This window comes from Nelumbo lutea, chromosome 1, assembly GCF_056320005.1.
Source record: "Nelumbo lutea isolate HS-2025 chromosome 1, American lotus-T2T, whole genome shotgun sequence".
NCBI lineage: Eukaryota > Viridiplantae > Streptophyta > Magnoliopsida > Proteales > Nelumbonaceae > Nelumbo > Nelumbo lutea.
The window spans coordinates 73,569,693-73,631,989 of NC_142684.1; the positions used below are offsets into that span (position 1 = coordinate 73,569,693).

General features: G+C 40.8%; 2 protein-coding genes and 1 long non-coding RNA gene across 4 annotated transcripts; 1 reads left to right on the plus strand and 2 right to left on the minus strand.

Moving 5' to 3' along the window:
- Positions 1-13,056: 13,056 nt before the first annotated feature.
- LOC148875341 (uncharacterized) lies at positions 13,057-14,514 on the minus strand. 2 transcript variants are annotated; one of them, XM_088967361.1, is made up of 2 exons: positions 13,613-14,514; positions 13,057-13,558 (listed from the first exon to the last, which is right to left on the minus strand). In XM_088967361.1, exons 1-2 carry the CDS (start codon positions 14,145-14,147, stop codon positions 13,329-13,331), a joined length of 765 nt encoding a protein of 254 aa, XP_088823487.1. In that variant the 5' UTR covers positions 14,148-14,514; the 3' UTR covers positions 13,057-13,328. The 2 variants fall into 2 exon arrangements, with proteins under 2 accessions (XP_088823487.1, XP_088823480.1); XM_088967354.1 differs by having other exon boundaries at positions 13,057-14,514.
- A 22,639-nt stretch (positions 14,515-37,153) lies between these two features.
- On the plus strand, positions 37,154-38,172 carry LOC148875342 (uncharacterized). The gene is made up of 2 exons (XR_016112166.1): positions 37,154-37,536; positions 37,816-38,172. It is a non-coding gene; the product is annotated as an uncharacterized LOC148875342 (long non-coding RNA).
- A 55-nt stretch (positions 38,173-38,227) lies between these two features.
- On the minus strand, positions 38,228-58,025 carry LOC148875343 (uncharacterized). The gene is made up of 14 exons (XM_088981852.1): positions 57,853-58,025; positions 57,649-57,725; positions 57,090-57,278; positions 51,979-52,070; positions 50,097-50,287; positions 49,788-49,966; positions 48,801-49,148; positions 48,644-48,708; positions 47,500-47,548; positions 47,240-47,396; positions 46,612-46,696; positions 46,326-46,395; positions 39,978-40,118; positions 38,228-38,789 (listed from the first exon to the last, which is right to left on the minus strand). The coding sequence occupies exons 1-14, from the start codon at positions 57,959-57,961 to the stop codon at positions 38,478-38,480; spliced, it is 2,064 nt and encodes a 687-aa protein (XP_088837978.1). The 5' UTR covers positions 57,962-58,025; the 3' UTR covers positions 38,228-38,477.
- Positions 58,026-62,297: the final 4,272 nt, after the last annotated feature.

Sequence of the window (62,297 nt, forward strand, 5' to 3'; positions counted from 1 at the left end):
GATTTGTAAAGCTAAAATTTGTGACAAAATCATTCAACCAGGTTTTGATTTTGTCCTAGTACTTTGTCTTTTAGAAATGGAGGATGATGCAAGTAAAGAATCAGGTTGTGTCTGGATTTCAAGTACTAAAGGTTGACTCTCTAGGTTAGGCTGAATGTCATCTTGTAATACAGTGGAAGGGTCAGTAAAAGGAATAGGATCATTAGAAGGAATAGGATCTGGAGTGCAATTTTCAATATAAGAAATATGATCATCAAATGGTAAAGGCAATGGAACATCAAGAGGTTTAGGATTAGAATCAGCAAATGGAAAAGTTGTTTCATGAAAAATTATATCTCTGGATGTAAAAATTTGATGAGTAGAAAGGTCATACAGCTTGTAAGCCTTTTGTCCAGATTCAAAGCCAATGAAAATGCATTTAAGGGCTCTTGAATCAAAATTGTCTTTGTGAGGTCTTGTAGTGTTTGCAAAACACAATCAACCAAAACATTTTAAATTGTCATAGTTTGGAAGAGTGTTATACAAAAGCTCATAAGGTGTTTTCCACTGCAAAACAGAAGAAGGCAACCTATTCACTATATATGTAGCCATAAGCAAGGCATGACCCCAAAATTTTCTAGGTAGGTGAGCTTGATATAATAAGGATCTAGCAATTTGAAGGATTTGTCTGTGTTTTCTCTCCACAACACCATTCTTTTGTGGAGTGTAAACACAATTTCTCTAGTGTAAGATGCCTAATTCACCAAGAAATGTTTGAAACTCATGATTTAAGAATTATGAACCATTGTCTAACCTGAGAATTTTGACTCTTGTAGCAAATCGGTTTTCCACCATTCGAATGAACCTGGTAAAAATGGTAACTATCTGGGATTTATGTGCCATTAAGAAAGTCTATGTGGCCCTGCTATAATCATCCACCATTGTGAGCATAAAGTGTGCTCTAGCAAAAGATGGATGCTTATAAGGACCCCACAGATCAACACGCAAAAGATCAAAGATATGGGAAGTTTGAATGGAGCTAGTTGGAAAAGAAAGTCTGGTTTGTTTAGATTGAGGAAAGATTTGACAATGTGAAAAAGTATCCAATTTTGTTTGAGCTATGAAATGCAAATGTTTCAGTGTTTTAACAGAAGCATGACCCAATCTTTATGCCAAAGGAACAATGAAGACACTGCTTTATTATTTTTCGAAACAGAATCAATACAAGGAGTATTCAGCTTTGGCACAGCATGTGCATTAGCTTTATTATAGAAATGAGGTGTTTCAATGGAAAAACTAGACTTATCAAGTACATACAAGGTTCCTATCAATCTGCCAACAACTATTTTCTTCTCAGTCCTCAAGTCCTGCAACAAGCAATGTGTAGGATGAAAGATAACTTTAATGTTAGAAGTTTTAGCAAGTTTACTTAATGACAGGAGGTCTGGACTCCATCAATCTCAAATTTATTTGAGAGTGGGTGATGTGTTCAATCCTAATTAGATGGAATAAAAATTTTTCTATTTAGAAATAAATGTTTGTACTTGATTTGTCTTCAAAACTGAAAAAAAAAATACTTGATAAACTATTTATGAACAACTACTACCACATCAGTAGAATAGTGAATAAACACTCAACCACTAGCAGGTACCTTTAATTGAAACTTCTCCCAGTGATTGGTTTGCATAAATCAAAACCCACTTTTATCAATACATAGGGATGAATTTGATAGTAAAAATGCTGATCTGGCGGTGGAAAAAATATGATGGAAAAGCACCTATGGGAACAAAACACATGCCATGTGGACTCCGGAATATCTGCGTTGTTTAGGAGCTTGCATCATCTGTCCCAAGGGACAAAAAATTGCCACTCCTCTTATGCATGAAAATTTTCTGTCCTCACCAATAGAAAACTTTCATGCCTCTTTTATACATGAAACTAAATTTAACGTAGTCCAGACCTAGCGATAATGGACTCTAAAATTCGTTTTGATTTTATTAACCCGCCCAACCCCCCTTTTATCCTCCGTTTTTTCTCCTCCTTCCGCCTCTTCATTTCTCCTTCTCCCAGTCGCGGTAGAAATTATAGCAAAACCCATCTCAGAGTGAGACTTACATGAATATGAAAATCACCATTGCTTGTTCAATCAGATACTGAGTAAGCAGATAGAAGAGAGAAGAGAAAACTTGGAGGAGCTCTAGTGTTACGGGTGTATTTTTTTGGGTGCTAAGCAGAGATACTTCCAACCCTCCAACAATCCGTACAATCCAAACTAGACTCCTCTAAGGTCACTGCAAAGACGGAAGACCCCTCTAAAGTCACTGCAAAGAAGGAAGTAGATAAAGGCCAAAGGGAAAGAACTAAGTGATTTGTTTAAGATTGCTGTCAGTCGGCCAAAAGTTTCAATTGGTGTTGAGACCAAGTCCATCTTATGCGAATTTTTTAAGGTAGCGCAGTGCACCAAAGGTTTCAAGTGCAAATTTTCACATTACCTGAATGTTGAAAGGAAGGGTGAAAAGATTGACCTTACAATGATAAACGTGATTAAGAAACAATGGTGGATTGGGGCCGGTTGTGGAGTCAAAGAAGAACCAGAACAAACCTACTGAGATTGTCTATAAATAGTTTCTGGAAACTGTGGTTGGTTCTGGGTTTGTCCAAATGGTGGCAAAAATTGTCATTGTAGACATGCTCTTTAACTCTTTTCTTCTCTTTCTTTTGCGTTGTTCTATCTTTTCTTTTTCAAATATTGTTCAATTTAAACGCTGTCTGGTAACTGATCGTACTTTCCGGAAAAGGAAAGAAAATAGCGATCCATTCTGTCTGGGTCTCCTGTTGCAGTGGTGGTAATCGAATGAGAGAGGGGGAGGAGGGGGGGCGGAAGAGAGAAAGAAAGAAGAGTGTAAGAGAGAAATAGAGGAATGAAGGAGAGAGGGAGGGGGGTTTAGGTTGGGGTGGGTTATTAAAACAAGTTTTGGAGTCCAACCGTTAAATCTTGAATTCCGTTAAATTTAAGTGTCAAATATATAAAAAAAAAAGTGACGTGTTCAATTGCTATTGGAGGGTACAGACGATGCAAGCTCATGTTTTGTGTGACCTGTGTCCGTAATCTCTTATATGCTCTGTATGGAAAGGACATCCCCTCCTAAATTATTGAAGCCTAGACTAGAGTTCGCCCGTGATTTTTCTCCTCTCTCGTCAGGTAATTACAAATGAAAGCCGAGTGGCCATTTTTAATCAGATGACCCAAAGAAAGTGGTATGGAATCCAATGCTTAATTAAGAGTCATCTGACCATAGTGATTGGGTGAGGGTGGGGAAAAGACATCCAAGATGGAGCCCACTTGTTAAACAATATCTAATAACTGAGAGCAGATATAATTAAGCACTAGACTACCAAATCATGTAAGGAAAAGCTCACAGAATTTGAAACTTGAATTCATAAGATCTGCTCTAACACATTTTCGAACTAGATAAGGATTTAAATGAAGTGCGATTACGTAAAGCAATAGTCTCCCTTGACTTTCCGGTCATACTGAAAAAAAAAATTCTAATAAAGATAGAATTAGTTGTATGAACACCAATCAAGTGATCAAGTAATGGTGCATTGCATGGGCTTTATCAGCTGCCCTTAATTTATCAACACAGACTCAAACTGCAAAGAGCAGAATTATTCCAAAACCACGTTCTTTCGTACCTTTTGTCCATGTAGTACCAGAGATCCAATTAGCATTAATTATTGAAGGATATGTCATCTGTTAGGTTTAATCAGACCCACCATTAATGTGTCCATTTAAGCACATCTATATCACGTGTACGACTTCGCCATTTGTCGGAGAAACATTCGAACCAGCTGTCAAATTTCAACCTCTCTTACTCTGAAGTCGTCTCCCCACCTACAAGGATCAATTTATTATTAGTCTATCTTTCTTTAATATCTAAATAAATAAATCTCGTAAGTGGAATCCAGTACTCACTCTCCCATTCATTCAGGTAGAGTGTCAACCTTGGCATTCAATCCTAATCGTTCTGCTCGTTTTATTGAAGAAGATGGACAGAAGTTCCTGCTAGCTTCCAAATTCAGCCAAATCTAGACTTACCCACCCAGAGAAAAGGAAGAATTGTTTTTTATATAATCGGATGAGATCGAGAGAAACACCAAAAGGTTCTTTAATTGTTGTCATAGGAAAGCAATATTGTTGAGAGCTAAAAAGAAGATTGATGAGACTTCACTACTTGTTTTATATTATTGCACGAGGTGGTAATGGGATAGTAGGCAAGAATAATTCTCAAGCTTCTAGATCTTGTTGACTGCTGTTGTGCTTGGGGAGTCATCGATGATTCATCATTCATCCTTGTTTTGGTTCCCATTTCCAAGAAATTAAGCGTGTGTTTTGATTTATATTAAATCAACATATATTTTATCATGTTTGTTAGAGAAAAAAAAATCTATTCAAGGACCTCATTTAATAAATTAGGCTTTTAGGTTTAATGGTTCTTTGAGATGGTATGAATGGGTCTACCCAATGAACCCTCATGTAAGAGGGCATGTTGGACCTCACTTAGTCAATTTAAACTTTTAGGTTCAATGGTTCTTTGAACACAAAAGTAAGTTTTGATTCATGTGATGTCTAATGAAGTCTAATTATCAATAAATAAGATTTATCAAATATTTTAAGACAAATAAAATACAAATATTTGCTATACCAAACAAATACAAAAACAATGTGGGTGCTTATAAAATATACGTAATTAAGTTGAAAAAGAAACATAAAGTGTATCTCTTCAGTTCAGTCTATTTGTTGGCTACGGCAATAGCTGGTGATCCTTCCTGGACTACACTGACCTACTTCTTGGCTTGTAATCCCTATTTTGTATCACAAGCACGCCACTAGTTTTAGCGAGTCTTTGGAGGATGGTGGATTGTAATAAACTATAACTGGATTTGGAAACGGGGTTACACTTCTGTTTGGACATATGCCAGATAGTACTGATTCCAGCAAACGGGATGCATTTGTCATTTGTCAATTGTCATTGCCACACTTCAGACGACGCTCTGATGCAAAACCAGACAAACAAAACAAACTGGTGGAATCCGATAGAGGGGCTAGGGACCTAGGGTGGATTAAGATAGTGTTCGGTAGTGTAGTGAATCCAACAATTAGATAGTTGGTTTCAAAACACACCACACCACTTTAATGCATTCTGCTATGGTGGGTGTGGTGTGGTTTAAAACCCACTATCTTGTGGTGTGTAATACATCACACCCCAAAATATCGACTACACTATTATCTCTTGGTCACAATCACATCATAAGCCCCTTTCCTTATCTAGTAATTCTCATGTATATTAATTTATAAAATATTTTTTAATTCTTTGTCTTATATCTAATTAATAATATTATCTTATCATTACAATTGTTATTAATTCATCTTAAAAGTAGGAATTTTACTTTTTAATTTTTTACTAATTTTAATAATTCTAAATTAATTTTAATTAATTATTTATCATGAATATTAGTTCTCTTATGTGTTTTTTTAATATTTTTATATTACTCTTAATTTTTTAGTCATTATTAATTTTTTGAATCCATCCATTGATTTTTTATTAATTCGTATTAGTTATGGTTAAATCAATCACATATTAAATTAATTTGTATTTTGCTTAAAAATCCAAAACAAAAACTATTACTCTTGATCAATGTTGTAGATTATCTCACATTGTATATTCGAGATACATAGAAACAAAACATAGGGTGTGGCCTAAACTACACCACACAATGCAGAACACCTATATGGGTGTGGTGGGGTTCAGACTAGGGGTGTCAATGAACCAGTTTTGGATTGGATTCCGTTCAAATCAAAATCAATTTGGATGGATTGGACGGACCAATAAGACATTGAATTTGGACGGACTGGGCGGACCAATATGACATATTGGATTGGATCTGGTCCGTCCATAATGAATTTATAATGGATTGAACCAATATCTGGTCCATTAGTAGAAGATAAGAACATAAGTATCAATGGATGAGGTTTGAGTTGAAACCAATCTAAGTTAACAGAAAATTTGAACAGATTGGACAATCTCTGAACCTGTCCAAAATGGTCCAAAATATTCATTGGACTGGATTGAATTGGACCAAATCCAGTCCAATTGACACCCCTACTTTACACTATTAACTTTTTGTCCATGATACAAAACACTACAACTATAGTATAATTAAAAACACATCATCCAATTTCTCATCCATATTATAAAACACTCCCTAAAACATCATCCAATTTCTCATCCATATTATAAAACACTCCCTAAATGGTCCAACTAACATGTATACCCCAACGCAGCTACCATTTGAGTCCAATCCGAGGTTATTAATATGAGGCCCAGACCGTACCTAAAAGCAACATAAGATTTGCCTATAAGTGGAGATTGGTCAGATATGTTTTTTCCTTTATCAATGTTTTGGAGCTTCGTGCTACCGCAGCTACGATACCCAAGGCCCCAACCGAAGTAAGGTTAAAAGTAAAACCTGAATTTTCAGGCCCAGGTCCAAATGAAAGCTTGAAAGTCCGAGCCCAACCTACGGCAAATCTAGGATTTTGTCTAATGTTGGCAGTTGGCCTAGCCACTTTACTCACCCTAACAACGAACAAGGATAGCCAGAGCCCAAAGGACTCCGTCATTGCAGCTATAACTAGTATACAACGTCCAATTTATCCAATTGACGCAGATAAATTAATTGGATCTGAGACCATCCATCCCATAGTTAATAGTTGAGCTTCTAATCAGTTTCAGCCCTAAAGCCTACTATGAATGGGTGGGTGTAGAACCTAATTTTCTTTTTTAAGAAAACAACAAGAAAATCATCAATTGAATACAAATAAACTAAATATAGAATCCATGGCATACAAGGCTGGATATGAAACATATGGTAAATGGATTCCAATTTGATATAAGAAATCTGGGCTCCTTGAGAAAGGGCTCTGATTGTTTATAGCAGAGGGACTTGGGATCAGATTCCACCATCTATCAGCTTTGGGGATTATGGGTATGGGGGATCCTCTAGACCCTGGAGAAAATCTTCGGCTCTTTTGAGAAAACAGCTTGCATTGTTAATTTGGGGGCTTCCTACACATGACATGTTACCCCACTCAATCCTTTGTTTATTTTTTATTTTTTAAATTAAAAGAATATCGACTGTAATTACTTTTTAATCCCCACACCCATACTCATGAAACTTTAAAACAGCCAATGTGAATTTTTCTTTCATGATCTAATACCCCCAAGTTGTATAACCTATGAAAAGAAAAATACCGGAGGATCTCATTCATTTGGACTGTTGACTCACTCCCTTGCTTAGGCCCTCTGAAGGTGTCATTTGTATTTTATAATTTTATGGAATGAGCACATCTATTGCTAATGCTGATGCTATGGCAAAACTTTAGCGGTCAACTCTAGTCAATGGGTTGGGACTATCAGATAGAATCAAATCGACTGAATCAATTATGTTAGTTGATTGGGACTAGTTGTTGCTGTTTCCAATTGATTAAGACGTCAACGATTATGTAGTCTTCTTATAATTTCTGTTATAGTTTTGCCTAAAAAAGGTGAATATCAGAGACAGTATATAACATATTTTTGGAATCGAGATTTGCTCTTGCCCCATCCCACCATGTAATGGGGACATCTTCTCATGAATAACAATACAAAGTAAGGGAGATGTTTCTGATGTGCGGCTAGATGCATTGTGAGATTGGTGTGAGGAGAAAATCTGATCTTTATATTTTCTATTGAAAACAATTGTTTTTTCAATATATAAAAAATTTATTAATTTCCTCTTATTTTTATTAAGGTTATATTATCAAAAATAAAATTCATAAAGCTCAGTTTACAAAGAATACAAAAACAAATATATGATAAGTGCAAAACCTTGCATTTAATTCTTAAAAACCTAAAGTATAATCAGATGAAATGGGCCAGACCCGATTATCACAATTAGTAAGTGGTCCGTATAGATCCACCTGTCCCAACTCAGACCCGATCCATCCATTGATAGTAGGGGAGGATTCGAGCCAAGCCGAACCAAACATTTGGCTATTCAAGCACAAGCTCGATTCGAGCTAAATACTTGAGATTGAGCTCAGCTCGGTTCGTAGCTCTCAAGTTTGAGCTCGAGATCAACTATAAACCAAGTTTTTTTTAACAATAAAAATCATATGTATAAAATTATTTTTTTTATTTTTTAGACAAAAAATAAGAATTATAAAAGTTATTTACTAATATACATACATACATACATATATATATATATATATATATATATATATATATATATATATATATATATATCTATGTGTGTGTATGTATGTATGTATATATATAATTAAAATGATTTATGTAATACTAGGATCATGAGCCGAGTTTCATTGGGCTCGAGTTCAGCTCGATTAGAAAATGAGCCTATATATTAGGCTTGAATTCGACTTAAAGCTTGATTTAAACGGAGCCTGAATAGCTCGTGAAAGGCTTTGCTCGTGGCCACCCCTAATTGACAGGTCTCAACTGTCAAGGGAAGCAAAAGTACCATCGTGTTTTTTTTTTCTTGATAGATAAAATATACAAATACTATCACTTTTGTCTCGCACTGATATTAATTTCCCTAATCCTATGTTTGGTTGTAGTGCAATTTTATTTGCACTAGTACAAATGCATGACAATGCAAATCTAAAAAATGCAAATTCTTATTTAATTTTGTTTTGTATTTTACTTTATTCTATTTCATGTTTTAATTTAATTCATTTATAATGCAATCAAACAAAATAAGCTAAATTTTGAAAAAAGAATAAATTAGAATTTACAGTCAAATTATTTGCACTACCATGGTTTTACATCAGTGCAAACTTATTTACATTGCAACCGAACACAACCTAGCTCATTAAATATTAGTGAACTGAATTTTTGTTGCAAAAACTATATGGACATATAGAAAAGATTGTCTTGCGATTCTGCTTTGTGCGCGGAAGCTCTAGCAATTAGGCTGGCTTGTGAGAAGATAGATTCGTAGATACAATCTCTTGAGGATAATCATTCAATCAAACTCCTTTCTCCGTCAACGATCCTGATATGGCCCATTTTCTCCATTGGCTGTATACTGAGCGATATTATTAACTTAACTCTTAATAGCTCTGATATTTTTACATGAGGTTTACTTGGCCCGGGTGTGGGTACTGATGTAGCGCGATCTAGATGTTTTCTACTGGAGGTGATCTGGCTTCCAGACGAATGGCGGATTGAACCTGCAAGTATATCAGAGAACCCGAGGATGCTAACCCGGCGAGGTCGCTTTGATGCTTAAGTCAATAGATTAGTAGCAAGCTAAAATTGCTATTAAAAGTAGAGAGCTAGAGAGCAGGAAAATCACGCATACCTTGCACCCCCAGGGGGTGGAGCCTTTATATAATGGAGTCCTTGCGGGTTTTGCGGAGTGGTTCTGGGATCCTCATCACGATGAGATCCGTTTCTAGTTAATGGGGGATAACTGATAGGGTTTATCAATTCCGCCCTAATCGGTTGGGGGAGATAACACTAGCTGTTACGCGGCATGATCCTGTGAAGTCCAGGAACCGTCGGAGGGATTTCGGGATCCTCACAGTGGCATGTCGATATCCCTGAGCTGACGCCTTTAAGTCCCGAACTGGACTGAGCATCAAAGTTCTTTGGCACCGAGGTGTTCCTATTGCGATTTGGTACCAAGGCGATCTCATTTCGAGGTGACCTTGTCTCGAGGTCACTTTAGCCCGGGGTAGTTGGGTACCCGAGGTTGTTCTGCTAGGGGTTGGTTATGCTGAGCTGTCATCTATTAGTCAAGTCACGTCCACGTGTCCCCCTATTACGAGGTCAGGCCAAATCACCCTTCATCAATTGCCCCCCACTCCCCGAGCTAGGGGTCCTGACCTGGTATGGGGAGTTCATGATGTGACAAGTGGATTTGGCTTGAGGTCTAGGCCGTTTTGTTGGACAAATCATTGGTCGGACCAGTTCGGCTACCTGGCTCAACCAAGGATAACCCAGGTCACGTTCGGTTTACGCACGAACTTCACGCAATCTATAAACTCCACAAACGTCAAAAAGCGGGCTAAATCGATTTCAACCTCGGGGGTCGTGCAGCCGGTTTTCTTAGGAGCCGTCAGATCACTTTGATCTCGACCGTTGATTCTCAAGTACAGTGGCTATAAATAGGGGGACCCGAGACTCATTTTCTTTGCCATAAGTTCATTAGCCTTCGGTCTGAGGTCGCATTCAAGCTCATTAGCTCGAGTCTTCCAGTTTGGTGTTTCTTTTCAGTTAGGTATTTCTCCTTGGTGAGTCTTCCCTAGCTCTCCTCTTTGATTCAGTTTGTTTTTTTCATGTCTAGTTTTAGCTTTGATAGTCTCTTAGATGAGCACAGTGATTCCGCAGGGGCCGAGGTGGGTACATTAGCTTAGGTCGATAGTCATACCGAAGCTACTTTGGGTCTGGAAGCGGTCCGTGGCCCTCCTAAGGTACAATCACCCCGGGAGGCGCGAGAGGCCTCAGGCAATTCGGCATCCACCTCGCACCGAGGTCGCGACCTGGTGGCCTGGCCCAAGCGTGAACTGGTGAATTGATAAAAGACTTCGGCACCACATAAGTCTCAATCGCCTCCTCGGCATGGGCACAAAGTCCCAATCGCCTCCTCGACATGGGCACATAAGTCTCAGTCGCCTCCTTGGCATGGGTAAATTCAAGGGTAAGGAGAGTGGACTACGAGTTGCTCCTAGAGCCTAAGGACTAAAGTGCTAAACTGGCAAAGACTTCGGCACCACATAAGTCCCAATCGCCTCCTCGGCATGGGCACATAAGTCCCAGTCGCCTCCTCGGCATGGGTAAAATCAAGGGTAAGGAGAGTGGACTACGAGTTGCTCCCAAAGCCTAAGGGCTAAAGTGCTAAACTGGCAAAGACTTTGGCACCACATAAGTCCCAATCGCCTCCTCGGCATGGCCACATAAGTCCCATTCGCCTCCTCGACATGGGCATACAAGTCCCAGTTGTCTCCTCGGCATGGGAAAAATCAAGGGTAAGGAGAGTGGACTACAAGTCGCTTCCAGAGCCTAAGGGCTAAAGTGTCGAACTGGCAAAGACTTCGGTACCACATAAGATCCAGTCGCCTCTTTAGCATGGGCAAAATCAAGGGTAAGGAGAGTGGACTGTGAGTCGCTCCCAAAGCCTAAGGAATTGAATCGACACTTACGAGCTCATCGAATTATCCATTTCAGGCCAAAAGGAGCAATCTACTCCCTTTGCCGAATTACTTTCAGCTTGGGAGTGGGGGGCAAATGATGAGTGCCCTCCAATGATATTGTGACACATGGCACCTCAGAACAACTAGGTGACACCCGGAACCACTTAGGCAACAACTTGCCCTAGCCAAGTTGATGGTGTCCTACCTGGCAGCCTGGCCCAAGCGCGAGCTGGCGGCCTGGCCCAATCGCTAGCTAGCGGCCTGGCACAGGTGCCGACCTGGTGGCCTACAAGACATGCTCGCCGACGAATTCGGCATGCATATCCTAACACTCCCACAATTCTTGGAAGTTGTCCCACGTGCCAAACAATCTGGAGGGTGGTCAACGTTCATGGCGGTTACCTCTGGGAATCTCGAACAACTTAGACGACTTCGCAAAAACCTCAGATGCAGTGCGTGAAGCCCATGCCAAACAATGCCTATATAAAGGCACCAACCCCAATGGCATTAGGGGGGCAAGTAAGCATATTCTAGCTCTCATACTTTGTGATTTTTAGCTCGTTGTTTACTACGAGAGTACTAACTTAAGCATCGGAGCGACCTCGCTGGGTTAGCCACCCCGGGTCCTCTGACATTGATTCCTTGCAAGTCCCTAAAGAGCAACGAAGCTCAACAATCAATCCAACTTGCCACCAGGCAGTTCGGCACCTAACCTGCCCAGCTCGGCCCTCTGGTCAGGTCGACACTCTGGTCAGTTCCGCACTTAATAAGCAGCTCGGCACTCTAGTCAGTTCAGCACATTGGTCAGCTCGTCACCTAATATGCAGCTCAGACCAGTTCGGCACCTAACCTGCCTAGCTCGACACCCAATCTGCCCCCAGTTCGGCATCCAAATCCTCATCCAGCAAAAGTTCTCCACTTCAGCCTCTGAGTCATCGGTCACTTGAAAGCAGACCAAATGACGAGATACTTAACCAAAAAATTAATAGATTACCAAAAATTGATTCATCAAGTACCTTTGACATTGTTTTTGTGCTTCCTCATATATATATATATATATATATATATATAGTCCAATTAATATTCCGTGTTGGATGGTTGGAAAGGCTTTTTGGCAATAATTTCCCTATTCCCTACCGCATCTGACCTGACCTTCTCATAAGACAATTTTTTATAAGGCATATATATGAGCCATTTACTTTTTGATCTATCAATCAAGTTAGAGGTAAAAACTCCAAATCTAATTATTTTCAAAAGGTACATTCCATCAAAAACGGTTGGGGCTCGTCCGAATTGACCAGACTTATATATATATATATATATATATATATATATATATATATATGGACGTTAAGGTAAAGTAGCTAAAGCAAGAAGTGTTTGGTGGGCCTGAATCCTAATAACCCTGTTGATTACAAATTTACAATTCCAAAAGTAAATTGAATGAAGTGGGTGCAAGTAAGAAATGGTGTAGGAATTGGGATCGAAGTAGAGAGGCATTTGTATTTCATTAATTAGACGTGTCATTCAAGTGGTTGGTCATCGCTATCAAGTTATCAATATCTCTATTTTATTTAGAATTCTTCAGAAGAATGGCCCCGGCAGGCCGGCCCCAAAAATATTCTACTTCTCTACGTCTCTCCTCGGTCGCAGTACACGGTTCACACAACGGCTACAATATGTCTGCTGTTATGAGAAAATATCAGAATGGAGCCCGGCCGATCGGTAAAATCTCATTTCATACCAGTTCTGTCTCCAAGCTATGTTCAGACTCGGTGTACTTAATTCAATGATTGTGTGAAAAGACACCAATAGAGAGAGAATAGATCCTTGAAATCATTTATAGCATCAACATGTTAATCTTCTTGCTTTTCTGTTAGAAGAAAAAAGAAGATGCAGCCAATCAATCGGTACCATACCTTTCTGGCATCCTACATTTACCTTATTCTTCTTTTCGCGTTAATACAAAATTACAAATCATGGGTAATAAATTATTCAAGAAACACACGACAAAATATGGCAATCTTCACTTACTACACTACGTAGTCACTCGTAGAAGAAATGGTTGTACGCAGAGCTTATTTGATCAAGGCATTCCACCTCCAAATCCACCACCAGATCCCCCACCAAAGCCACCTCCCGCTCCCCCGCCTAATCCGCCACCACCACCAGCTCCCCCACCAAAGCCACCTCCCGCTCCTCCGCCTAATCCGCCACCACCACCAGCTCCCCCACCGAAGCCACCTCCTGCACCACCACCAGCTCCTCCACCAAGGCCACCTCCAGCACCACCACCAGCTCCTCCACCAAACCCACCTCCTGCTCCACCACCTAGTCCTCCACCACCACCAGTTCCTCCACCAAACCCACCTCCTGCTCCACCACCTAGTCCTCCACCACCACCAGCTCCTCCACCAAACCCACCTCCTGCTCCACCACCTAGTCCTCCACCACCACCTGCTCCTCCTCCGAAGCCACCTCCTGCTCCCCCACCGAGTCCGCCACCACCACCAGCTCCTCCACCAAAGCCACCTCCTGCTCCCCCACCGAGTCCACCACCAGCTCCGCCTCCCAAACCTCCTCCAGCTCCGCCTCCGCCTCCTAAGCCACCGCCACCTCCTGCTCCCCCACCGAGTCCACCACCAGCTCCGCCTCCCAAACCTCCTCCAGCTCCGCCTCCGCCTCCTAAGCCACCGCCACCTCCTAGGCCTGCACCCCCACCAAGACCAGCACCACCTCCCCCACCGAAACCACCACCACCGCCTCCGCCAAGCCCACCACCAAATCCTTTATGGAAGAGTGTCTTCTCATCTTGGAAGGTACTCTCCTTGCTTACAAGCTTCCTAGCATTAATGCTACAAACAAGAGCACCAAGGAACAAAAGGAGAAGCAGCTTGGTAGCCATTTTCCCTAGAATAGTACTGATGCAAGTAGCTCTTTCAGTAATAATGCTTCTGGGTGAGAAGTGGAGTGTCGAGGATGGGATTATATAGACATTCGAAACTTAATTACTGGAAGGGGACGGTTGAGAAGATTATAATTATACGCATCTTCTCAGCAGAAGCCCGTATTGAGGATAGTTAATATACCCAGCTGTCACCTTCTAGAAATTAGAAGAGACCTGATCACCACTGCTTCGACTCACCTCATGTTAATTAATTGGTGATCTCAAGACAGAGAGAAGACTTTTTCAATCAGATTCACTAATTAAGGTGGAAGCTTTTTTGTTTTGCTTTCTCAGGGTTGTGACCATGTTCCTATGTCTACCTCTCAATTCATCTTCTTCCTTCTTTCTTTCAACCTTTTGAATATTTCGTTTTTTTCTCCAAACATATTAAAAAAGAAATTAAAGAAGATCTAGAAACCCTACGATACCGCAGAAATGAACCACGAGGCGAAAATACTCGTAATGCAGTATACCGTAGTACTATGTACTATAATGTTTTCTTCTTTCACAAATTAATTATAGTGTTAAAATACTGATTTTTATTTTACAGGTTGCATAACAAACTTTCAGGTATCATGGAAATTGCACTGTACGTGACCCGCATAGTTTGGTAACTTGTACCCCTTACTATTACTCAATTTCTGACCAATGTGTTCTCCTAATTCCAGCTATGCTCTTTGGTACACATGGTGGTTGTAGGAAATTAAAAGATGCGGTTGTGGAGCCCGTAGCAAATGGATGGATTGGGTTGGGTTGGGTGTGGGTTGAGTACCAACCCACCCATATTCATCCACTGACTCATATTGACCCACAACCCACTTTGACCCTGACTCACCCTAATCCACCCATTCGACCCAGTAACTCAAATTAGACCTTTTTTCTCTATTATAATTGCATAAAAACATAAAATTATATATTTCAGTGAAAAACAAAAAATATTTTTTCAAATAAAAAATAAAAAACATTAAAAGACAGAAGATGGTTAAAAATATACATTTTGTGTAAAACATCAACAATTGTAAAAAAAAAAAAAAACTTAGGAAATAATAAAAAATATTAAACAAAAGTATGAAGGAGAAATTGTGAAAAACATAAAAGAATGCACGAAACATAGGAAATTTGCAAGAAGTTTAAGGAAATTTCAGAAAAAAGCAAAAAAAAGTAAAGAAAAATGGAATTTGCATAAAAACAATACAAAATATAGAAATTGTAGAAAATACATTGAATGATAAAAATTGCAGAAAACACCTAAAATTATAAGAAATTAAAACACACACACATACACACACACACACACACACACACACACACACACACACACACACACACACACATATATATATATATATATATATATATATATATTAAGAAAGAGCATAAAATACATAAAAATGGTAAAAAAAATTCAAAGAAAATTATATATTTCAGCTAATGCTAAAAGATACAGAAAATGATAAAAATTTAATATATATATATATATATATATATATAGTTATATATAGTTATATATATCCAAGAAAGTAAAAATCATAGAAAATACATTGAATGATAAAAAAATGCATAAAACAAACCATATGATAAAAAATTCCAAAAATATATATTTCAACCAAAAATACGAAAATGGAAAATTCTGGAGAAAATGATTAAATGCAGAAATTAATTGAACATTGTAGAAAATTATAGAAAATGCAAATCATAAAAATTTATAAAAAAAAATGCAAAAATACATAAAGTTTTGCTTAAGAATGTAGAAAATGCAAAATTGGGAGGTTGCTTTTTGAATGTGGAAGCAACCGAGAGTGACCTGGCAGAAGCGCCAGCTGGGCACGGCAGCGGGCCCACAACCCGAGCTCCAAGGAAAGGAGTCCCGAGCTCCCTCAAAAAGAAGGAACCCACGACCCGAGCTCCCCAAGGAAGAACCTGAGCTCTCCCTTAGAGGTTCTTAGCCTTACAAGGAGCGCAAAGGGCAAAAACCTGAGCTAACCCACCCCGGACCAGTTCGGACCACACTTCTATCCGAACTCAAGACTTCACCTCGCACGCCACTTCGGCTCCAAATCGCCTGACTGAACAACCATACCTGACGCCCAGGAAGCCCATACATAGAGGCGGCACGCCTGACTAATTAGGGGTCCGACGCATGACAGCTACCCTCCAACGGCCACCTACCACCGCCATCTCGGACGTAGCAGAGACGGCCCTGACAAGGACAGTGGCAGTTATGACACCCGAACTAGCAACTAGAAGAGGCTATGACACCCGAACTGGCATCTGGCAGGGATGATGACACCCGATCTGGCGGAGGTGATGATGCCCGATCTGGCAGAGGTATGGGAGTGAGTGTACAGGGTGATTATAAAAGGTCCCCATCTCCCAAGGAAGGAAGTATGTGATATTTTGTGCTTTCTGGTCTTGAAGTCTCTCATTTTCCCTTGCCTTCTCTAGAGCACTGACTTGAGCTTCAGAGTGTTCCAACCGGATTCCTCCCCGGAAGTCTCCAATTTCTTCCTTATTTTAGGCATCTTTGGTTCTGCCAAAGGCAAGGTGACCCGGCAGCTAGGACCGACCGGATTGCGCATCATCATTTGGCGTTGTCTGTGGGAAGACTTCAAAAAGCCTCCCCTAACCTCTAACTCTCTCTCTCAAAGAAACCTTAGCTTCCATGGCTTCCTCTAGCAGCAACAAGCACAACGCTAACTTGAATGCTGTAGGGGAACACCCTCAGCTCGCCACTGTATGCATCAGACAGTTCACTGTCCCCCTCTCGACGGACGGAATCCCTAGCCCCAATGCACCAAGCATGGTGGCACTTGTGAATGTTCCCCTTCCCCTCCCTATCGAGACAACTTTCGCCAAACCAACTGTTGTCCCTCTGGCGACCAGCTAGAACCAGTTTGATGACTTGATGCAGTGCATGCGGGAAATGCAAGTCCAAATGCAGCAGTTCCAGCAACATCAGCTCCATCAGCAGCAAGTACTGTACCACATTTCTCAGTGTCACTATCAACAGTAGTTCCGCCAACTGCCTCCAAACCAACCAAAGCTCCCACCTTGGTACCCTGCTCCGAAGCCGGTCAAGCCCTCCTCTCAGGGCGGGAGTCTTCACCGAGGGGAAGCCTCCCAACTTCAAAACCCCTCCAGGAGCCAGGCCTCATCTCCGAGCAGGAGGGAAAGACCAATCACCCCTGCTTCGCAGCTCGCCAGCGGATCGGGAACCTCCTTGCTGAAGTCAGCACCTCAGCACTCTAAGTTCGAGCTCCCTCTTGCAAAGAACCAATTTGGCATCCTAGCCATGGACTACCAACAGTCCGGGGCGATCGAGCTCGGAAACACCAAGGCAAGTAGCACCAATACCAGGCCTTCTCAGCATTGAAGATGCCGGCGAAGTCGCCGAAATACCACCCACGTCCTACCCGAGCTCCGAGGTAAAGAAACAAGCTCGAACGAGGTAAAAGTTGCCCCTATTCTTTCAATTCCTTCCCCCTATCATCAGAACTCCTTGTAGTTCCCATGCCCAAAGATTTCAAACTTTCTCCCCTAGACAAGTATGATGGATCCTTTGACCCCAATGACCACATCAATGCTTTCCAGTCCCAAATGCACCTGGCGAGGGCCAGCGAGTCCTGCATGTGTGTGGCCTTCACTACCACCTTCAGGGGAGTGGCCCACACCTGGTACAGGAACCTGACCCCCAGGTCGATAAGAAGCTAGACTCAGTTCGTGCAAGTCTTCACCGTGCACTTCATTACTAGCAAGCGGTGCCCCTGAACCGAGGAAAGCCTCCTTGGAATAGTCTAGAGGGAAGGAGAGTCCATCCATGGCTATGTCAAACGATTCAATGATGCATGCTTGCAAATACCGCGCCTAGACCCCGCAGTACAGCTCATGGCAGCCAAGAGGAGTGTGACACACAAGGAGTTCATGTGGCACATGGTAGCCAACCAGCCCGCGACTGTAGTTGAACTCCTCAAGCTTATGGACAAATTCATAAGAACAAAGGAGGAGATCAACCAAAGGACTGAAAGCGGGATCGAAAAAAGGAAGAGGGAAGAAGAACCCTCCAACCTAGATGACAAAAGGAAAGACCCACCTCGGGGAACGAAGCCAAGCCAGCCGTTCTGAGCTCCCTTAGCAGGTCAGATGGACTACACGCCCTTGAATGCGAAGCGGGCCGAGATCTTAATGACGATCAAAGATGCCCCATATGTGAAGTGGCCACCTCGTCTGAAGGGAAACCCAAATGAGAGGAATAAAAACCTGTACTGCAGCTTCCATAGGGACCACGGTCATAGTACCAAACATTGTAATAATCTCCGCGATGAGATAAAGGAACTTATCCATCGCGGGTACCTATGAAATTTTGTAAGCATAATAATAATAATAATAGTAATAAGATAGGTCGGCAGGGAGAGCACAGCAGAGATGCTCCCGAGTCCAGCAGCTGGCCAACCGAACCGCATAAGCAGCCCCTGGAGGAAAGACCAGTTCGGGGAACAATCCATCGTTGGAGGATCAATCGTAGTAGGATGCACCTCGGCAGCAGCTCGGGCATCAACCCTGGAGGCCGCTAGAGAAGAACAAAATCCCCCCAAGCGGCCTAGGACGGAAGACCCCATATTCTTCACCGAAGACAATGCGCGCAGGGTCCACTACCCCCACGACGACGCACTTGTCATAAAGATGAAGATCAACGACTTCGAAGTCCGGCGAGTACTCATTGACTCTGGCAGTTCGGTAGACATCCTTTTTAAAGCGGCCTTCGACAAGCTCCAGTTTCGAGAGAGTGACTTGAAGCCCGCGAACACCCCGCTGGTCAGCTTCAATGGAGAAGAGGTCAGACCCCTGGGAAAGGTCACAATACCTGTGGAAGTCATCACGTGGCCTAGCACGGTAAGACTCAGTCACGATTTCTTGGTGGTCGCGACCCCCTCCCTCAACAATGCCATAGTAGGTTGGCCGATCACCACGCTTTAAAAGCTGTGATGTCCACTTACTATTTGGCCATGAAGTTCCCAACGGACTTTGGCATCAGGGTAGTGCGGGGCGACCAGCTCGAGTCCCATAAGTGCTACGTTGCCGCCCTCAAGGGAAAGGCCAAGGTAACCGGCGACCTCGAACTGCAGTGACCGGTGGAATAGAATGAGGAGTGAGCTGCACCCACGGAGGAAACTGTTCCCATCTCTGTCTCAGCAGAAGACCCCACCAGATTACTTCAGGTCGGAGCATCCCTTGAAGAACCCTTGCGATCCAAACTGTCAAACCCATTAGACAAAAGAAACGCAACTTAGCCCCATAACGCTAGAGGGTAGTCGATGAGGAGGTCGAAAAGCTCCTTGTAGCAAACTTCATAAGGGAAGTTCATTACCCGAGCTGGGTAGCCAACCTCGTTCTGGTAAAAAAGGCAAATGGCAAGTGAAGCATGTGCGTCGACTACACCAACCTGAATCGAGCTTGCCCAAAAGATTGCTTCCCCCTCCCCAGGATCGTCCACCTAGTGGACGCGACCTTAGGACACGAGTTGCTAAGCTTCCTGGATGCCTACTTGTACTACAACCAAATCAAGATGGACCCATCCGACGAGGAAAAAACCACCTTCATAACCGAGTTTGGCCTATACTGCTACAAGGTTATGCCCTTCGGACTGAAAAATGTTGGGGTGACCTTTCAAAGGCTTGTGAATAAGCTATTTCAGCCCTTAATTGGCACAAAGATAGAATGTTATGTAGATGACATAGTCGTCAAGACACAGTTTTTGCATGAATTAATACAAGACATGCATTTTGTCTTCCAAATTCTGCGTTAATTTAGCATGAAACTAAACCCAAACAAGTGTGCCTTCGGTGTCACCTCGGGTAAGTTCCTAGGATACATCGTCAACCGGCATAATATCGAGGCCAACCCAGACAAGATAAAAGCCATCCTAGATATGAGACCACCCCGAAAAGTGAAAGAGGTTTAGAGGCTGAATGGTAGAATAGCCGCTCTAAGTCGTTTCATGTCTAAGTCAACAGACCGTTGCCTGTCCTTCTTCAAGGCAATAAAAGGCAAAGGGTTCGAGTGGAACCCGAAATGCCAGCTCGCGTTCGACGAGCTCAAAAAATACCTTGCCAATATCCCAGTGTTGACCCAACCCGAAGAGGGCGATGTTTTAGAACTATACCTCTCGGCAAGCGACGAAGTGGTCAGTTCAGTACTGATAAAAGAAAAAGACCGGGTCCAACGACCCATCTACTATGTTAGTAAAATATTGCAGGGAGCAGAAACGAGGTATCCAGAGATAGAAAAGCTAGCCTATACACTGGTCATTGCGGCCCGCAAACTCTGTCCGTATTTTCAAGCCCATACCATCATCGTCCTTAGAAATAGGTCCAGGGATACTCAGCCTAATAGGGCCAACCTTCTTCGGCATACGCAGCAAGACAGGTCGCTTGTAGGTAACCAGTTCGGGATTCTGGGTGTAAAATCAAGGCAGGGCCACTCTGTCCGTGATAGCCAGCCCTAGAATCCCACAAGGAACCAGGAGCTACCTTGCGGCAGAACAGTACCAGAGCATACCGAGATTAGCAACACCAATGTTGAGCTAATAAAGAAGCAGCAACGGAGGGGTCGCAAGGCACACCGTACTTCAGCTCAGAATAGCCAGTTAGTGAGACTGAACCAACAACAAGAATAGGCTAAAGGTAAGGAGGAGGCGAGCTTGGTAGCTACAAAGGCCGCTCCTCCCCTACTTTCCAGGTCATCTCCCCTATCTCCCAAGCTCTTGGCGACCCCGATGCCCAAAGATTTCAAGATGCCTCCCCTGGACAACTATGATGGGTCTTTTGATCGAAATGATCATGTGGACTCCTTCCAGTCCCAGATGCACCTAGCTGGGGCTGATGAGCCTTGTATGCGTGTGGCTTTCTCCACCACTTTCAAGGGGGTAGTTCGGACCTGGTACCGGAACTTCGTGCCGAGATTGATTAAGAGTTGGGCGCATTTCGTAGATTTGTTTACCTCGCACTTCATCGCCAGCAAGAAGTGCCCAAGGTTGCAAGAGAGCCTCCTCAATGTGGCTCAGAGATAAGGAGAATCGATTAGAAGCTACATCAAACGTTTCAATGACACCTACCTGCAGATCCCCGACTTAGACCTGGCGGTAAGACTCACGATAGCCAAGAAAGGAATAACTCACAGAGAGTTCAAATGGCATGTAGTGGCCAATAAACCAAAAGACATCACAAAATTCCTCAAGCTAGCCGACCAGTTCATCGGAACCGAAGAGGAAATGAACCAGAAGACTGACAATCTGGCAGAAAAAAGAAAAAGAGACTGTGACAACACAGGTAATGATGGATACGAAGAAGAAAGAACAAGTCCCCGAGCAAGGGAGGAAACAAGTCTAGGAGTCGATCTCCTATGCGATCTCGCAAATTAGGTCGGCGCTCTAGGACCCCACCTGTTGAAAGGACGAACTACACACCTCTTAACGCTAAGCGAGGAGAAATCTTAATGGCCATCAAGGACTCCTCATTTGTCAAGTGGCCTCCTAGGTTGAGGGGAGATCCTGCAACAAGAAACCAAAATGTCTACTGTCATTTTCATAGAGACCACAGGCACAGTACAGAGAACTGTAGAAACCTTCGCGATGAGATAGAGGAGTTCATCCGCCGTGGGTAATTGAAAACTTTGTACAGCGAGAAGAAAGAAGCCAGGCAGATCGGCAACCAAACCGGTAGGGGGACCAGAGAAGAATGCCCCCGAGTGCAGCAACAAGCAGAACGAGCTACCGCCACAGCAGTTACCCGAGGAGAGATCGATCCGTGGAGTAATCAATATGATTACTAGCGGGTCCATCATCGAAAGGTGTACTTCGGCAGTTGGACGAACCTCAGTCCGTGAACTAGAAAACGAAGAGGAGAACCCACCAAAGCAACCTCAACTTGAAGAACCGATTTACTTCATGGAGGATGATGCGTGCGGGATCTAGTATCCTCATGATGACGCTTTGGTGATAAAACTGAGGCTCAATGACTTCGAAGTCAAGCGCATCCTGGTAGACTTGGGTAGCTCAGCAGACATACTGTTCAAGGACACCTTCGATAAGCTGTAGCTCCAAAAAAGCGACCTAAAGCCAACAGACACTCCCCTGGTAGGCTTTAGTGGCGAGGAGGTCAGACCTCTCGGGCGAGTCTCAGTACCCGTAAAGGCCGGCACATGGCCGAATATCGTGAGGTTTGAACACACATTTCTAGTGGTCGCAACTCCCTCTCCTTACAATGCCATAGTAGGTCGACCCATTACACATGCCCTGCGTGCGGTAATATCCACCTACTATCTGGCAATGAAATTCCCAACGAACTATGGAGTAGGAGTTGTGCAAGGTGACCAGTTCGAATCTCGCAAGTGCTATGTAGCTGCCCTCAAGGGAAAAGTAGAGCTAGCGGCTGACATCGAGCTCGAGCAACCAACAGAGTATGCCGACGAGCAAGCTGCCCCAACAGAGGAGACGGTCCGCATCCCGGTCTCAACCGATGACCCAGCCAAGACTGTCCAGATCAGTGCTTTGATCGATAAGCCATTTCGCTCTCAGCTGGTAAGCTTCTTACTAAAAAATTTAGATATATTTGCCTGGTCTGCAGCAGAGATGCTCGGAATAGATTCCAAGATTCTAACTCATAAGTTAAATAACAATCCCTTAGTCAGGCCAGTTAGACAGAAAAAGCACAACCTCACCCCAGAACGCTGGAGGATAGTCGATGAAGAGGTCAAGAAGCTCTTAGTGATAGACTTCATTAGGGAAGTCCATTACCCGAGCTGGGTAGCTAACCCAGTTCTGGTAAAAAAGGCCAACGGCAAGTGGCGCATGTGCATCGATTACACCAACCTGAATAGAGCCTGCCCAAAAGACTGCTTCCTACTGCCCAAGATCGATCACCTAGTAGACACGACCTTAGGGCATGAGTTGCTGAGCTTCCTGGATGCCTATTCCGGTTACAACCAGATTAGGATGGATCCTGCTGATGAAGAAAAAATTGCCTTTATAACTGAGCTCAGGTTGTATTGCTACAAGGTCATTCCCTTCGGACTAAAAAATGTCGGGGCAATCTTTCAAAGACTTGTAAACAAAATTTTTGAGCCGTTAATCGGCAATAAAGTCGAATGCTATGTTGATGACATGGTCGTGAAGACCCAATATTCAAATTTTTTGCTAGATGATTTGCAAAGTGTTTTTCAAATTTTACGAAAACATAAATCCCAACAAGTGTGTCTTCGGGGTCACGTCGGATAAATTTTTGGATTATATAGTCAATTGATGTGGCATCGAAGCCAACCCAGAAAAATAAAGGCCATCTTAGATATGAGACCACCCCGCAAACTAAAAGAGGTTTAGAGGTTGAATGGCCGAATAGCTGCCCTGAGCTTTTTTATGTCCAAATTGGCAGATCACTGTCTACCCTTTTCTAAAGCCATAAAAAAGAGTAAAGACTTCGAGTGGACTACAGACTGTCAACTCACCTTCGATGAGCTAAAAAGATACTTAGCTAGCATCCCGGTTCTGACCCGACCCGAGGAAGGGGATGTATTAAAGTTGTACCTCTCCATGAGTGACGAGGTGGTCAACTCGGTACTAATCAAAGAGGTAGATCGGGTCCAACGACCCATCTACTATGTTAGTAAAGTTTTGTAGGATGTAGAAACCAGGTACTCGGAGATCGAGAAACTAGCATACGCGCAAATCATAGCAACTCACAAGCTTCGTCCATACTTCGAAGCCCACACCATCGTCGTCCTCACCAACAAGCCTCTGAGACAGATCTTGCTCAAGCCCGAGGTGTCTAGCAGATTGACAAAGTGGGCTATCGAACTAAGTGAGTACAACATCCAGTATGAACCTCGGATGGCAATCAAATCCCAAGCCTTGGCCGATTTTTTAGTAGAATGTACTTTCATTACCGCAACTCCCGAGCTGACCAAGATCGAACACATGATGGAAGCATTAGCTAGTACGGCACTAGTCCCGGTCAGAGCAACTCCAACCTGGGATGAGGAGCCCTGGATTCTCCACGTTGACGGCTCGTCCAACCAACAAGGAAGCGGTGCAGGAATAATTCTATATGGCCCAAGCGAGGTGCAGATGGAATACGCACTCCGGTTTGGGTTCGCAACATCGAACAACGAAGCAGAGTATGAAGCATTGGTCGCTAGGCTCACCCTAGCAAGGGAAATGAAGGCAAAACACCTCATCATATGCAGCGACTCTTAACTCGTAGTCAACCAAGTCAACGGTGAATATGAAGCCCACGCCCCCACCATGGCTGCTTACCGGGCCAAAGTTAGGGAGATCCTACGCGGATTCATTTCCTACTTCATAAGGTAGATCCCGAGGTCCGAGAATGTTGAGGCTGACACCTTGTCCCGATTAGCCAGCATAAGCAGTAACACCATGCGAACTGTGTATATAGAGGACTTACCTCGGCCTAGCATTCCCGAGGGGAGGGCAAGAGAGGTCGCTCCTATAGCACAAGCAGAACCGAGCTGGATCGACCCAATTATGAGTTACTTGCTTCACGGGACCCTCCCTGCAGAACGCAATGCGGCTCAAAGGGTAAAGTGCCAGTCGGCTAAGTACGTCATTATAGATGGGCAGTTGTACAAAAGGTCCTTCACACTCCCCTACTTGTGCTGCTTGCGACCCTCAGAGGCCGAGCACGTACTCTACGATACCAATGAAGGTTTGTGTGGCAGACACTTGGCGGGCTGGGCTCTCGCATAGAAGGCGTTACGGCAAGGCTACTACTGGCCCACGTTGAAGGCAGACACACTCGAGCTCATCAAGAAGTGCGACAAGTGTCAGAGGCACGCCAACATCCACCACTAGCCTATTGCCGATCTGAAATACCTCACTAGCCTGTGGCCCTTCGCATAGTGGGGAATCGACATACTTGGCTCATTCCCGCCAGCGATAGGACAAAGGAAGTTTCTGGTCATAGCAGTAGACTGTTTTACGAAGTGGGTGGAAGTTGAACCTCTAGCAACAATCACAGCCTGCAACATACAATATTTCCTTTGGAAGAACATAGTATGTCGCTTCGGGCTACCTCAGGTACTCATCTCCGATAACGGGAAGCAATTCAAGGATATCAAGTTTCAGAACTGGTGTGTTGAAATGAGAATTTAGCAAAATTTCACCTTGGTGGCACACCCCCAGGCGAACGGGCAAGCGGAAGTCACCAACCGAGCCATACTTTGCGAAATGAAAGCTCGTTTAGCTCGAGCCAAAGGATTGTGGGTATACGAACTGCCCAGTGTACTCTGTGCCTACTGGACTACCATCAAGACTGCCACAGGTGAGACTCCTTTTAACCTCACTTAAGGCAAAGAAGCGGTGATCCCAGTAGAAATCGAGGTGCCTACACTACACTTGGAGGCCTACGACGAAGAGATGAATGATGATGAGCTTCGTACCAACCTAGACCTAGTGGAAGAAGTACGAGACCTAGCATACACCCGTACTGTAGCTTACCAACAGAGGGTAGCTCGATAGTATAACGCCTGGGTCAAAAAGTGACACTTTCGCATTGGCGACCTGGTTCTTCAGAAGGTTATGGTACCTGAGCCCGGTGTCGGTAAGCTCGAACCAAATTGAGAAGGTCCGTACCGAGTAAGATGGGTATTTGGGGAAGGTACGTATGAGCTTGAGACTTTGGAAGGGAAGCAAGTACCTCGAGCATAGAACATCGGCAACCTAAGAAGATATTACTTGTGATCACCGAATTGGAGAGAGGACTAGGACTGCAAGTCATTCCCAATAGCCCAAGGGTTATGATGCCGAGCTGACATAAGACCTCGGCACTATGATAAGTCCTAGTCACCTCCTCGGCATAGGCCGATAAGTCCTAGTCGCCTCTTCGGCATGGGTGGATAAGTCCCAGTCACCTCTTTAGCATGGGTGGACAAGTCCTAATCGCCTCTTCGGCATAGGCAAATCAGTTCTCATGCCTAAGGCATAGATAGTTCGGGTACAAATCCTACTATGTCTAACCCACCTCGGCATATAACAACAGGTTGATCCCATTTGAAGCTGGGCCTGATGGCTCGGCACTAAGGGATAACCGACACCTAAGCGAGTAGCCCGTGTGCAGACAGGTTGGCTATATACCCTACAGTGTCCACCCACCTCGGTGTACAATAATGCAAAGTTACCCCTACTCGGAGTCCAACTCGTTAGCTCGACAGTTCGAGGTAACCAACACTTAGAAAAAAAAAATCTACTCCAGTTATCCCTACTCATAGTCCAGCTCGTTAGCTCGACAGTTTGGGGTAACCAACACTTAGAAAAAAAATTACTCCTATTTAGTTTAGTTCGCCAGTTCGGGAGTTATTTACACTTAGAAAATTTTTCGCACAGAGATAGCCAAAATACTTGTATGTCATTAATGTGAAGTTTTGAGTACAAAAAAAAAAGAGAGGAACTTTCACTATGAACCAAGCTCGGAGGCTTGGAGTGTACATCATAAAGGTCCAAGAAAAGAGGCAAGAATCATGCATCCGAACTACCAGGCAGGTCAGTTTCCATGCAGTCCTCCTCCGCGTCCTCTAAACCTGATGGGCCCGCCTCAGGGACTTCATCGTCGCTTTCCTCTTCGGAGGAGCCGGGTTCTTCATTGGCCGCCTTCTTCATCTCGGGAATGAGGTCAGACATGGAAACAACTCCGAGGTCTAGTTCAGGAAACTTCTGCCACATCAGCCATTTGCATAGCTTGAAGCCAGACCAGTAAGAGCTTGATCTGTACTCGACTTGGAGATTGTGGAACTCCAAAGACTCCTTTAAGCTTTCGATGGCGCGTTCTCTCTCCTCAGCTCGTGCCTCTTGAATGACAGTCTCGAAGATCTCGATGCGCTCTTTGATCATCGCATCGAGGTTCTCGTTCTCGTGTTGGAGCTTCTCCTTCTCCTCAGTCAACGCCAGGATCAACTCTTGTTGACTCCGAGCTCCCTTCTTAGCCCGAAGAACCTCACCCCAAGCTAAGTCTAGCTCGTGGTAAAGATTCTGAGCGTTCTCCTCGGCTTCCCGAGCTCGCTTCCGACGGACCTCAGACTGGTAGACCAACGAGTGAATGGCGGAGTTCACCTAGCAAAAAGAAAACAGAGGTAATTACCCTTAAAAAGTGAACAAGGAAATGAAGTATAAAGGTAAAATACTCCCCACCATACAGTAGCTAGCAGCCCCGTTCTCCGAGCTGGCTTGTGGGCATGCCAGCCCTCTCCACAACTTCGGCGGGAAATATGGTGTCCTTACTCTTGAGGAGCCCGAGTCGAGGGGTCATTATGCTCTCCTTCGAGAGTTGAGGCTTGGGCGCGGAAGTGCTCTCCAGTTCGCGAGGCGGAGCTCCTTTGTCTTGGTCTTTGTCCAGTTCCACGATAGGAGGCTAGAGACGGACCTCCTCCTCCGGAAGCTCGGCAAAGATCAGCTCCGGCGTAGCAACCTCGGACAGGATGGGGGCAAAAGGACCGACCTCCCAGCGAGATTTCTTTGAGGCTTTCCTCTTTTTCCCTCTTTGGAAGCTCTTCAGAAGGTTCTCCACATTGACCTCCGGCATGGCTACTACAAGAGAAAAAGAAAAGGTTAGTCGCGAACTAAAGAAAATTCAAAATGAAAAAGAATATGAGCACCAAGGTGGAGGCCTACTAGGAGGGCTCGGTCCAGCTCGCACAAGCTTCTCCTCGGCCAAGAAATCTCTCATCTCTAGGCCGAGGTCCCTCTAGGAGTTAATGACTGCCATGGTCTCCGCATCTAGCCTCACCCCAGGGTCTTTAATAGCTAGCTGCTAGCGAGTTGGGAAGGGCCACCCTCAAGGTTCTGGACAAAAAAGTATCTCCTTTTCTAGGCCGGTATTTTGTTCTGGCTGCCGAACAAGATTTTGAACCCGGGGCGAGGAGAGATGTAGTAACTCTGTTGGATGTCCCCGTGCAGGCAAGCGGAGTTCTTTTTGATTGAGCAGATTGAGCTAAAAATGTCTAAGGACAAAGGTCGGTTATTCTCGTGGAATAGGGAGATTGTACCTACTATAGTTCAGATGGAGTTCGAGTGTAATTGGTCGATGGTGATGTCAAAGAACTTAATTATTTCTACAATGAATGGGTGGAGCGGGAAGTGCAGCCCAGCTACGAGCTGCTCTTCGAAAAACACGAGCTCATGGTGACCATGAACCCAAGGGTACCGACCCAAGGGAATACTGAAAACTAGGTTATCGGGAAGTCAATAACGAGCTACCAAGTATAGTAGCCTGTTCAAGGTCATAGTGGAAGGCTCGAAGAAGGGACCTCCTCTCTGGAAGTCGGTCCCTCCTCTCGAGCTATAGGCTCCTTAGGCCAAGATGGCCTGACTTCGGGTAAAGAGGTTTCTCCTAAGGGGCAAGGGGGGAACTACCTAGCGAGGAGCTGACTTCGCCAGCAGGAGCCGAGGACTGCACCTCGACACCCTCAAACCCACTAGAGTCACTAAGAAGCCTATCTATGCTAGCATTAGACATATTGAAACAGGAACAAGAAAGGAGAACAAACTAAGGAAGAAAAGATGAACTCACCAAAAAAGATGAAAACAACCTCGGAACACAAGGGAAGAAATGGTGAGCTAAAGGACTCCGACGCGACCTCGGGAGAGCTCAATCACAAGATTTTTGGTGAAGAAGAAGGGCCCCTCGGCCCCCTATTTATAGCTCACCGCATTGCGACCAACGGCTGAGACCTACTCGATCCAATGACTCTCATGAAAATCGATTGCATGACACCCGAGGACGAAATCGGTTGAGCGCGCTCTTTGACGTCCACGGAGTCTATAAATAGTGTGACGTCTGTGCGTACCCGGGACACGACCTGGGTCATTTCGTGGTTGAGCCAGATGATTGAACAGGCCCGACCAGCGATTCACTCTTTAGATTGTCAGACCCCACGCCAAATCCACCTGGATTGTCCATGAACTCCTCGCACCGGTTTGGGACCCCTAGCACGAGGAGTGGGGGGCAATTGATGAAGGGTGATTTGGCGCAACCTAGCGAGAAGGGGACACGTGGACATGACCTGACTAAGAGATGACAGCTCAACCCGGTAAGCCTAGTTTGCAACAATTAAGCTCGAGTATTCAATCACCTCGGCACAGGGTCACTCTGGCGCAGAGTCACCTCGGCATCGAGGCACCTCGGCACTCAATCCAGTTCGGAACTAAAAGACTAAAGTATCAACTCAGGGCTACTGACCCAGACCGTCACGCAACGATCCTGGAAGTCTCTCCAACAGACTCCGAACCTCACGGGGTCATGCCGCATAACGGCAAGCCTATCTTCTCCCTGCCCGGATCGGGTGGAATTGATATTTATTAATTGATAATGTTACTCCCCAATTGAAGCGGAAATGGATCCCATCAGAATGACGATCCCAGAACCGATCCGCAAAACCTGCCAGGGCTCAACTATATAAAGCCGTCAACCCCAATGACACAAGGTACGTGTGATTTTTCTACTCTCTAACTCTCAAAGCTTTTCATCTCGCATCACAATCTACTGACTTAAGCATTGGAGCGACCTCGTCAGGTTCTCTGATTTACTGTCTTGTAGATTCATCTAACTCGCGCTGCACAATTAGAAGCCAACCATCCTCCAGCAAAGAATAGTTAGATCGCAAGTGGGTTCAGAGCCCCAAATAATGTTAGGTTCGGATTCTACAATGTATCGGTTCATACTAGTCTGATCCGACCGCTTGCCGTTGGAAAACTATTTGATGGGCCCAATTAAGAGATTTATGGGTCAAAACGCATTGCTTGATTTATTAATCGTAACCATCTCTCCTAATGACTTTTTTTTCTTAAATCTCAATATTACTAAAATTCTTCAATTACCCTAAAAATATTATTGATGTTTCTTTTGAATCCGTTCAAAGTTGTGGCATATTCATTTTGCATATCGGATCACCCAAATCGGGTTTAACTATATTTATCAGGAAGGATGTTAGTCATCCGCTGTAAACAAACTGTAAAATCCAAGCTACTTGACCAATCACAAACAAACACGCCAGTGCTGTATAATATGGGGCTCACCTATTTATTCGGGATCGGTTACGTAGCTTGATTCACACGCCAGTATTCGCAGCAGATTCCATGCCAAGTCGGGGTGCGTAGCAAGTGAGAGAGAAAAAAAAAAACGAAAAGTGTTACCGTTAACACTTAACACTACCAAAAGGGACGTTAATCGCGCGCTCTGCAGAATGATCAGTATTCCATTTATGCACGTCTACGTCAAGGGTGTTTATGTCTTTTAATATCAGGGTAGCATTGCCATTGCACTATTTAATATTTATGAATGCATGTGAGAACGTGAATAATGAGCGGCCGTGGTGTTTTTGTGGATAAGGTGGGTACGACGTAACGTTATTCTGTGTAGTCAAAGTGCTATGGCTTGCCCTGTCCCAATCACATCACATCGCATCTTCTGTGGATAAGATGAGAATTCCCAAATTTTTCTCATCCCCATAAAATCATCTTAAAATACATCAATTTTCAGAATATATTTACCTTGTCCCTCTCCCATTCACATCACCTTTCCGAGGGGAATCCTTAAATTTTCCTCACATCGATAAAGCTAATTAAAATTTAGGATATTTTTAAAATATTACTAAAGGAATTTGAGGGTACTTTAAAAATGTGATTATGAGATCCTACATTTTGTTTTTATAATTTTGGAAATTTTAAATTATTTTAATTTAGAAAGGGATATTATAAAAAACTCGTCATGACTCTTTTTGCATTTCTCTTAAATTTATCATGACTTTTCAAAATTAGGAGTGTAAACGGTATTCGAAAATTCGATTTTGAATTCGATATTCGATAATCGAATTCGGATATTCTATTCTTACCAAATAGTTAATCAGATTCGAATTCGGATATGACCTGTTTCGATTCGATAAATATTCGAATTCAACCGATTATTTAAATCTTATATATAATATATAAAATAGTCTATATAATTTATATATAATAATTAAGTTATATAAATAATCAATATATTTCAATATTTTATATCAATAAAATATTTATTTTATTAATTATCTAAAATAATTAATTAATCGAATTCGAATCGAATCGAATATTTGAATATTTAATCGGATTTGAATTCATATATTAATTTTCAATATCTGTCAGATATCGAATCGAATTCTGATATTGGATTTTCTAATCAGATTTGAATTTAGATATTGCCTGATTTGATTCGAATTCGATCTGTTTACACCCCTATTCAAAACCTCTAAGAGAGCCCCATGTTAGCGAGTTTATTGTCCCAAACTTTAATTCGTTAAGATTTCTGTTAGATCATCATTTGTGACCATTAAATGAATAGGGTTATGTGTGTGTGTAATTAGGGATTATTTTGTTATAAAAATACTTAATATGGTTGATTGGCCATTTAGGGGTAGTTTGGTCATGTAAAATATTTAAATAATTATTTGGACAACTTCTATTAATGGTCACTAATGGTGATTTAACGGAAATCCTAACAAACTGTGAGTTTTGGATGATAAATTGGCATGGGGCTCTCTGGAGGTTTTGAAAAGTCATGGTGAGTTTTAGATAATATCCCTTTTAAAAATTAATAGGGAAAGTTCTTCATTAGTACCCTATACTTTGGGCCTAGTGCCACTTTGGTCCCCAAACTTCAAAATGCAACATTTCACTACCCGAACTTTAATTTTAAAACGTGCCAATTTAGTATCTACCGTTAAAGGATCGTTAATTACGTGTATCACATGACATCATGTGTGACTTAAGATTTTTGAAAATGTCAAAATCACCCTTCAAAATAAAGCAAAATATCATGGTGAGTTTTAAAAAATATCCCTTTTAAAAATTAATAGGGGAAATTCCCGATTAGTACCCTATACTTTGGGGCTAGTGCCACTTTGGTCCCTGAACTTTAAAACGCAACAATTCAATACCCGAACTTTTAAAATATGCCAATCTAGTACCTACCGTTAAAGGACCGTCAATTATGTGTATCACATGACATCACGTGTGACTTAGGATTTTTGAAAATGTCAAAATCACCCTTCAAAATAAAACATTGTTCATCATCTTTTTCTTCAAGAAGATGAAACAAAGTGGCAAAACACTAAGTTAGGTCTATTGTTTTCTCTCTTTTTGTGCCAATTTACTACATCTTCTTTTGTATTTTCTCTTTTTTTTATTGGTTTTGCTTCTTTTTTTTTTTTGAAGTAAAATCTACATCTTTTTTTTTCTAGTTCTCTTTTATGATTTAATCTTAAGAGTATAATCCCCATCCATGAGATTAATCCTCATCCATGGTTCTCAGAGTGTCGTCCATTACTAGATTTGGGCATTTGGGTTGTTGGTAAAGAAAATTAGATGATACCTAAAGGCAATTTGTATCTTTTCACATGCCACTTAATGGCTAGTTAATGAAAGATATTGGGTTGGCACATTTTGAAAGTTTGGGTACTGAGTTGTCGCATTTTAAAGTTCGGGGACCAATGTGACACTAGGCCCAAAGTACAGGGTACTAATTGAGAATTTTCCCAAATTATTAATAAATATATAAATATTTTATATAATTTATCACCAAGTTCGAGGAATTATGTGCTAATCCCATCACCGCCCTGTCCCTAATTCGGAGAAAAAATATTTTCTCCATCCCCATCCCGCTCCCATTTAAGATAAGGGAAAACTCACCCCATTTGGGGTAGGGTCTTGCTTTATGGAAAAAAATTGTCAACCCTATAAACTCACCCCATTATAACCACACATTAGATACATTTCTCGTACTAGTAAGTGTGCCTGTGCTTTGCACGTGGCAATTCTAGATGGCGATAGCAATAGTAATAATGTATCCAAAAATTTCTATAAATTTGTATTTTTTTATTTTTTTATTTTTTGTTTTTCATTATTAATCAGATGCAGATTGCAAAATGAAAATATGATTACATAAACACCTCATCCAAATATGTAATAATCGGATCGAGTTGTGAAGTTTCAAGTACCATTGATAGGCCTACCTGCTTGGCTAGGTTCTTCTTTTTATAATCTTTTTCTTTTTGGTGTGTCTTATTATTTTGTTCATTTATCAAGGAACTATAAGATTTAAATAGAGAGAATTGAATGTGGAGAAAAATAGTAGTTTGATTTATAATTTGAACTTCACAATTAAATAAAGACTAAATTCAAAAATAAGTATTTTAATCAAAAAAAAAAGTTTCACAATTTTATTCATATTTTTAATAGTAGTGTAAATTTAGAATAACATATGTGCTCAATTTTTGTTATAATTTTTTTTGTATTTCTATATGATAAATAATTTTGATATGTTACACTTATTTTTTGTTTAATAAGATAATTATATGATATTATGCATGTGTTATCCCCTTATTGGGCCCATTTTGCAGTTTCATGGACTAGCAAGTTCTTCTCTCTCTCTGCGGATATAAACAAAAGATGCCGTTACTTGGGCCAAACAATATAGAATACGGTTCACCACTTGTTATAATTCAAGATTGATATTTATAGACCCAAAGTTCAAATAGTTTATAGCAGCAAGACTACCAGAGTAGATAGAAATTTTCGAAATAGATTTCAAAAGAGCAAACAACACAACCTCCTCTATCGCACACAGTTCCATCTTGATGACCGACCCCATTCCTTGTCCCTACTGCAGCCACAAAAGACCCAGAGTTAGATAAATAGACGAAAGCATAGGTTCCCTAACCATTTTGCAGGACACTTCCATCACAAAAAATGGGCATCCACCTCTTTCGAGTTCTCCCTCGAAGAGAGACACAGAGGCTTTTCTATTAGGGTATTTTCAGGGTTCTCTGCCCCTCGAGGCTGCTGAATTCTTACAGCCTCATATATGGCTTGCCGAATTTGTAAATATGCCTTGTTGCTAGTTCGGGACTTATTTTTGAAAAATTGGTCATTCCTGAACTACCAGATGTGGTAGGAAATCACCGCCACCCAAATAAAAAATTCTATTTTGATCACTGTTAGTAGTAAGAAAAGAAAGAGCAGCAGTCACAGTGTCCATGATAGAAGCATCAATTAAATTCAAAACAAAAGCCATAGGAGAGGCAAACCAAATAGCTCTTGCAAACGAACAATTAAATAAGAGATGAAGAGATGTTTCATTTTGAGTTTTACAAAACACACAACAAGAAGAGACAGAGAAACCCCTCTGTTCAAGAACCTCTGCAATGACCACAAAACCTCACAATTGTCTCCAGAGGAAGAGTTTATATCTTGGCAGAATAGGCAAGGCCCACACTAATCTAAGGAGAGGAATAAGGTTAGAATTTAACACAGGGGTGTGTTGGACCACCAAGTGATGGACAGTTGATCCCATGGTAAAAATACCTTTCTTTCCAAGAGCCCAAAAGAAATTTTCTCTATTCTGAGTTCTAAAAATATGGGTCTAGTTAATTATCAAGGTCCAGTTTTGGTAAATATGCTGCTCTAGAATCCTCCTATTCCAGGTCCCATCCCCATTTATGGGGTATACGAAGGTCAATTGACATTGTTCCCAGGACGGGGGTCCCATGGGAGCCATGAAAACTTCCTCCCTTTTAATCCAAGGGTTACCCCACACTGTAATCTCTTTAGAGGGCTTCACCTTACAACCCCAAAACGGGAAGACTTGTACCAAGGCCTTGGCTAAATTCTTCCAGAAGAAGGAGGAGCTCTTACTAACTTTTTGAAGGAAGTAGTTTCTCTCTTCCAATACTTGCTTTTCAGGAGATGAATCCAAAGGGAATTCTCTCTGTTTAAGAAAGACCAGGCCACCTTCCATTAGAAGGCTTTATTAATATCTTTAGCTCTTCTAAGACCAGGCCACCCTCCCGTTTTTTTTGGCTAGCAAATGGTATCCTAGTTTGTCCAATGATAAGGATTTGAGTTATTTTTATGTTTACACCAGAAATCCCCCTGAATTTTATCCACTTTATCATTGAAGCTATCTAACAGCCTAAACATGGACATGACATGGTTTGGGATAGCTTAGATGACAGCCTTTGTTAAAACTAGTTATCCCTCTTGAGAAAGGTTTGTAGCCTCCCAAATATTGAGTTTAGAATTCAAGTGTCTGCCTTATTTTTCTTCCAAATCAGAGGAATCCCAAGGTATCTTGCCTAGCTATCGAGGCTTCCCATTTTCAACTCTCTTGAGGAATTTTTGACCCTTATGGCTTACACTTTTGCTGAAGAAAATGCCTGATTTCGCACAATTAACTACTTGTCCCAACATCCTTTGGAATTTACTAGTGGTGTCTACAAGGTTAACCTTATGGTCTCTCCGAGCTTTAACAAACAAGAAGACACCATATGCAAAGAATATGTGAGAAATTGGGGGGAGGGCGTTCCCTACAAATCTTAACACCCTCGATTAAACCCTGACTTTCAACTCCCCCTAAAAGTCTGGACAGGCCCTCCATAGCCAGGATAAGGAGGTAAGGGAAGAGAAGACCCTATTGTCTTAAACCCCTAATTGGAGCAAACTATCCCTCAGCTATTCCATTCATAAGAATTGAGAAGGAGACAATGGATATACAAAAACGCATTAGCTTACACTAGGTCTCAAAGAAACCTAGACTTTTCAGGACTTCGATGATATAGTCCCACTCAATTTTACCATATGCTTTGAGCATATCAACCTTGATGGTCATAGTCCGAACTCCTCTTTTGATATACTTCATGTATGTTCACACCTGATCCACCGTCTGCACTTCCTACATTCACCCCCGGAAATTGAAACAGGAAAACAGGAATTGTCACCACCTCCCGGTCTGCTGTAGTCAGCCTCACGGTGTGCAGTCATGCCCCTAGCCCTTTCTTAGCTTCGTAGCCCCATTCTTCCATCATCTTCCACTTGAGTTTCCTTTGGAGATTCCTCCTCTCATAGGCGTGAGCTTTCTTGGCTTCCACTTGAGCTTTTTTGGCACTAGGATAATAAAAGTATGATTGAGGGATTTTACAAAGCGACCATTTGGGGCAGGGCCAAGTGCTACAAAAATAAATGCCACCCCTATAAAACTCACCCCATTATAAGCACACATTGGAAAATTTTGATCCCTATACACAGTTCAAACAACATCCCAACAATCCATTGTGGCAGAGTTTTGTTCTCCTAATGCAGGGCTGCGATCGCCTGTGATATTTATTAAGACTATGTATTGGGACTATATCCAAACTCATTATCAAATTATATAACTCATCCAGAGTATTGTTCCCGATGTGTAGCTATAGTGTTTTAACTTCTGGGTAGACTCTAGCTAAAAAGTAAAAAAAGGGAAAACTCCACTTCAGTACCCCGAACTTTGGGAGTAGTGTCAAATTAATATCCAAACTGTTAAACGTGTCACTGTAGTATCTAAACTTTCAAAAAGTGTCAAGTTGGTCCTTGTTGTTAACCGACCATCAGTTATCTGTTGAAAATGTAAAAACTACCTTCGAAAGAATACATTGTTCATTGTCTCTTACCTTGAGACTGAACCGATTGTTTTCAAAGAAAAGAGAAAAAAAAATGAAATATGATAGAGGGAAACAATAACTGAAAGCAAAGAAATAACTAGACAAGAATGTGTTTCAGATCTTACCTTGACAATGACTTCATTAGTCTAGAATTTCAAACACCTCAATCGATTCAGCCTCAAGGTTGAATACAATAAACAGTGTCTTCTTTTGAAAGGTAGTTTTGACATTTTCAACAGATAATTTATGGTTGGTTAATGGCAACCATAAGGACCAACTTGGCACTTTTTGAAAGTTTAGGTATTACAGTGACACGTTTGAAAGTTCAGATATTAACTTGACACTACTCAAAAGTTCAGGTACTAAGTGGAATTTTCCCAAGTAAAAACTAAGAATCTATTATGAAATTCTACGATCACATATACTGAATGGAAGTGCAGGAAAATAAGTGTACGAGACCAGGAAGAAAACAAAAGGAAGCCAGATATTTCTAGCAAACTACTACCCATTGGAAACGTTATCCAAACTTAAGTCGTCTTCAGCTGACCCATTAACCATTTTGGTTATCAAGGGAGTTACAGACAGGCCGGCATCGAATTTTTATTATGGAATGCATTATTTACTCCTCCTACCTTCCCACACTCTCGCACATCAAACACAGGCAAACCACACCAACCAGGCTGTTTGGGCTTCCCATCAATGAAACCACCAAGCTGCCACAAGGAAAATTCCTTATCTCAACGCCTCCTCTGAGGACCCAAGCTATCACGACCTCATCTGTCGTCCTCGGCTTCAATTCTTCCTCAGCCAATTCCCCGGGTGACTTCTCTGTCTTGATTCAGACAAGGTATCAGGCTTCTGGTATCGTCTCACTGATTAATCTTCATTTCATTTCAATAAATTGTTGATTGGTTTTAGACTTTTACGGACCGGTGGAGGAAAAGGCGTCATCAATGCCTATAAGGATTGAACATGTAATAGCTCAATCAGACGTTTTAACTGGAAGAATTTTCATATGTTTCGTCCTAAATGGTTAAATGGATCGACGTAATGCATTTCCTCTTTTCAACGCCATAGTTCCGCATTCCACATTGTTCATATTTTGTGTACTTTATTTTTTTGGCAGTGCTGTACTCCTTTTTGTCTATTGGCTTGCAAATTTCGTCGTACCAGGCATAGTTTCAAAATATCTCCAATCTGATGGATCGAGTGAAGACGAAGCTCGCACTGATAAAAATCCCTAACAAGATGGAGGAAGCACGCGTACCACCAGTAAATCAGGATCAAGTGCGAAGAAATACAGCTTCAAGAAGACATACTGGTATTTGTTTTCTGGGTTTCTCATGGTAAAACATCTTTTAAGACCATGCCTTATCTTGTTTCATCCACAGTCCAAATATTGCAATGTCAGAGGATACTGACTTTGAGTTTGAACGTGTATCGAACTGAATAATGATATATGTCACTACATTGAATTCATCCATTTCACTCGTACCCTCATGCATCACTGATCCCAAAAGAATAAATTATTCAAAATATATATACAACAGAACAGCTTTATTCGTTCAATCCATTTGAAACCAGTTCAACGTCCCAAACGCACTACAATCTTCACTTCAGAGAGGGGTAAATAAAATCAAAAAAGAAATACTTGTGGAAGTTCAAAACACTAAGTCATTTACATATTTCTTTCATTTTTGGTATTACACACTTCACGTTACAGGGGAATCGGGGGTAGGCCACGGTGCACAAGTAAATGCATATGAAATATATATAGCAAGCAAACATTTAAACTACAATTTGAGCATTTTCATCTACATATGGGGGTACATCAGCTTGGGATGTGCTGCTGGGCCTGTGAGGCTTCTTTGTAAAAAGAGATGACTTCCCATCGAACAGGTCAGAGAACATTTGGAAAGTGGGATTCTCTTCTGACTTCTTCCAAACCTTTGATCTTTTTTCTCTCCTATCTTTGCCACCAAAGTTGAGATTAAATTTCTTGAATAGACGCCTTGGTTCACCTGTAGCTATTGGTTCTTCAGACATGATCCTATGGCTATCCTCTGGATGAATCAACATTGTCTCCACTGTTTCATACACCTATTAGCCGTTTTACAATGCAAGCATCAGTTTTATAACCATACAATACCATTAACTCAGGTTTTCTTCTTGTGTCATTCATAAACCAAGTGACTGGCAGTTTACTACAGGGACAAGAATGTGGCAAGATGCCAAGATGGATTTTCTTGTTCAGGTGATTCACATACTCACCATGATAAAAATCGTACCGAAGTCTACTAAGCAAAAAAAAAAAAAAAAAAAAAATTGAACAAAGTGTAATACCAAAGCCATTTACAATCTCATAAAAGTTCTTTTTTTTTTTATCTTGCTGAATTCTCACCTTATCCTTTTACCCTTGCATAAGATATTATAGAAAACAGTTCATTTCATCAAAACTGTGCAGACAGAACATTTCTATTTCTAAATCATGATAAACAACTGTGCAAGAGACATAAGAAAACCCACTTCTCTGTTCCCACTAAGCCTATACCTCTATATGTAATCCAAGTTTATCTATAAGGATGTGTTACTAATGTTTTATCCCTGGAGTCCAGAAAACTAAATTATATATGCGTTCATGATGATAGTCAAAATTTAAACATGTGCAACAAACATAAACTTTGGAGGATTCAATGCAACATATCTATAAAATTGCACAATCCAAGAAATAGTTATCCCAAGAAAGCCCAGGACACTAATTGATATGGACATACATAGAATTTTGGGAAAAAAATGAGAATTACAATAATAAGACCTAAGAGAATCCCTTAAACATAAAATGGAAAATATGAAAAAAGCAACAAGGACTTCAGTAGCAAGTGTATGAGGTGAAGGTTCCAACACCATCCTTGGAGTCCTAGAACTGACAATGTATGAGATGTGACCTGGAGTTGATCAGAATTCATCTGATTAAGCCAGATATAGATCTCAAATGGTAGTTTTGTTTATTAGCAGATGAAATATGGATCCATTTCATCTGATATGTTGAAACAACAAAACACACATTTACATATACAAACGATTGGCATTTATGATATCTAAATTCAATTAGTCAGATTTTATTTATTTATCACTAAGTATGTGCTTAGATCAAAATCAAATCAAGAATTATCTAAAATTCAAATCCAACCCATCATGGCCATACTTGGAACCTTTTCTTCAATTTTGTTACGTAATCTGTATGGACCTGCATTTTTGGCACAGATAACAATCAGGTCTAGAGTCTACCTGGCAGAGATCATCAATATTGTCAGTCCAAGTATCTCCCTGGAATATGGCAATCATGTAGTCCTTGCACTCATAAAACACCTTGGATAAGTTACTGTTTTTTGCAAGTGTAGTTTCAGCAATAATAAAGCCTGAACCAAGCTGCAAAATCCAGAAATGTATGATTGCATTAGTACCAAATGAATAAACGAAACTAAGATTAGTTTTTATTGAGGAATATAAAACCTAGATTTAATTTGGAATTCATACATCATTTATAGAAGGAATAACCCATGAGAATGTGGGCATAAGACTTTGTATAGAGAAAAACAGGAAGATAATATGAAGAACCATCAAGAAATTCTGTAATATTTTGAAGAATCAAAATATTGTTTTGACATTTGTAAGTATTTTTTTGGTAAACCAGATATTTAGAAGCTGGAAGATTGGTTTGGTGATGGAATGAGCAAGGGAAGAAATTAGTTCAGAAACTCTGGACAAATCAGCAGAAAGTTCAAACACAGTATAAGAACGCATTCATAAATCCATTCTTCTCCCATTGTGCAGATTCTCCATATAGTAACATCTTCAGGGGGTGAGGAATTAATGGATGGGATTTCCTCAGGTACATGCATGAGACAACCACAGCCTTCTTGGCAAACCGTGGAATAAAGGAAAAAGAAAAACGAATACAAATGAACACACACTACTAGGTCAAAATGTTGCTAAATGATATCAGTGGATTCCCTTAGAGAGAATTCAACTCTTAAATTGAAAAGGTAATAACGTAATAACAGTTTCCTGAAACAAAGTACAACATGCCCACAAGTTAATGCAGGATGCTAAATGCATGTGTTTTCTTGGTAAACACAAAGCAAGATCTCAGAATAGTGAGAGAAGAGGAGGGAGAAGAGAGAAGAGAGGAGAAAAAAGGTTTTGAAGAAGATAAAAACATCAGCTGGCAGCACCAGCCTTTTTGATATTTATATTAGGGCGACCACTCAAATAATAAAACAATGTAAAATTACATATGTGCCCTTGCGGCACTAAACTAAAGTAAGACTAACTTATTCAACACTCCATAAACGTCAATCATGCCCAACTTGTCACATAAGTCATTGTGCCGCGAGTGATGTAAGCCTTTTGTAAATATATCTGCAAGTTGCTCCTTAGAACTAACATATGGGGTGCACACTTCCCCATTAACAATTTTCTCTCTAATAAAGTGTTTGTCAACCTCAATATGTTTAGTTCTATCATGAAGAACTGGGTTGGCTGCAATGTTGATGGCAGCCTTGTTATCACAATACAAGGACATGGGGCTATTAACTGGAAAACCCAATTCACTCAACAAATTCTTTATCCACATGGCTTCAGCCACTCCATGGGACATTGCTCTATACTCAGCTTTAGCACTAGACCTAGCTACCACACTTTGTTTCTTGCTTCTCCATATGACTAGGTTTCCTCCCACAAAAGAACAATGCCCACTAGTGGACTTTCCGTCATCAACTAATCCAGCCCAATCAACATTTGTATACACTTCAATCTTCAAATGCTCATTGTTCTGAAATAGCAAACCAGCTCCTGGAAACTTCTTTAGATATCTGAGGATTCTCTCGGCTGCCTCTAAGTGTGTGGTCTTAGGAGCATGCATGAATTGATTAAGAACACCTATGGCATAAGCAATGTCTAGTCGGGTCATGGACAAATACAAGAGCCTTCCCACAAGTCTCTGGAATTGCTATACATCCTTGATAACCTCACCACAACAGTCACCCAGTCTACGATTTGGATCAATGAGAGAGTCAACTGGCTTAACCCCTAGTTTTCCTAAATCCTGTAACAAATCTAGGATATATTTCCTTTGAAAAATGAAAATCCCCTTTTGTGAGCAAGCTACTTCAATTCCAAGAAAATACTGTAGGGAACCTAGATCCTTCACCTCAAATTGAGTGGCTAAGAGATACTTTAGCCTCTAAATTTCAACTTTCCAATCACCTATGATCACTATGTCATCAACATACACTATCAATGCTGCAATCTTTCCTTCCCCCCTTTTCACAAATAGTGTATGGTCAATCTGACACTATTTGTAGCCAATTTGCTGCATAGCCAGATGAAACTTGCTAAACTAAGCTCTTGGTGATTGTTTTGGACCATACAAGGACTTCTTTAACCTGCACACTTTCTGCTCTTTACCTTGGGCACTAAAGCCAAGAGGTTGTACCATACACATCTCTTCCTCAAGGTCTCCATTCAAGAAGGCGTTTTTAATGTCTAGCTAATGAAGATCCCAATCAAGATTTGCAGTGAGAGAAAAGAACTCTAATGGAGTTCGTCTTAGCTACTGGAGCAAAAGTCACTATATAATCTACTCCACATACCTGGGTAAACCCTTTTGCCACCAACCTGGCCTTGTACCTTTCTAATGTGCCATCAACCTTGTGCTTCACTGTCAACACCCACTTGCACCCTACCGGTTCCTTACCCTTAGGAAGATCCACTAACTCCCATGTACCATTTTTATGTGAGGCATTTATCTCTTCTTTCATTGCATCTATCCATTCATGTACTAAGAGAGTTTCTTCCACATTTTAGGGATAGGAACACTGTCAATGGAAGAAAGGAAAAAAGGTGAGATGTTTTCATAGGAAACAAAATGTGAAATAGGATGCTTGGTGGTACAAGACCTAACTCTCTTTTTGCAATAGGGATGTCTAGGTCATTAGCAGATGAAGCATCAATAGCAAGAGGATCAGAAACATCAATAGGAATGAGAGTACCTAGTTGGATAGGATCTGTCCCCGGCGAATCTAATGATGTTGGTGGTACAGTTTCAAGTAGCTCCACATCTCTTGGACTTAGCTAGCCCTTGCGACGACAAGTATAAACACAGAATGGAGGGTCAAGCAGAGGGGGAAGAACTTAAACTCATTTCTCCTCCACCTTACTCTCCCCTTGAGGAGAAGCAGAGAAAAAAGGGTCACTCTCAAAAAAAGACACATCAATAGACACATAGTATTTCCTTGAAACGGGGTAAAAAATAACCCTTTTGAAAAGAAGGGTAAACCAAGAATACATAGGGAATGGTACAAGGATCAAGTTTACCACGAGTAGGAGATAGGTCTTCGACAAAACAACGACAACCAAATACACGAATAGGAGTAGAGAAGAGGGGAGCCTTGGGAAATAGGAGCTGATGGGGGGCCTTGTACCCTAACAAGCGAGATGGCATACGGTTGATAAGATAAGCAACACACAACACAAAATCTAACCAAAAGCATTTAGGAACATTCATGCGTATGAGTAACCCACGAGCAACTTCATCTCTATTGGGGGTTCTAGCACAAGAGCTGCGATTTATGGATCTACACGAAGCAAAAAACTCCGTAAGATCTCTATGAAAGTACTCTTTGGAATTGTCTGATTGGAAAATTTGGATCTCCGTTTGAAACTGAGTGAATATCAAGCATTGGAAATCTTTAATGATTTTGGGTACTTCATCTCTAGATGCATAAGATACACCCATATCTCAGTAGTCATCAATAAGCGTAATCAAATACTTATAGCCAAACTCAGATGTTAAAGTAATAGGGCCCCAAACATCAGAATAAACAATATTGAAAGGAAAATCAGATTTATTATTCCTTGAAGTAAAATGATTTCTACAACATTTGCTCAACTAACAAGTTTGACATGTGAAATCCAACACTGACACTGACTTAAATAAATCTAGTAACAAAACCTTCAACGATTTAAAAGATAAATGACCCAAATAACTATGCTAAATGGACTTGACTCTTACTAGACAGACTCTTAGACTTAATAGCCGCAAGACTAGCTTTATTCTCCAACATGTAAAGATCATCCACCATACAACCTCTACCAATCATCTTCCTCAAGGACAAATCCTATATCACACATGAGGAAGAGAAAAAGGTTACTGAGAAGTTTAACGAATTTGTTATACTACTACTACTAACAAAGAACAAATTTATAGGTAGTTTTGGAACATGTAGAACATCGGAAAGGGTGAATCCAAGAAGAAGAGAGATAGTTCCTTGACCAGCTATGGTGGAGAAAGAACCATCATCAAGTCTCGATTGAAAACAATTGGATTTACCCGTCATATGGTTCGAGGCTCCAAAATCTATTATCCAAGGAGAGTCTGAGGGATGAGAGGACACATGGAAAGCTATGGCAAAATTACCGTTACCTGATGTAGACGCAAAGGAAGTTGAGGGGGGAGAAGCAGAACCCATTTGGCGGATTGCCCTCCCATACAGCTCCAAATGGTCACAGAAAGAATTAATGATATCTTCTCTGGGATCAATCACGAAAGGGCTCATGGTAGTGGTAGATGATTGAGGCTCTTGAGAGGCTAAATTTGTTGCATTAAACTTCTTTTGACCTTGTTGTCCTAGCTTCTTATTCTGGTTTGATTTTTTACTCAGCTCCTAGGCCCACTTTGGCTTCCCATGAAGTTCCCAACATGTATCCCAAGTATGTCTAGATTTTTTACTCTACTCCCCCTCAGAATTATTCATCACATTCCGCCTGCTCTCTTCTAACTGTATTAGAGCATACACTTCTTGCATTGATAGGAGATCTTTATCCCCAATATCTGAACCCTGATAGATTCATATGTGGAATTCAGCCCTAAGAGGAAGGCAAATGCCCTTTGTTGGGAAACCAAAGACTTGTATGCTTTAGCATCTGCATCACATTCCCAGTCTATATTCTGATAATGATATAGTTCTTTCCAAATAGAGGTCAAGTCTAAATAGTAGACAGAGAGACTCATCTCCCCCTGCTTACAAGTTGAGGAGGTAGCCTGCAACTGATATATTTTGGCATAATGTCATTGTTCTGAATATGTAGATTTAGCTTGCTCCCATATCTCATGAGCTATTTCTGCCCACATGAATGTCTTTCTCACTTGTGGTAGCATGGGCAATAACAGCCATGACATCACCATGCTATTTTCCTAATCCCACCTATCATGTTCTACACCTCCAAACTGTGGTTCTTTAACTCTACCTTTGACATACCCCACTTTTCCCCTTGCAATTATGTAGAGCTTGATTCCCCTTGACCATTCTAGGTAATTGAGACCATCAAAGGGAATCACAGCAATGGGAAAACTCATGTCAAAGCCTCCACTCATTCCACTCTAACTAGAGGTCACACCAGACATACCAGAATCATCAGAAGACATGGTACCTGATTTCGGTTCAGTCACAATTCAATCAAAGAACTAGTTCTCATTTCAGTTCAGATTCACAGTTCAGCCAAAAAATTAAAAACCTTAGTCCAGCCACAGTTCTGGGCACAAAAACAAAATTCTTGTTCTCACACAGCATAATCAAATCTGATCACACAACATCACTTGTTCTCATATTACAACCCTACTGAACCAGTTCAGATGTACAAAACATATAAAAAATCAGGTCTGATCAGTCCCTCCAAACAATAATTCATCAATTTTTCACACGACCACTGAAGTTTCAAGGAAGGAAAGAAAAACTGCTGTCACAGTAGTTACAGAACATGCAGACCTGAACAGCCCACCTTTCAGGGCACAAGAAGGATCACGCGATCCACAGGCTGAGAGGAAACACTCTCACAACAGCCACAGGTCATTAGACCCACATAACCCACTCACCTGGGAACAGAAGGATCAATTCAATCCACAAAGTTGAGGAGAAAAGAAAAAAAGAAAAAACCTTTCACAGCATTCGCCTTCCCTCCCCTTGGTGTTTTTTGGGCCCACAACCAAGAGGGGAGAGGAAGAATCACAACAAGCCTCCTCATGTCAACCAGAAATCCCTTTTCTTTGATTTGATCACCAATGGACAAAGAAAGCAGCTGGATAAAGAAAAGGACTGATCACACTACTCCGAAGACTTGATCTGTCGCTCTGATACCATGTTTTCTTGGTAAACATGCAGCAGGATCTCAGAATAGTGAGAGATGAGGAGGGAGAAGAAAGAAGAGAGAAAAGAGAAAAAAGGTTTTGGAGAGGAAAAGAACATCAGCTGGCGGTGCCAGCTTTTTTGATGCTTATATTAGGGCAACCACTCAAATAATAAAACAATGTAAAATTACATATGTGCCCTTGCAGCACTAAACTAAAGTAAGACTAACTTATTCAACAGCATGCATAAACCATTTCAAAAGTGCAATTCATGGATAGGGTGCAGTTTCGTATATGAGCCTAGGAAGTAGGAAGATTATAATCAGTTGGAGCTACCCATTTCCAGTTGCAGGTGGGAAAATAATATTTTTTTCTATCTACAATGCAGAAAATAATTGGTGTAGAAGACAGAAATGGAATAGAAAAATGAGATATACTGCAAAACTTACTAATGAAGCAAATAGTTGTTTAAAAAGGACAGCAGGTTGGATGTCTTCCAAAGTATTCAGGATGCCTTCCCTACAAAATTAAAACAATCCAAATGTCTTTATCAGATTTTAGTTTTTATAAACATCAAAAAAGGTGAAATTCATGCACAACTGCATTGTCTTAAAGGTGTGATCATCCCTCTGCTAGCTTTCAATTTCCTTGTTTTAAGCTTTTGCAAGGAAAGAACCACAATCCTAAAGGTTCTCTCAAAATGGAAAAGGAAAAGCAAGAAGAAAAATCTCTTACACTGCCAAATCCTCATCAAATAGTGGTGTCTGTTTAGCAGCAGGTAATGGCTTAGCATTTTTCCAAAGTTCATGCCATAAATTACCTAGATGTGAACAAGTATAAATAACATTATCATTTGGTCAGTGGAAAATATACACCAAGAATTTATGTTTTTCATACAGTAACCTAACCAGATAAAAGTTTCCAAACTACTGAATTAGTATTAAGCTGATTAACTGTTCTAACAAAACAAATTCCACATTTTTGGCTGTTGCCATGGACACGGTAACGAAGTCATCATCCAAGTTTAGAAAATTTCCTGAATAACATTCAAAGATCACCACAAACCCCCTATCTGTAGAGAAAGGAGTCTATTGAATTTCATGGCACTGCATCATCATTTTATTTAAGCAAAGAATTAATAACTCTGGATAGCTCCTGTCCCAGATGCCAAAGTAAAGCTATCAGTCTAGGATAAATAATTGCAGTTTCAATTTTTATTCTACACATGTCCACTGATTAATTTAAACAGAAAATGAATGTTTTCATTATGGTTTCTCTAGAATTTTATAACAGAATCAAAATATTCCACAAATTACATAGCCTGCTTTAAGAAGCAAAATATGAAAAAATGAGGAGAGTTGACCTTCTTTTTGCATCCGACTACTTAGTTGGCCTCTTTTAGATGATGGATCTCCACCATCAAAAGAGTCTTTGGTCTCATTACTTCGTTTAGTTTCTATCCAATCTGCTGGAGAGTACCACCTTACAAAGTCTTCTAATATGCATCCAGGATTTGCAGCCTAGTACATGAAATAGAGTATACTTGAGTTAAACGGCAAGCATTATTAACCATTTACAAGATGTGCAAACATCTATAAATTTGACTTCACAATTAGACATCACCTTGAATGCCTGCATGTCAGATAGGAGTTGAGAACACCCAGCACCAAGACTGAGCATAACAGAGAGATCACTTAGAATTAGTTCCAAGGATTATGAAGATTAATAATGGTAGAAAAACAAAATGTAAATATGTATCATACATATATATTATATTCACTCTGCGTCTACTATTTTGGCATCTTACAGAGTTACAACACTATCAGCAATTCTAAGAATATGACCATGGTACCATAACCATTTTGTGAAACTTCTTGACGAGTATATTAGTAAATTTCATTACTGACTAAATGGTAAATATGGGGCAAATAGGCCCTGTTCAAAATTTCCACACATCTTATTTGTAATAATAGTTGGAAATCTAATTGTTAGTTTATTCATTACATGTCTTGTCCATTTACAAATTTCACAACATTATAAGTAATGTTGAGAATGTTGTAGAATAAAGGTGGTATTGCATCGAGGCATTTCTTACTATCAATCAACAGGGAAATTCTACATGTTGGCACTGAGATCAGGACTGCCTTATAAACATAAGGTTAGGCAATAAAGAGAAAAATAATTGCTCCTATATTAAGCAGTTAAGATGAATAAACTGAAAAGGAAAAATGATGGAAGAGGGAAATATAAAATGAGGAGCAAATTTTCCTTTGAGAGAACCTGAAACAGCTCCAAGAGGTGATAAAGAAGAACCAACCACTATAGTTTGGTCATAAAGGTAAAAGTTAGGCTGGATAGGGAATTGTTAAATTTTCAATGGGCCTTCAAGCCCCATGTAGTTGAAATTCTTCAACTTGCAGCCCTATTTGGTTATGTACAATGAAGACCAACAAATACCACTAGCAAGGAGTGATTCTGTGCAGAACTTCTGAAAGGACCATTAAAGGGTGATCTTATATCAACTGAGGTAGCAAAAAGGATTTGAAGGATGACACTCCCCAGTAGACATCAGTTAATTCCTCTGAATTTTGGCTATAGTAAAGTACTAGAAATTGCAGTTTTGTCCCCTTTAGTGCTTGATCAAATACAGTGGGTTCACAGTATTGTCTTCTGAATTTAAAAATTAAAAGATAAAAAAATTGAGGTTATTCACAATTAGGATATTTCACAGAACAATCAATTAAATAAACTTTCTAAATAGACTTACCTCCCTGTTTGCATCACAAACTCCTCTGTTTCTCTTATTAGTTCTTCAGTTAGAACAGGACCCTCCTACATATGCACACATATGTTTAGATCATAGCATTTGTAAAGTATTTCCAAAAAGCTAAGGAAAAATTTATCCAGCTAGGTATGTCTTATACCTGAGTAACAGGAGAGAATATAGATTCACCAGTTTCCAGAAGAGTTAAATTCTTTTTAGAACAATGATCAGCTCCTAGACGGAGAACAAGATTGCCAGAGTTAATCCTTGCATACATGATAGGACTTGAAGAAACCATGTCATGAGAAACAAATGATTCTTCAGAATTTGGACTGGCTACTCTTGTTACAGAATCCAGTGATCGAGTGGCAATAATGCGGTGATGCTTCCTGGAAAGACAACAGTTAATAACTTGCAATTGTTGATGCAGAAGACATGAATTTAGATCTGGGCTCTCATCCAGAGGCATGCCAGGTACAGGCTGTCCTTCAGACCACCTTCTTCTCAGCTGCATGAGAGAGAAGATTTTCAAATGACATTAAAGACAAATAGATTTGGTATAGTTGTATTAGTGCATCAAACTGAACCTAGGCCAGAAAATACAGAGCTGAGACATAAAAAGCCTTGTGTGTGGGGAAAAAGCAAAAAAGACACTGAAAAGGTGAACAGCATGTAAGACCCACGTAGGTGTGTACTAAGGAAAACAAGAATTAATGATCAAAGAACTGCCCCATAATGCTAGGATGCCTGAAGATTGTGTAACTGGTTTGGAAGTTCTGAATGAAGGAAAATAGTTTTCACTCTTCTACATTTGGTCACAAAAGATATTGTTAATGAGTAACTTTTTGTTCTGAATGCTTTTTAGTTTGTTACACATAAATGAAGATTGAAATCACCTGGTTGCAAAAGAAAATATATATCACAAGCACCAAAATAGTATCTTGTTGAAAGAAACACTATGTCCTATCTATGCAAATATGTATATTAATTCATTTGTCAAGTCAAATTTTTAGATATATTCATGTATCATACATTAAGAACAACTAGCAACGCAACTGTGCTGGGTAAGAATAGTTATCTGACATTAAATAAGAATAACAGAAAACAATAGAATTATCTTAAGTCAAGTTGTAAAACTTATACATACTTCAACAACCACTCTGCACCAAAAGGACACCATTTTTTGAAGGGTATTGAATCTCCCCATGACTTCAGATAGCCTAGTAACAAAGGTTTCTGGAGGGGCAGTATGAAAATATCTTGGCAAAGATGTCACTGTTGGTGTTGCTGACCCAGAGGCATTCTTCCATCTGCAGAAATAATCCTCTGCGAATATCTTGCAAATATTATAACGGAAGTGAAAAATTATGACATTGCTAAGAAACTAAAGATCAGAAATTCAACCTAGAGAAAGAACATCCATTGAGTCAATAAATACAAATCAAAGTAAATATACCTGCATCAAATAATGATTGGATTAATAAGAATGTTTCATCATCATTGCCACATTCAAAATTTGATTTTTCGTCCTTTTCACGAAGCATCAATGACTTCACTGCAGAAAAACTCAAGCTTGCCCTCTCTCTTTCAGGTGAAGAATCTCTAGACAACGCAAGATCTTTCACTGATTTATAGTTTTTTCCATACCTGAAAAGAGGAAAAAAGTGAAATTGGAAACTCATTGAGCATGTAATCAAAACTCAATGGTTGAAACTAGAACCTGAACAAATGCAGGAGAAAAAGAAAATGGAATTAACCATGCTTACTGAGGTAGAGTTTTCATATCCATCCCCTTTTTTTCTTTTTCTTTTTCTTTTTCTTTTGCAAAGGATATCAAGTTTTTTTAATAGAAAAGGGCTTTGTTGCCCTCACTAGACTCAAAAGTGGCATAAGAAACTTACTAGGTTTAGAAAAGATTGTAAGATTTATCACATTACACGTCTTAGTTCACTATCTGCTTGAAGCAAATATACCCATTTAGGGATACTTTTGTGAGAGTGACTACCATAATATTAAGCTATCAGATAGCAAGATTTTCAGAAAAACACTAACATCTACATGAAAAGTATAATTCTAACCTATTGAAAAATGAAAGCTACTACCAAAGTCCCATATTACTGAATTTGGGAAATGATGCACAACTTATAGAGGACCAAAGGTCTGGTTAGGTTTATCTACACCGACTCTATTTCCAAATGTTAAATGGTTTACATATTCCCATACTTCACACACTAAATTTCCTGAGGTCTTAGAACGTGGTGCCAATATGGAGCTATATGCCACTGTGATTAGTACTTTGTAAATAAACTACAATGTAATGTCACGACAAAGAAAACCAGTGCAAAATAGAGGTCAATAGTTGCACTTCATATATGGCAGTTCATTGAAGTCTGAATTTCTGTAACACTAAGGTGAAAATAAATGAAAACTGCACTTCATATATGATGCAGCATCATCTAAAATGATACCAGAAATGCTTCAACTAAAATCAGTAACAAAGGCCACTAGTTCTACTATGTTGTTCTGAACTATTACTTCTTCTACAAAGATCAAGCCACATTCATGTTGCTAAATTGCTGTAACAGGTCAAAGCTGCACATTCGTGGCCTAGTTGAGAATCCATTGATATGAAAATAGTAAATTTGGAATTCTTTTGATATCCTAAGGCAATCCAACAAGGAGAAATGACACAACCATTAAGGGGAACGGAATAAAGAATACATGGAGAAGAGCTGACTGGCTAAGGAAATATGCCTTTCCAGTTCAAAGTTTACATAAATAGAGACCAAGGAATGATGCAATGTGTTTCCCTTTAAGAACACAATGAACAGGTAAAGATAAAGTAGAGAAACTAAAACAATCCAACAAAAGGAATGATGTGCATCATGCTCATCCAATATGTCTAGAGACTTGTAGCAGCTTAAAATACTGGAATAAGATTAGTTAAATTCTATGAGAAAAGGTTCTGCACCATCTACCAAGGAATGATGCAATGTGTTTCCCTTTAAGAACACAATGAACAGGTAAAGATAAAGTAGAGAAACTAAAACAATCCAACAAAAGGAATGATGTGCATCATGCTCATCCAATATGTCTAGAGACTTGTAGCAGCTTAAAATACTGGAATAAGATTAGTTAAATTCTATGAGAAAAGGTTCTGCACCATCTACCAGCCTGTCATAACCCTCCATCTGGGCTCAGGAGCAGAAGATGAAAACTATAAAGAAAACATAGAAAAAAGTGATGTTTATTCCCATAATAGCAAAGCAAAAAGAGTAAACGAGTAATCAGTAAAATTAGTTGAATCATTGCTTGTAAGGTTAAGAAGAGTAACTTACTCAACAGCCACTGCCAATTGCTTAAGGATGGATGCTGGAGGAATTTTAGCCATGTAGGGAGCATTTATATTTATATTCCCACATTCTAAACCCTGTTAAAATATTAATTTCAGTTTCATACAGAAGTACCATAATAATTTTAAAGAAAAAGAACTTCATAATTTCCATCAATGTAAGAAAAAATATCTTAAGTGCTTGAGAACCTTTCAAAGTGCTACTAATAGTATTATGCAAAGAAAACAAGAAATCTAGCAAGCATCTCAGTGACAAGCCTAGAGGGACCATCTGGATCAGTTCAATGACAAGCGCTGTCAACTTGTCATAAAAAACTGAATATATTAACTAGTGTAGTTAATAATTTAATATATCTGATGAAGGGTGATTTGGCATGACCTAGTAAGAAGGGACACGTAGACGCGATCTGCTTGAGGGGTGACAACTCAGCCAAACGAACCAATTTCGCAACATTCGGAGCTTGAGTATCCAGCCACCTCGTCCTAAAAAACCACCTTGGCGTAGAGACACCTCGACACCCAATACAATTCGGGAATAAAGAATTGAAGTGCCAGTTCGAAGCTAATGAGCCGAAACTCCACATAACTGACTCCAAAGGCCTCCCCAACAGACCCCGAATTTCTCGATATAACGATGAGACTCGTCCTACCTCTGCTTGAATTGGAGGTAAACGATAAACCTTATCAACATATTGCTCTCCTTCAAAAACGAAACAAACCTTATCTGCACAGCCCGGAGATCCCAGAGCTCTTTCGTAAGGCCCACGACCACTCCATTATATAAGGACAAGAAACCTCAAGGCAAAGGTACACATGATTATTTTACTCACCAGCATTCAAGCACTCAAGACTCAGCTCGCATTCATAGTATAAGTACTGACTTAAGCATCGGAGCAACCTCACCGGGTCAACTACCCCAGGTTCTCTGATCTACTATTCTGCAGATTGGTCCAGCTCGTCGCCCAACTAGAGTTCGGGTCATCTTCCAGCTAGGAGTATTTAGGTCGCGCACCATCAATTGGCGTCGTCTGTGGGAAACGATCGAAAGGTCATCCCAACTTTAGTCGCAGTTTTATCTATCCCAATGGACTCTTCCAGCAACACTGGAAAAAGTACTGAGATAAACGTTACCGGGGGGCAGGATCAACAATCAACCTTCCCCCAAGGCCCTACGGTATGCATTGGCCAGTTTACTATTCCTCTTACCGTGTCCGAAGTCCCATCATTGTCTGTGCCGCAAGGCGCTACGCAAGTGAGCGTCTCGCTTCCCCCAATGAGCACGACTTTCTCCGAGCCATCAGTGGTCCCTCCTGGAATCGGGCACTCCCAATTCCATGACCTCGTCCAGTGCGTCGGAGCAATACAGATCCAAATACAGCAGGTCCAACAATTTTAGCGGTACTATCTGTACCAGCAGTATCAACATCAATTCCCACCATTGCAGTAGCAGCCAATTCCACCTCAACACACCAGATTGCGTCAAGGCCACAACCCGAATCGACCTGGAACTAGCCAGAGCGTCAACCGATCCCCTCGTTGGGGTGAGGGGACTTCACAAGTACCGATTCCTCCTAGGGGTCAGGTTACGCCCCGTGGGAGGAGAAACAGTCAACACACTCCTCCAGTCTCGCAGGGAAATTTTAAGAGCAAGTTCGAGGATAGTCAGCTCAATAGGGCCAATCCACCTCGGCACTCCCAGCAGGAAAACGATGACTCGTGAGGAGATAATAACTAGCTCGGAGTTCGGGGCGCAAACTTGAGGTAGGACCCCCCCGTCCCTCATGATAACCAGTACGAACCCCACAACCAAGAGAACCTATCGAGAAGGAACCAGGATCCACCTCGCGATAATGCCGAAATATCATATCAGACTGAAGTCAACAGCACCAACGCCGATCCGGTGAAGAAGCAACAACGTAGACGTCTCAAGACACGCCGCCCCTCAGTCAGGAACAACCCACCGGCGAAGCCAGGCCAGTAAGCAGAGCAAGCCAAAGAAAAGGAAGAAGTGATCTCGGTGGCTATGAAGACTACGCCTCCACTACTTTTCCGGTCATCCCCACCATCTCCCGAGCTATTGGCAACTCCAATGCCGAAAGATTTCAAGGTGCCTCCGTTAGACAAATATGACGGGTCATTCAACCCCAATGACCATGTGAATTCTTTCTAATCTCAGATGCACCTAGCTGGGAATGATGAGTCCTACATGTGTGTGGCCTTCTCCACTACGTTTAGGGGGGTAGTCCGAACTTGGTATCAGAACGCTATCGAACAACGAGGCAGAATATGAAGCACTGGTCGTCGGGCTAACCTTAGCAAAGGAAATGAAAGCAAAGCACCTCATCGTATGCAGCGACTCACAACTAGTGGTTAACCAAATCATTGGTGAATACGAAGCCCATGACCCCACTATGGCAACTTACTTGGCCAAAGTCAAAGAGATCTTGCACAACTTCGTCTCCTGCTTTATCAGACAAATTCCGAGGTCCGAGAACGTTGAAGTCGACGCCTTGTCACGACTAGCTAGCACGAGCAACAACACTATGCGAACTGTGTACATAGAAGGCTTACCTCGACCCAGCATTCTCGGGGAGCAGAAGAGGTCACTCCCGTGTCACAAGCGGAACCGAGCTGGATCGACCCACTCGCAAGTTATCTACTACACAAGACCCTACCTGCGGAATGCAATGCAGCACAGAGTGTAGAGCACCAGTCAGCCAAGTACGTCCTCATAGATGGATAGTGGAATTCACCTAATAAATAGAAAGCAAGCGTAAGTACCATTAACAGAAGAATAAGAAGGTAAACAAAGGGGTAGGTTACCACCATACAATAGCTAGCCGCTCTCCCTACAAGCTGACTCGTTGGCATGTCAGCCCACTCTGCGACCTCTGTAGGAAACACGGCATCCTTGCTCTTAAGAAACCCGAGTCGCGGAATCATTATGCTCTCCTTCGCTAAACACTCCTCAGAAGGTTAGCAACGTCAACACCCGTCATAGCTTCTACAAGAGAGAAGAAAAAGTTATCCACGAACTGAAGTAAGTGCAAAAAGAAAAAAGGAAAAGCAATGTGTGTGTCGAGGTGGAGACCTACCAGGAGGACTCAGCCCAGCTCGTACAAGATTTTCCTCAACCAGGAAATCTTTCATTTCAAGGCTGAGGTCCCACCAAGAGTTAATGACTGCCCTAGTCTCAACATCCAACCTTACCCCAAGGTCCTTAATGGCCACTCGCCAGTGAGTCAGGAATGGCCATCTCTCAGGATTCTAAACAAAGAAATACCTCCTCTTCCAGGCCGATACTTTGATTGGGTTACCGGACAGAACCTTGAACCCAGGGCGATGAGAGATATAATAGCTTTTACGAGTGTCCCCGTGCAAGCAAGAAGAGTTCTTCTTGATGGAGCAAATCGAACTAAATATGTCTAAGGTAAGAGGTCGGCTATACTTGTGGAAAAGTGAGATCGTGCCAACAGTGGTATGGATGGAATTCGGGTGTAGGTGGTCAATAGTGATGTTAAAGAACTTAATGATTTCTACGATGAAAGGGTGGAACGGGAAGCGCAACCCAGCTACAAGCTGCTCCTCAAAAACCGCAAGCTCGTGATGACCGTGAACCCAAGGGTATTGACCCAAAGGAATACTGAAGACAAGGGTGTCGAGGAGACGGTAACAGGATACCAAGGACAACAATCTGTCCGAGGTCATCGTGGAAGGGACGAAGTTGTCCGGATCCCAACCTCGAGAAGAAGATGGGACCCCCTCTCCGGAGGTTGGTCACTCTACCTGATGTTCGGGTTCCTCAAGCCGAGATGGCCCGACGTCTGGTAAAGGCATTTCCCCTAAAATGTGTAAAGATGAGCTCTCTAGCGAAGAGTTGGCCTCACCGGCGGGAGCCGAGGACTGCACCTTGGCACCCTCGGGCTCACTAGAATCACTAAGTAACCTATCTATGCTAGCACTAGACATATTGAACAGGAAAAGGAAAGGGGAACAACTAGTGAAAGAAGACGAACTCACCAAAAAGACACAAAGGGAAGAATGGCGAGCTCAATTACACGATTTATGGTGAAGGTAATGGACCCTTCAGCCCTCTATTTATAGTCCACCACATTCAGCAATCAATGGTTGAGACATGTATGATCCGACGACTCCCATGAAAACCGATTGCACGCTACCCGAGGACGAAATTGATTGAGCGCGCCCTTTGGCGTCCGCGAAGTTTATAAACAGTGTGATGTTCGTGCGTGCCCAAGACCCGACCTGGGTCATTTCATGGTTGAGCCAGATGGTTGAACAGGCCCGACTAACGGTTCACCCTCCAAATTGTCTAGATTTCGTGCCAAATCCACCTGAACTCCTCATGAACTCCCCACACCAGGTTAGGACCTTTGGCACGAGGAGTGGGGGCAATTGATGAAGGGTGATTTGGCACGACCTAGTAAGAAGGGGACACGTAGACGCGATCTGCTCGAGGGGTGACAACTCAGCCAAACGAACCCATTTCGCAACATTCGGAGCTCGAGTATCCAACCACCTCGTCCTAAAAAACCACCTTGGCATAGAGACACCTCGACACCCAATATAGTTCGGGAATAAAGAATCGAAGTGCCAGTTCGGAGCTAATGAGTCGAAACGCCACATAACCGACTCCAAAGGCCTCCCCAAGAGACCCCGAATTTCTCGAGATCAAGATGAGACTCGTCCTAGCTCCACTTGAATCGGAGGTAAACGATAAACCTTATCAACATATTGCTCTCCTTCAAAAATGGAACAAACCTTATCTGCACAGCCCAAAGATCCTGAAGCTCTTTCATAAGGCTCACAAATACTCCATTATATAAGGACAAGAAACCTCGAGGCAAAGGTACGTGCAGTATTTAGATCGCACACCATCAATATCCAAAGAAGAGCAAATGGCTTCAAAGTCACAATTTTGCAAACACAAATTCATCATATTGAACTTCCCTCCGAATAATATTTCAATAATAATGTTAATATAAAACACGTTAGTCAAAGATTAAATGCAGATTCATGCATATCAAAAAAAATAATTAAATATGACTTGTAATGACAAAAAGAGTAGAATTTAATTACTTTCATTTCAGAATTCAATAGCTGTCCGTCAACAGCTGGAAAAGCGGAATTCAAGTTTTCAAATTTCTTCTTATCTCCTTCTGTTTTTCGTTTTGTCATGTTCTTCAACTGCTCTTTCCAATCGTGCCAATTATGCTTTTTCCCTTGGTGTGCAGGTATCCACTTTGAACGCTTGAGTTCATTATGATTCTGCATATATATTCATATGAAAGCATCAATACAGATGGTCTTTAATGCAATCCTTCTTCATGGTAATCCATTAAAGAAACACCAAGTATACTAGAATCTATGAAGTATTTGTGCATGATTGAACAATATGATATCATAGTCATAACTTGTATTAACCTTTCTTAAATCAGAGAATGAAAAAGAAAAACAAAAAGGTGATATGTATGCCCCAAAATTCATAAAACAAACAACGTCAAATTAAAGGAAAATGAAATAACTTGGCCATACATTTCAATTAGGACACAACAAAAGAATAAATTGATGGCACAGTGGAGTTAACAAGAGATTAACTATAACGAAGAAGATAGGGAATTAAAGATTCAATCTTTACCTCTCCTTCGATCTTTATAAATCGCTGCTCGTGCTCAGAGAGCTTCTTGGAAGTTTTCTGAGATTGCTCTCCGGTTTCTTCTCCGATCGAATTAATTGAATAAAATAAATGAATTAAGCAATAAACATATCGCATAGAAACAAAGATTTCAGACACGAAGGGGAAAATCAAAAAGAAGATAAAGGAATTAAAGACAAAAAGAACCTCTCTCGCTCTTAAAGTCTGCTTTGATGTCCGTCAGAACTTTCTCCGCCTTCGCTGCCGCAGAATGGAAGGCCGTTTTAGCTTTGGAGACAAAGGAAGACGACTCCATTTGGTTAGCAAGCAATGGCTGCTCGTGTACTCTGTGGGTGTGTCTAAGGGAGAGAGAGAGAGAGAGGACGAAATGGAAGTGGCGTTTTTGAATTGGAGGGAAGGATGGACTCGGAAATAACCAATAACGTGGCAACATGCCAGTGTTCCGTGAATGTGCGCTAGGGCCCACACCACAAGTCTCTATATTTACACAATTACACTGGATTCTATCATTCTACTGCCTGCTCGGCCCCAACCGGCTACCAACCACGCTTGACTCAGATTCCACGTGGCAATTGTTGAGTTTGGGGAGTTCATACCAGTGAACGACCCATTCTCCATTTTATTTTTTTATTTTTTGATAAGTCGACCCATTCTCCACTTTATTTATTTTTGGATAAATCGACCCATTCTCCACTTACGCAGGGAACCGAAGCGTCGGGGCTACTGGGTCAGCCTAGGGTGGGTGGAGAGTTTCTCATGGAGAGATCTATCTGACGTTATGGAACAAGAATTCAACATTAAATAATCATATATTTCATGTAGCTGAATTTACTCCTAAACTCAAAACAACTTTAGATATAAAATCACAATATTAGAATATTCATGGTTCTTTTTAACTTGTTTTTCAAGTAACACCAAAGCAGGATAAATGCCTGCAAAAACTCCATTTTACAAAAAGTCGTTTTAACCACCAAAATCTATTATTATTATTATTATTATTATTATTATTATTATTATTATTATTATTATTATTATTACTACACAGGATTTGTTAAAGAAAAGTGAAACAATATAAACTGATAATTATTTTAAATCTGGAATGTAATGTTTTTAAAATAATTAATCTTTATTTTAGTATTTTATCATAAAAATAATTCAGTAATTTAAATTAATTATATTAATAATTTTTAATAAAAATAATAAATTACTGTTAATTATTTAATAAAATAATTATTTTTTCATATTATCCATTAGTGTTATATTTTATTAATGATTAAATGGTATAATCTTTTTGTAAATGTTATTTACATATTTAAAATACTTAAATATTAGTAAATATATAAAGTTGGGTTGTAGTGATAATTAAATTAATCTATAGATTAACTTTTTAGTTATAATTATATTAACCTAAACTCGAGCTTGAGGTTTAAGACTTCGGGTTGGGGTTTGCTTAATCTTAAATCTGACCTAACCCTTTAAGAGCAATCTGGCATTCGTAATTAGACTAAACCAAACAGAGCACAATGGGCATGCATTTTTTTAGGGTTTTTGACTAGTTTTTGATAAAAAATTGTTAATGTTGAACTTGAAAGAGCTATGAAGGATGGGTTACCCCATTTTGTAGCCTAATGAACCAAAAATATAAAAGATCTTGGGTTAGATTTTCATAGTGTGTTGACAATTTTATAGGCTGCCTAGCCAAAGCCAGCCCACATCCCCAAGCATACTAAGTTTGGGCCTGGGATAGGGACAGGCTTGCCCTCATTAGTTATAAAACTGTGATGTTTTTTATAAATTATTTTTATTTAATTTTAATTTATTATAAAAATATATATATAATTTCTATCTATGTATTAATATAAATTTTGTTATTTAAATATATGCTATACTTAGTGGTTAGGTTGGGCCCTACTTGCCCAAAGGGCTGTCAATGTACTCCAAAAATCCAATAATCTATTTGATTCTAAATCTAATTATCCTAGATTTAGATGTTAGAAATTGCATCAAATTAATAATTGAATTATTCTTTTTGAAAAAGATAAGATATGATTTATTAAAAAAATGAAGTATACAAGGAGTATACACTGGGAGTTCCTACAACTCCTAGAGAGAGAGAGCCCACCACACACCCAGGCTGCCATCTCCCAATGAACAAAAAGAGACCAGTACACCAAAACAACTTAAATAACTTAAAGAAGACTTAAAAGGACATGGCCTGCGACCCAGACGCCAGATGGTTAGAAACATGCTAGTCAGGCAAGGGATGAGAAAAAAGAGGCCATCTATCTACCTCTCCCTCTTCTTCCTCTACCCCTTACACTCCGCTTAGACTAAAGCTTCGATTTCCAACACCTTGGAAGACATTCCAAACTGCCACTGGACCAATCTGAACCGCTACTCTCGAATTCCGATTCTTCTTTAGAAATCGAACTACCATCCAAGTCTTTTAAAACAGTAGATACCCCTTCAAGCTCTTTATTTTTGAACCACCCTCTAACCTGTTCTTCTTGGTCAATGCCAAAGGTCATCCCTAGTAGAAGGTTCCCAAAATTCAACCTTCTATAAGCAATTGCTAAAACCTTTACTAACTCTTCACCTGCAAACCATATCTTGCCTTATGGACTGTTTCCTCATCTGGACAGAAGGAAACACGGCCTTCTTCAAAGGTCCGCAAAGGAGGGCTAGTGGTCTCGGGACCTGACACCGCACCCAATATAGCAAGGGGCTTCGAGCCTTCGACACGAGGTTAGGCCCGAGAATGGGCTTAAACTGCTGCCAGGTGGTTCCTAGCGGAACCAGCGGCTGAGAAACCCCGCGAAAGGTGTCCAATGAAGATGTAAACCGTGGGCTAGCGTCCAAACACTGGGCCTCCAAAGATGAGCGCCAGGATGAGGGAAAAGATTTTGATGGGCCTGTCAGCGCCAAAAGTTTGGGCGGATACGAAGCCTCCGACTACCATGGTGTTTGGAAGCGTGGATGTTTTTTTGGACCTATTTTCAAGAAAAAACGTATGTATAATACTATGGTGTTTGGTAATGTGATTTTCATCACCATTTTTCATGTATGTACTAATAGATAAGCACCACATAGGATATACATCAATCAACCGTTGGGGGAAACAGTTCACCCACTGAACCAAATAATAAGATAGATGAGCGTTTATTAAAATCTCCTAAAATTCCAATGCATAAAACCCAAGCACCGATTCAAAATTCAAATCGCCCGCCCAAGTATCACCTTTGATCTTTCTGAGGAGGAACCGACGGCTGCTACCATGGAACAATCTGGGAGTTCGCCGCGGTATATCTCTCCGGTCACCCGATGAGATGTGGGACGATTCCTTCCCCATCCATGTGACAACACTTCGATAGATTCTGGCCACGATGCCTCCTGCGTCGTTTTCTACAGCAATGCTCGGAGCCGCTGTTACCTGTAGGCTCGGTTTCAAATCTGTGTAGGTCAGATTTCACATTCAAACGGGGAATCTAATTTCACCTGCATTTCAAATTATTGTTTTATGACAATTAAACAAATTAATAAATTAATAAGAGTTGAATATAAATAGGAATGGAAATGTTTTCATCGCATCATATACTTACCTTCTCCGGCCAGATATGTTAATGATGGAAGGGGTGGGACATATGTCTTAGAATTCTCTCACTTTCATTATTTTTAGTTGATTTAATTATTCATGATAATTTTTATTAACTAAATTTTAAACTGTAATTTATTAACGGGCTGAGTTGGGCCCATATCGACCTTGAAATTTATGGGCCAGATGCAGACCTGGGCCCAGGCTGGATTGAAATAATCACTCCTAAGAAAACTGCTTTTAGTTTATTAGATTAATGAGAAGAGGGGAGAGAATAAAATAAAAAACAAAAAAAAGTAAATAAATTTTAAGTAATTTATTGAAATAATTGAGAGGAGAGAGAATTAGTGAAGTGAGCTATTTGAAGAAAGAATTAATAAAATAATTAATAAAAAGAGATAATTAATGAAAAAGAGAAGAAATAGTTAATGATGAGCTAATGAGCTATAATAGTCTTGAAAATTTAAAATTCAGTGGTCACTTGAATAATCTTATCTAATTTTAAAAATAAAAAAATAAAAAAATCGGATAATAAATAAATGGTAAGGGAGTAAAGAGAGACATAATGACATGGCATGCATTGTCTTAAATATATTAGCAACAAGGACTACACACACCCTAAGAGGTCTGGCTTCGTATATTATATGCTACATAAATCAACAATGAATTCTTAGACAATGTCTTAATGTCTAACGTCTTATAGCGCCCCCTCCCCCAATATAATAAAGAGGAAATCTCATTGAAACCCACCTCATAACAATTTAAAACCTCTCATACCCCCACTTATAACATTAATTCTCCTTGTATCATTGTTTGATTTGTTTCCAACTCTACGGTGAAGTTAAATTTTGTGAGATAGGGGTAAATGAAGATTCCCCTATAATAAAATAGCTTCCTTGCTTTCAAAAATTAACTCGTTTAATATGATAAAACTATTGAAATATGTTGTGGCTTTTGCTTATTGATTATAAATTTGCATCATCATCCATGCCTTACTCCTACAAATGAGGTATTTTACATGAATACTATTTCACCTTTC

What these genes read in the sequence shown, in the direction of transcription:
- LOC148875343 (XM_088981852.1), bottom strand. Translation starts at nt 57,961, where the DNA reads ATGGAGTCGTCTTCCTTTGTCTCCAAAGCTAAAACGGCCTTCCATTCT. An exon ending in TATTGAATTCTGAAATGAAA is followed by an intron (nt 52,071 to 57,089) that starts GTAATTAAATTC and finishes ATATTTTAACAG; the next exon opens with GGTTTAGAATGTGGGAATAT. An exon ending in TTTGATGAGGATTTGGCAGT is followed by an intron (nt 46,396 to 46,611) that starts GTAAGAGATTTT and finishes TTAATTTTGTAG; the next exon opens with GGAAGGCATCCTGAATACTT.
- LOC148875341 (XM_088967354.1), bottom strand. Translation starts at nt 14,147, where the DNA reads ATGGCTACCAAGCTGCTTCTCCTTTTGTTCCTTGGTGCTCTTGTTTGT.